General features: G+C 44.2%; 1 protein-coding gene across 1 annotated transcript; it reads right to left on the bottom strand.

Moving 5' to 3' along the window:
* Window positions 1-30,074: 30,074 nt before the first annotated feature.
* Window positions 30,075-49,268, bottom strand: LOC129734641 (ankyrin repeat domain-containing protein 26-like). Its single transcript, XM_055698276.1, has 10 exons — window positions 49,251-49,268; window positions 48,993-49,082; window positions 48,584-48,733; window positions 48,129-48,338; window positions 46,662-46,817; window positions 46,106-46,240; window positions 41,932-42,213; window positions 40,026-40,257; window positions 33,180-33,225; window positions 30,075-31,677 (listed from the first exon to the last, which is right to left on the bottom strand). Exons 1-7 carry the CDS (start codon window positions 49,266-49,268, stop codon window positions 41,983-41,985), a joined length of 990 nt encoding a protein of 329 aa, XP_055554251.1. The 3' UTR covers window positions 30,075-31,677; window positions 33,180-33,225; window positions 40,026-40,257; window positions 41,932-41,982.
* Window positions 49,269-72,089: the final 22,821 nt, after the last annotated feature.

Raw genomic sequence — 72,089 nt, 5'->3', positions numbered from 1 at the left:
AGGCAGCCTGAAATACACGTGAACCATGCTACTCATGCTTACTGGCAGCAGATCTACCTGCATAAACGACAACAGCTTCCCTACACCAGGTGAACTGAGATGCCACCGGCAAGGACAGGTAACCCTTCTCCCTCAGGGGAGTGTTGATTTTCAAATCCCATGCCGGCGCCCAGCAGCTCGCACTCACAGCGCGGCTGGTTGATGACCAGCCCCCGGCCGGAGGCATCCCAGCGAACAGAGCGGCAGCGCGGGCTGTTGACCAGCCGCCGCAGCCTGGCGGGGAAGGTGTCGGCACTGACGGGGCCGGGCTGCTGCGACGCGTCCGTCTCGGTAGGTGGCGCCAACGCCGCGCTCAACCGCCGCCCCGCTCCTCCGCTTCCCCCGCGGCCCCCGGCCCTCAGCCCCGCCGCGGCGCTGGTCCGCGCAGCGCCCCGGTCCCTCGGCACGGCACGGCCGCCCCCGGCCACCCCCGCCTCAGCCCCGCCGTCCCCCTCGGCTCCCCGGTGCCCTCAGCCCCCCCTCAGCCCCGCCGTCCCCCTCGGCTCCCCGGTGCCCTCAGCCCCCCCTCAGCCCCGCCGTCCCCCTCGGCTCCCCGGTCCCCTCAGCCCCCCCTCAGCCCCGCCGTCCCCCTCGGCTCCCCGGTGCCCTCAGCCCCGCCGTCCCCCTCGGCTCCCCGGTCCCCTCAGCCCCCCCTCAGCCCCGCCGTCCCCCTCGGCTCCCCGGTGCCCTCAGCCCCGCCGCCCCCCTCAGCTCGCCGGTGCCCTCAGCCCCGCCGCCCCCCTCAGCTCGCCGGTGCCCTCAGCCCCGCCGCCCCCCTCAGATCCCCGGTGCCCTCAGCCCCCCCTCAGCCCCGCCATCCCCCTCACTCCCCCCGTCCATTCAGCTCCCCAAGTCTCCTCAGCCGGGCCATGTCCCTCAGCCCCCACCATGTCCCGCAGCCATCCCGCTCCGCCCCGCCGGTCCCCTCACCCCGCCGGCCCTTCAGCTCCGCTGCCACCAGCATCCCCCGTAGTTTCCGTGAGCGACCGGGCGGCTGAAGCTCGGGGCGGCCCCGCCGCCAGCCCGGAGCCGTCCCAGGGGCAGCCTGGAGGTCCTTGAACCACGGCGCGGGCGGGCGCCGGGCCGTGGAAAGCGGCTGCAGGCGGGGCAGAGCGGGGAGCACGCGTTCCGCAGCCCCGCACCCCGCCATGGCTGCCCGCCGCACCGGGACCGCGCGCGGGAAAGGGGGCGGGGCCGCAGGGCCACGTGACACATCGCATCCCAGGGAGGGGCGGGGCGGGGGCGGGTTCTGCTGAGCAGCCGGACCTGCCCGGGCCGCCGCAGCTGCCGCAGGGTGCGGGCGGCGGGGACGGAGGGGGGCGGGGACGGAGGGGGGCGGGGACGGAGGGGACAGAGCGGGGCGCGGGCGGCGGGGGCTGGGGAGCTGCTCCATGTGCCGGGGGTGCACCGGGCTGGTGCGTACCCCGCCGGGAGGAATGCTGCCGGCAGAGCAGGTGTTGCAAAGTGTCGGCTTAAAAACCACTGGCAGTTCACAAAAGGAAAAGCAAATTTGTAAGGAGCGCAGAGGAGCGCGGAACAAATCGGGAATTGTGTCACATTTGCCCTAAAACCCCCCAGACCTGTGCAGCTCTGATCCCCACGCCAGAACAGATCAGGTAGAGTTAAAATGGGGCAGAGAAAATCAGCAGCGAGGGTAAGAACTAGCTTCAGCGGAAGGAAATACTGAAGAAGGAATCTTCAGAGGGGCGGTTATTGTATAAAAACATAGGTAGTAAAGTTGTAGTTAGTGTAAAGGAGGCAAGCACGACTAATGGAGGTTTTCAAATAGGAGAAATCAAATCAGGTACTTAATCACAGGGAAACCGGGGAACTAATTGCCACAGGATGTTTTGGGTACCACAATGTTACTTGGCTAAGGGAGGATGGGGGGTGTGCGTGTGTGTGAAGAAAAGAGAGAGGAAAAAAGAAAAAGAACAAGATTAGCTATATTCACAAAGACCAGAACTCTTAAGCGGCACCTTTGTCACTGCGAGTGCTTGCACTGTGCGCTGGCACAGCTCTGAGGCGGTGCCTGAGCTGCACTGGTGCAGATCTGCCCTCTCCTCTGCCTTGTGCTGTCAGCTGTGACTGCAGGCAGACTGCAGGAACCAGCAGAACCATCCTTAGCGCTGCAGAACAGGAATCTGCTATGAACCGAAAGGCAAAGAAGAGCAGGGAGCCGGGGAAGGAAGAGTGCGGTGATCTCTCTCTCTGCTTGCATCTTGCCCACAGGTCACCAGCAGTGGCGGAAGAAAATGACATTCCTCTGTCTTGGCTGCCCTCAAAGCAAGGCAGGAGTGAGAAGACTGAGCACCTGTGTGTTTCGTGACCTCAAATACATTACCTTGGAGTTGTCGTAAGATTTCTTAGCAAGAAGGTACAAACCCAAACCTCTTCTTTAACTAAAGTCGTCCTTATTGCTTTGGTTTACAGCACAGCTCCTAACCACCAAGGCAAGTAAAAGCGCAGTAAGTTCCAGAAAGGGGGCAAAATTGAATAAACTGATGGGAAACTGTTCCTATTTTTAAACTGAAAGTAATATCCCTCTGCTCTTCCGCATAGCTGAAGTGAGGAAAATGATGTTTGGATTGGGTTGCTTAACAGAGTTTCACACTTCAAATTAAACCAGAAGCAGAAATTTTGTCAATGTTGTCATCAAAGCTAAATCCAGCACCACAGAAGGATGCTGCTTTACCCAAGGAATTAATGGCCTGCGATTCTAGTAAGCTCATGCTGTCATCTTCCCAAGAGGCTTTGCAATTTTTTTCCCCTCGGTAATAATTTATTAAGAATTATGTTGCTCAGTGTAAACAGCTAAAACTTAAGTAAAGCATACTGAATGCAAATCTGAAAAATCCAGAAAAATGTCCACTTCAAAAAAATTCTTCTCGGCATTCCTGAGGTTGTCTTTTGCATTACTTCAGTGAAATGAATCTGGGTTTCTCTCCCCCTGTGCAGCGAGAGTGCCAGAAGACCATGACTACCTGATGGTGGGACAGGTGAGGTTTTTAGTGTATCATCCGTAACTCAGGGCAGAGCCAGCAATACGTAGTCCGTAACTGAAATGCAGAGCATGATTCCCTAGAACCAACACACAGAAACATCGGTCCCTTTGGTACCACTGGCCATTCTCGACTTCAGCCACAAGAGCGGATTCATTTGCCACTTCATGGTCAGTGGGTTAAATTTGGTCCTGAGGACTTTAATCGTTACTTTGCTGTCAAAGATTGTTATTAGCCAAAGGTGATGGGAGCTGCAAGAAGAAATAGCTTATTGCTAATTTGTGTCATTGACATATGAACTCAGTGCTTTCCTTCTTTTTCACCCATGTGAGCTCAAATTGCTGTTAGCCCGCACGCCCCTGTTTGCCATGTACCATGGCAGTTACTCTCTGGTGTGTGCCTCTCTCACAGCTGTGCCTTTCTCTGCAGCTAGCTTTCTTCCTCCTTCCCTGCTGCAGGACACCAGAGATGTCCCTAGTTTACACACAAGAAGGTGGGCCTTTGCCAGAAATTCATAATCCTCTTCTCCTGCCAGTGCTTAACCTCCATTCCAACCTTTTGTAATAACCTCCTAGTTTTCTGTGTTTCCCTTGCTTATACATATATATATAGTAAAAACCCCTACCAACTGAACGATGTAAATTACACATTTTGCAAACTGATTCTGCAGAGCTGAACAAAAATGGTATTGTTAGCTTGTCTACTGTATGTCAGGGCAAGGACAGCTGCATTTCCATGCGGTGTGCTGACCCTGACTACCATCCAAGGACATACTACTGTTAGTAAAGGCAGCACTTAATCCCTGGAAGGTCTTACCAGGTTAAGTGGAGGATTTTTCATCACCTGGAAAATTTAAATGGATGTGTGCTTTTGTTCAGCTACCAGTTAGTTGAGGAAGCGACCAGTTTACATTATCAAGCCTGTAATTTGAAGAAGGCCAGACACGCTACGTACAGTCACCCTTCCTGGGCTGAAAAAGTCCACCTCTAAATGCATAAGAGGAATGTACATATATACTATAAAGCTGGAAAATAACTGCTCTTACCATGATTATATGCATGTTAGATTTGTGAGTGGTAAGAAGTGTTGCTGTAATTATTTTCAGTTTTGTTAGGAAGATAACAAAGAACCGTTGAAAAACATTCCCTAGAGAATTAACATTTTGGAAGAAAACGTGATTTTTCTTACTTTTTTTTTTCTAGCTAAAGAAATAATCAGCTACTACAGAAGGATGGATATTATTTTCTTATTGATGTATAGCAGTACAAACCTTTGAGCTCCAGACCTCTTGTAACACAGCTAAGGCAGAGTCTCATACTACTACATTTTAATTTGTTCTGAGTCAACATAAGTAAACGTTGAGTATTTCTATCCATGTCATCTTAGTTAGGAAGGAAAGAAGGACCTAGATGCTTTGCTAATAAGTCAGATAAGGCGAAACTCAAAACTGTTTTCAGATTTGACAAATTTTGACAAATAATCTCTATTTTTAATTACGGATGGGATTAGGTCCGGAAGCACAAGCACAGTACAAGACAACCAACTTTCCTACTCAGCTGACTCATCTGAAACTATGGAACATGACAATTTTAGAACGGAAGCCTAAGAACATATCATCAGCCCATTTTTCTCAGTTCTGTTTTAAGTGATCTTTGAAAAGCATAGTTAACCTCTGTTTCATGTGTTAATACCATATTAAATTGCCTTATTGCTTTGTGATGTAGAGAAACTTTGGTGTTGACTTCTCTGATTTATTTCAATTTTTTTTTTTTCTTGTAAGCTTGAAAAAAGGATATTCCACTGAAATAAGTTGATTGCAAGCAGTTTCAGTAGTTGAATCCCTAGATAATTGTCTTTATGCTGGGAGGTTTTGTTCCACTTTTAATGGTTTTTTAATGCTGAAACAGTTTAATTTAAAACTGTTGCCATAAAACATGTTAGAATTCTCTATTTTTGTGGCAGGATTTTTTTTCCTTATTTTTTTCTTTTTAAAAAAAAACTTTTTAAAAGCTGAGGTTTAAGATGATATTATTACACTAAGAAATACTGTAAAATATATTCTGAGAAATTAGAAAGATTTCTACAGGATAGACCTGTTAAGACTATCATGCTGTCAGTCTGTTGCAGTGTTTGCCAGTACTAAAATGACTGCATTTAAATAATATTACAAATAACTGAGGTGTTTTTTCAGTGGGAAGAAAAATCCTTTGTGACCAAAATGTAAACCAAAGACCTATCTTCCACAAAGTTCAGAAGTCTGTGGCTATCCAGCTGCACAGCAGTTCTGTCATCAGAGCAGCTTACCTAAACTCACCACCTGTTAAAGGGGGATGATGAACTTCTTGCTTCCTTTAATTGCACTCCCTATAAAACTGGTTTCATTTCACTCCCTGCTGTTCCCTGGTGTGGGGTCAGCAGGATGCAGACAGCACCCTTCTGTGCTGTGAATTGGGGTCTGATGGGTGAGCAGTCTGCGGGGCTGGGGGGGGGGCAGGAAGGGTACCGAGGTGACACCCCCCAAGCCCAGGGCACACTCACTCCAAGGACAGGCAGCCCCCCTAAGTCAGCATTTGAGAACCAGAAGATGCTGGTGAGGGCTCCCAGCATAGGGCTCTACTCCATTGTCTGTGGAGGAAAGAGGGTTGATGACTTTGATGTTTATCAAGACGAGTGCTCTATAAATTCATGCTCCCAAAAATTCATGCACTACTCTCATGATTTTTGGGTGCGGAGCGCAGGAATTTAGTCGGTGGTCCTAATCCACCAAGCTAATGCAGCTTAATAAGATACTATCTGTCAGCTGGCTACGGTAGCCACAGGTGTGTTCTGGTCAGCCAGAGTTGCAAGGCAATTTGGCTAGATAAGCATCTTCTGATACAAAAAGTTTTAAGGGTAGGACAAGCCTTACATGACTGTCTCTTGTAATTATTCATTCAAACAGATCATCTTTTTTGACATACTTTGGCAAAATTTTGAAGTGTTCCCAAGAGTAGGACAAGTGGCTGGATCATAAGAACATAGGTATTTCAGATCCAGGTAGGTAAATATCTGAACTACCTCAGGCAAGATAAACCCAAAGTTTTGTTCCTCACAAACCAATCACAGAAATGAAAAATTACCGTTATTGTTACCGAAATCTCGGAATGAAAAACTTATCGACACCAATGTGATGTAGATAAGCAGACACTTCTTTATTAACGGCCGGGTGCATGAGCGAGTCCTCTCACGATCAACGCACGCCAGGTCCCAAAATTAGACACCATATATAGAACTTATTCATACATATTCATTAAGTATTCATGCATAACCATGATATTTCCCATAAATCATTAACATATTCTCCTCCTATATCCGATTCTGCGCAGTAGAGCTTAGAAAGGTCTAGAAATGGGTCTGGGGTACGATTTGGGTAGGTGGTGTATGAGTCGGTGGTCGCGATCTCCCCCTGCCGGAATTACCTTTTACTAAAGTTCACGGTTTCTTGGCAGGTAACCACAAGCTGTTCCAGTCGACTCTCCCCAGTTCCCATTCATCTCATATTCTGACATTTCAATACACCTCTGCATACAGAAGACTGGTTAAATACAAAGAAACCTTTCAACCCTAAAGTCATTACCTAAGTTTTAACAATGGTTCCAGCCCCTTCTTCTAGCCTTGGTACAGGATGTACAGAAGATCTCATAGCAGCTTTTACTGTGCAGCTATAAGTTTCATTAAAAATATTTCTTATCCTTCTATATTTCAATTTTATAAAATCAATTAATCAATCAAAGTCAATCAATCTTAACTTATTAACAAATCGATAACATTATTTTAATATGACAATATGTAAAATGACAAACAAAATATGACAATAGGGAAGTCAGTGGCTTTGTTACATGCTCATATAATCTGGTCCTTAAAAGTTATCTCCTGGCTACATCATTGTTGCAGTGAAATTCATTGTTCTCTTTACACATCTTTGAAACTCTCATGTATCAATGACTGTAAGATCAGAGTATGATCATCTTCAAGGAAGAGTTGGTAGCTCACTCTTCGCCAAGGTTGTAGAATGACCAAATCAGGACTTCTACACACATACTGTCAGGAATTTTGTCTGATTTTGTATTTGGGGGGGTGGGGGATCGTGGTTGGTTTGGTGGTTGGTTTTTTTAAAGAGGTCATCCCTAGAGGATTCTTAGCTCTTCCTAAAGTTAATTTCCTCTGAAATCAATCCAAGTTAAGGCGTTCACCATCACGCAGAATGTGCTCTTAAGATCCTGTATTCAGTTAATCCTGTGATCATGCTCAAGAAGGTCCTCCACTGAAGTCAGGGCAGGTACAACAAAATGAGAAATCTGGATTTGGCTTCATTGTCCAAATTCACAGTGTCTGGGAGATGAATAAGCCAGGCTGATACTTACAATGATGCATAGCCATTCTCAGACAGTTTAGCATAATACGTTAATGCAAAATCTTTTAAACATGCCAGAATTTGGACATTTATAAGGTTTTTAACAAAGAACTCTCTAAATGCTTTTAAAACCATTTAAAGCCTTGTATCACTAAAAAGAAGACCGGAAAAATTTAAGTTGCTGTGGCTTTGCATTAGTGGCCATGACAGCATACATTCAGTTCTGACATTTACTGTTATTCCCATGACACCCATAAATATTGCAGACAGCTAGCTGCCTGATCACACATTGCTTGGCTTAGCTGCTTCTATAATTTAGGGGGGGTGTTGCGATGGAGGGAAGACACAGTCGCTCAATATGAGTGATCAGCAGACTTCGTTTATTGAACCTTACAGTCACCTTTTATGCCTTGTTATAATTAGCTCATACATATTACAAAAGTTACGCTCATTATTGGTTAGTTGCCTAAATACCAAGCCCGCCCCTAGTTTCTCTTCTGTAGTTTTCTGTTCCCACCTGCAACATTCTTTTCCCACCCAAATCTTCCTGTTATTGTGTAACAAGGACAGCCAAAGACAGTGTATTTTGCTTTACTTCAGATAGGCTGAGAGCGATGTGCATTTTTGTCCAGCCAGCTGGACTATGTCTATGTGACCCTTTTCAGCTAGCCAGTTATCCACAGGGGGGGTAAGCTAGCATTTGAAAAATAGAAACTTTTTTTACATTTCATATTTATTACTTTGCAATACCCCCCCACCATGTTCTGATCCATCCAGTGGAAAGTTCTTCAAAGACCAATAATTCCTATTGTTGTTAGTCAGTTCTCTAGTATTACAGATTAATGTGGAATAATTTTTTCTGACTCCTGTTTGTGGCCTTGCCCATATGATTTCCTTCACAATATTTTGGGATGTGTCATTTAATCATTCAAGGTCATCACAGACATTTTGCCTCCTGCAGCAGTGAATCCCACAGTTTACTTACACATGTTAAATATATTTCCCAATAATTGTAAAACACGCTGCATCTTTCCTTTTCTTTCCCTCCATTCACACTGCTAAATATTACAGTAAAAGGACCTCTAAAGTTTATTTTTCCTGCTACCATTTCAGCTAGTCCCTTTGTCTTAAAATCTTTGCTTTAGCAAATAATTTCAAATACAACAGTAGCATTGAAGAATATAAAGATGTCATATGTTTGATTTTGCTCTGCTCATTTAAAAAATACGTTACCTGTATTGTTAACTTCTGGTGGAGGCTGGGCAGAAATTGATATTGCTATTTATGTTGCTCCTATGGAAAGGTTCTGCCTACTCAGAGCACAGTAGTTGTGCTCAGTAATTGAAGTATGGGATTATTTTAGGCTAATGTGTGTTTGCTTACTCCAAGTTAAATTTCATCACTGCTACTTCTATTTCCCTCTGAAATATTTCTTAATCCTCCATAATTTTTCACCACCTCTGCTGAAGCACTCTTCTCCAATAGGATTACTGACTGCCCTGTTTGTCTTCTTCCTTCCGCACATCAAATGTCTGGGACTTTTTGGTTTTATATTAGAAGTTTAATTTGTATCTAATGCAGATTTGGACCATTATATCAGATACTGAGCCAGAGTCGTGTGGCTTTTGTGATGAGCAGTCCTGTCTCACCAACCTGCAGGTTCTAGGAGTTGACAAGCATATTGATACGGGCTTGACTGCTGGTTTTCCAGAAGGCTTTTGGCAAGGTCCTTCACCAAATGCTCTTAAGGAAATTCAGACATTATAAGGAGGAAGGCAGTTGCATGGTTAAATAACTGGGTAAAAGACAGGGAACAGAAGATAAGGGTAAACGTTCAGTAAATGGTCAGAAGGCCGTTTTTCGCCTTCACGAGCAACTTAGGAGTAGGTATCAATGACAGATGAGGTATCAATCTTTACAAATAATATGAAGTTATTCAGGATGGAGCAACTGTCAAGAACTGCAGAAGCTGCTAACAAAACTGAGAAACTGTTTAGATGTATTTTGCACCCAGTTATTAAATGTGTTGCTTTATTTGCCTCATCTCATAAAGACAGAGTGGGAAAAAGCTCATAGGAGAACAGCAAAGATCACGGGTATGGAGTATCTTCCATGTGAAGGAAGACTGTGCAGACCAGGACTCTTCAGCCCAGAAAAGCTCCAATATGTGACAGAGGCGTATAAAAGCATAAATAGCCAGAGAAGCTTATCGTTTATTTTCTTTCCCTGTGGGACAATTAGGGTTCAGCCAATGAAGCTTGCAGGAGGCAAGTTCACACTGACCAAAACAGGGTGAATCTTTATACAATATGTACTTAAACTGGTGGAAAGCCTTGCTGTAGGATGCTATGAATGATGGCCATTTACACGATCTCAAGAGGACACTGTGTAAAAGCCTGGACAGGAAATCCTGTTGAGCTATTAAATGCAAAGATTTACCTGAATCCCTCTGGGGAGGTCATGTCTCAGACATGATAAGAATATGTTAAGGGCAAGGGGTAGAGGGGCAGAATGTCTTACTCCCTCCCTCTCCCAGCAGACAGCAACATCATTCTCGCTACAGATGTGTTACCAAATCAACTGTGTTACCTTGACACACATTTTCCATTATGGTTAAGACGCTATGCATATGCGCCATTTTATAATATCTCTGTATAACTTACATTCTACAAGCTTAGTGAAAAGTGACAAAAGGAACCCTTGTTTTTTGCATCATCCCACTTTTCATCCAGCCATCATAAAAACTTTTAAGCATTTTGTCCTTGAAGTATCTTCAAAAGCTTAAATGTCCTGATAAATTCACGTGATAGGCGTTTGGCAAATAGGCAAAGAAAACAGAAACACAGAGGCAACTGATGAAAATGCATCAAAAAATAATTGTCTTATATTTTAGGCCAGTACATCCTAGACCTAAATTCTTTTCTTCTCCAAAAGAATAAAGATTGCATTGATATTCAGATACTAAGTTAGAACAGATACGTGTTGCCATTTTAGACTTCTAAAGAGTGTGGAGATCTGTGGCTAAATGAATCTCCCCACTAGCAGAACAGTAGCAAAGATGCTGACTATGTGCTATTCATTATATAAACTAATACATTTGACAGCTGAACTGAGACTCTCGCTGTTACCTTCAAACTTGAACTTCGACTTGACCTAATCCCATATCAAATGATAACAGTTTGCCATCTATCCTTGGTCAGCCCAATGGAAGACTTCAAAGGATAGATTTAGTAGCATATAGTTTGGCCTTGACATGCAGACAGTATCTGTTCTTACTTAAAGAACAATAAAACCTTGTATTTCATTTCTCTTTTTTTTCTTGTTTTTTAACAGATGGAGGGCTGGTGTCTTATTCCATTCTGTCTCCCCACCTGGATGCCTTAAATGTGATAATAAGGGAAGCACGGGGTGAGCCCACCAAAAGCTCAGTTCAAGTTGGGATACAGTGAGAAAGGAAAGGAAATAGACTGATACCTGTCTTGTGTCATGGCAAATTAAAGCCTTAAATAGGCTGCCATAGGAGAACGTGAAGCAGAAATCAGCACTGACTTCTGAATTAACGGTGGCAGAACATAACAATGCAGGACTGGAGTGCACTGCACCCTCTCAAAGAAGTACAGATGCTCCATCAGTGACACCTAATTGAAAATAAACATTTTTGTCAGTCAGTTTATGTGGCACATTTCAAACCAGCAAACTGCAAGTCTAAACATCACCGGAATCACTTTCTGGTTACTATTCCTCCTGAGATCTCACCTGGCTGAGTTTACCACAGGAAAACCTTCTTTGGGAAATTCAAAGAACGTGTTTCACTCTCACTGCAAAATTAACTATTTTGCTCTTTTCTGAATGAGCTTTTCATGATAATCCAGAGTTCAAAAGTTCTTTTGTGAAACACCTTAATACAGCCATGGCATTTTTTGTAACTCGTAGTAGTAGATTTGGTTAACATTTTTCAAAGGATGAAGGATTACTAAAACCACTTAGTCTGAGCTACTATCTGTTTAACACAGGGCAAAGGATTGAATCCCGTAATTCCAAAAGGAAAATATATTTTCATTACTCTGAAAATGTAGTGGAGTAGTAGTATGATTATAATAAGGATCGTACCAGTGCATGCTGACTTCTTTGTCTGCAAATGCTCTGCAGAGACAACTAAGGATGAGGTCTTCTCTTTTCACATCTCTGAAGTAACAAACATATTCAGTAGTGCTATAAAATAATAAATAGCAAACAGGTTTATTTTTAGTGGTCATTCAGAGTTTACTTAGGTCATTTACATATGTGGACTTCAAAGTCCCCTTGAATTGCAGAACAGTGAAGCAAAACCTTATCGATGGTGCTTTTGTGTTAAGGTGATGCAAGAGCTTCAATCCCCAGTTACCTTTAACTTAAGACTTTCATCCTAGTGAGTCCTGACATTAAGAAACTTGGGGAAAGACATGATGGATGGCAGGATGACACAAAAGCAAAAGATTCATGCATATTAGTAATTTATCCCCATCCCTTCCTGGTGTTTGTACCCCTCAGTAGATATGAAAAAGCAATGTAATTCTCTTCCATCCTAGCAAAGGATGTTGGATGAGTCAGCATGGACAAAAATGCATCATAATGTTGTCATGTCAATCAAAGCTTTGACAGACAATTCCAAGTCAATTGAGCAAAGATTTATGAAATTATGAACCAGTTTCTGCTCAATGAATCTCTGCATAACTCCTCTAATCATATTTGAGAATATTATTTACCAGGTGAACCAAAACAAAAGAATAAATAGACAAAAATCAAATGCATCTGAACCAAATATATTTTTGTGTTTTCTGTAGCAAAGATAAAATCACTGCATTTTGTTTGGACTGAAATGAATCATTTTGGTAACTTCCCCCCACCCCCTTAAAAAAAAAAAAAAAAAAAAAGAGCAGAGAAAATGAAAGTCTAAATTGTTACAAAAGTGCTGATGCCAACCTGCCCCATTGTCACCTCTGACTTCTATTCACAAATTGCAGTGCTTGGGTAGATCACTTGGAATGGAACAGCCCTGTTTTCAGTCTCCCAGGACAGCACCCCAGCCCTGAAGCAATAAGGCTATTTGAGGTATGAATCTCTCCTAGGGACATTGTTCCACTTTGGGAAATAAGCATTTCCTAGACCAAAGGCTGAAACTTGAGTGAGTATCTTAAACACAAGACCGCATAATTATTTTATATAAAACATATCTAGCTTGAAAGCTGCAATGTAATCTCAGCTTCAAAATGCACTCTGGATAGGGAGTTACGTACTCTTCCGACACACAGGAAGGGCTTGATTTAAATCCCTGTCGTTGGTTCCTCTGTAAGAGACTGCACGACAACGCTTCCTTCAAGAGCAGCTCTGAGAAGCCAATTTTTCAGGAAATAGTGAGTGAGTGTGCATCTGCGTGTGTGCTGCCACTTCTGAGCAGTCAAGAACTGGGAAAGGAGGATCTGAATGTGAAAACATCTGTCCTCTACCAGTACCTTGGGCACTCAGCTTGAGGCAAGCCAGCCAGCACCTAAACGCCCAAATCCCCAACACTCACCTGAACCGTGAGGGAATGGCACCTGCCAGTATTGCAAAGTGGAAATCTTCAGAAAAGTGTTTGTTCATGGTAAGGGATGTTTCTACCTCCTTTTCTCTTATGGACATCTCTCCTATTCACTAGCACGCTTTTACTGGTGTTCTTGTGGAAGTAAGCCCGTCTGCTTTGAGATAAAACCTGCAATGACGCTGGGATCAGCACCAAACGGGGGGAAAGGAAGCATCCAAAAGCCCTTTACCGAAGATCTCAGCTGATCTAAAAGACTCAGTCTGCAGCTCTTCCAAAGCAGATCTGTTTTTCTTAATGATCTGTCCTTTTTCGCCTGCAGAGAGAAAGTCAAGTGTGTCCTCGTACCCTGTTTTAGTAAAATGGATGTGCAGTACTCACTTCATTATAACCACTGTGAGGATTAAAAGTAACTTGAGCGAATGGCCTTAACTCCTTGTAATTATCTTTTGAAGGCATTCGAAGACAAAAGAAAAAAAACCCCAAACCCCCCAAACTAGCTCCAGAACAGCAGTGCTTGCCAAGGGACCAGTGAGCAGCTGGCAGTGGCTGTGGGCGCAGCAGTCCCCCCATGAGCCTGGCTCTCCCACACGGTGTCCAGGGCCGATGGCAGGGTGGCGGGACCCATGGCACAGGGAGGGTGCAGAGGGCCTCAGAGAAGGAGCTCTTCCATGGATGTGTGCGGGGTAAGGCTGAAAGGCCTCTGATGCTGCCCGCCTATGGCGTCGCTCAGCCCACGGGCTTCTGCGCTGACGCCCCTCAGTCTCCAGGGCTTCAACAGGTCCCTAGCGCCACTGAAAAGGCAAAAGGAGGGGGTACGGGACGAGCAGGCGGTTATTCTTTCTGGCCTGGGGCCTCTGAACCATACTCCCAGATGAGTGACCCAGCTGGCAGAGCCCCACCTCTGCCCAGGCCCTCCTGGGGGGCACAGCCCTTCCCAGCCCTGGGGCCCCCTTCCCTCTGAAGTCTCCCAGCTGTGTAGCTCCTTCCCCTGTTAACCCTTTCAGAGGTAACACAACAGAGAAGCAAGAAGCTGAGAAGGTTAATTGCGAGCGCAAATATTCTTTCAAAAACACACCTTCAAACCACGACAGGTCCAGGCCTGCAAGAAGCTCCTGACTGCAGCTGTGTGCCCCCTTACTGCGCCGTGCCAGGGGGGCGCAGCCCGGCCTGAGGCCTTGGGCCAACCCAGTACCGAGCCCTCTTCCTTCTGGCGGAAGACTAAGACCTCTTGCTTAAAGCTTGCTTTTCTTTTGAAAACAGTTTGTAGCTCCTTTCTTACTACTTGCTAGCAAAATTCCTCTTCTTTGTTGCCACAAACTGGCTGCAAGTGGAGTTCTCTGCAGACCCGACTCGTGGCACATCTCTACAGCTTTATGTAGGCTCCCGTCAGTACAACCACTCGGCCCTGACCCCCGCTCTGGGCTCTTCTCAGCTTACTGAAAGGTCTTTCCACTACACCACTGGTCCCCACTGGAGTCAGTCGAGGCCTGTGGTTTATTGGCGGGACCTGGCTTTAAGTCCTGAATACACGTGAAGATTTATTAAATAAGCACACTGCTTTTCTGCAATGTGGCACAGAAGACTACAAGGTCAGCGAGTAGTCCAGCAATGACAGAAATTTCTTTATGCAGGCAAAGGCCCACAGCTACATTTTTGTAAATGCTCCTTGTGGAGAAGGAGGCTCAGACTGCGTACATCTCAAGCTATTTTTACTAGCATTACAAAACACCTTTCATTTAAATCAGACTTGTAAAAACAACGGAAGACCTTTATTGCTTTTTAACCTTATGCTGAGCATTGTTATTTCCCTTTTTGAGAAAACATCCTCTATAAATATATATTTAGAATTCTTCCCACAAACTTATGAACCTATTGCAATCATAGAATTACTAGAAAACTGACAAATTTTAAACAAATATTTCGAAAGGTAAACATACCTGATCTTTTATTAATGATGTACTAGCAGCTTCCTATAAAATAACAGCTATCATTTTGAAAAGACTCGATCCTCAAAATGCCAAGAAAATATACACCAGCTCAATGTCCATACTCATACAAAGAGGAAGGTTTCAAGAATGTAATGAGAGAGATTGCACTTATTGTTGCAAATAATTAAAGAATCAGAATTTGCTTTTGCACTATAAAGTACAAAGTTATTGGAAACAGACTATTGAGTTTTCCCTGTTTCTTAAAGAGAGTTGAGAAAAGCTCCAAACCAAATCCAGTCTCAGCAACAGAGGCAGACACTGAAACCAGCACCATGCTGACTCCCAGCACCCTGCTGTAAGCATTAGGAAGTTTCCCTCAGATAAAGAGGCAGAAATGTGCTGATTTCTGCCCTTCATAACGCTAGCGGAGTCCTAGAATTACAGTTAAGGTGATGATACAACCTAGTCAGTCAATCATCTCATGTCTGCCCAGGTAATTATATTTTAACTGTTAAAGGGCTTTTGTAAAGGGAAATTGTCAGCCACGCGAATGCTTGGTTGATGCAGCACATGCATTTACTATCTTAAGGTGATTAATGTAATTCCCAGCCCAGGGGAGGCCACATGATGAGTTCAATGCAACCCCTGGTATTTAAGAGCAACTGACCAAGAGAAATAATGCAGGACATACCCACACTGCTCTTCATTCGTGGCAGATAAAGGAGTTTAGAGAAGAACCTGTATAACTTCCACTACAGATAGCTCCTTAGCTTTGACTGAACAGACTGAGGCTGTTTTACTCCACAAGGCCTCCACAGGGCACTAACTTTGCTCCTAAATAATTTAGCTGGTCAGTGAACAAGGAACAAATGCTTTTCAGGACTTGTATGAAGGACCAGGAGATGAAGTGGCACGTGCTGGGTGGGGATTTCATATGCAGTTTACCACTTGACTTAGCATGTAGTGCTGCGCAATATGAACAGTGTTGCTGGTCCCGTTTCCCTGCCTTTAAAAGGAAGAGGGTACCTGGGACCTCGATATGAGTTCCTCCTCCTAAGGCCATAAGGCTCAATGTTTGAAAAATAGCTTAGGAACGTTGGAAGAAAGGTGTACGAAATCATTATTGATCCCAAATGTTTTGTATACTCTGTTGCTGCACTCAATAAAACACTCAAATATAGAACATGTTTCTGCAAAGCCAGCATGCAGAAAATTCTCTATTGTCTCTTTCTACTCTATCAAGCAGTCCATGGAAATCTTTAGAGTCCCCGGTCAATACTATTTAAAACATCAAGACTGATTTTACACTCCACATTCTTTGTAATTTCTCTTTCTCTCCAACAGGTAGTACACTTGTGGGAAGAATGCCTTCCCTTCATAACTATAACACACAAAGCTTCAGGCACGCACATTTGAGGTGAAGGCCTAAAATTCTGAAGGATCTCATTATCCTTCCAACACAAAAAGACTTTCCTGGGGACCACTGCTTTTCTGTGAAGGGATGTGTATTTTGTTTCCTTTCAATGTTACTGTAAAAGATAATGTCATGACCACCTCATAGACTTACTGGTAATCCATTTCATGAAAAATCAAATCCACCCACTGTATAAGCATACATTTATTATAATACAAGAACCCATACAGGGTAGCCAGGAAGCAAACTGGTTCCAATTTGTCCCTCCCAATCATTCAGCTTCCACTGCATGTCTCTAGGAGTCATGGGGCAAGCCAAGTGCATCTTGACAGCCCTGGAAATTTTTCTAAACCAGTTCATCATATTCCCCAACACTTCTGATTACAAAGTTAATAGCTTGAAACGGACATTCTGGAGTTAACCCTGTGACCTGCTTAGCAGAAGAGCAGCAAAGTGTGGTGCGAGTGCCATGCTGAGAGTGACAACACCTAGTGATGCTTGAGGCTCCAGTACTAGAAGCAATGCCAGAAAATGGAGGTAATTGAGGGGATTTCATTTCTTCTTTCGGCCTGCCTAAGTTTGCTTTCCATAATTGACTTTCACATGCAACTTATGATGTGTATTTCTCAATAGGAAAATACCAGTGATGAGGGGCAATGATGCAGCTTGATCAGGTATTTGGCTAATTCTCTACTGTCTGAAGGCAGAAGGGAATTTCTCAGAGAGTGTAGGGCTCTTAGGACAGAACATGTATTCAGAGCTGCCCAACAACTACTTTTGGCCAGTACCAGAATGGTTCACGTCCAGTCCAGTAACAGATGACATTAAAGTATTACGGGCCAGGGAAAAATATTTATTTCTTAGATAAAAAGGGCCTTTAAAATTTCCTTCTGAAAACAAAGACCACCACCACCCTGACCCCTGTTTAAAAAAAGGGATGTACACTCAGCAGGTTTAGCCAGCTCACCACAGGCTCGAATGAGCAACACTGGCACGGTAAAGGGGGCAGGAACACGTAACTAGGGAGCAGCAGAAGGAAGCAGGACTGTGCTACTGACCCCATGAACCCATTAGATTAACTTTGTTGTAAAGCAAATCTGCTCTCTGACTGGTATCCAGGCTATCTATAGAAACATGTGAGACAGGAATCAACTGAATGAGTCTCATTCTCCAAGTGTAAGACTTGACAGGTCTGAATGTGGGTTTCAAATGCCTGAACAAGGAAGAAAAGAGATTCTGGTGATGGAAACCTTTTGCAGAACAAAAAGATTCCAACCTGAATCCACACTGTGTAAAGCATTAAGGACATCTTTTTATCTTTGGAAATTATTTTACAGTTAACTGATTAACAACTCTGAAAACAAAGCCTCTTTTTATTCTCTCTCCTTGCATTTGCAATGGGAAGGATTTAAAGAACTGTATTTGATCCACTAGGTTGAGGAACTCACAGCACTGTACATTGGTTTAGTGTACTAAATTTAGTTGACTTCTGTCTCTTTCAATTACCCCTCTAAAAAGGACAGGTGAAAAATGTCTCCCTTTATATCATTTTGTTTGCTGTTAATTCTTCTCTTCTGGTGCTTGCTTGTTTTTTAGGGTAGGCAGAACAGAGCAGCTTAAGGGGGAAAACAGCCCTATAAAAAGCTCTTTTGCTGCATTTGAGCTTGTAGAGTCTTCCATTTCATATTTATATCTCATCAGTAAAGTGTCAGGATTGCTGATAAGAACAGAAAAGTCAGACGGAGAATGGACTGAATCTTAACTTTGGTAAAATAGGCTAACTGTAAGACATCCTGAATGTAAAAATAAATTCCCATGCATGCTATCCTCATCACATTAATGGGAAGCAAAACTAAATACAAGTTTTACATAATTAATCCACTGACTTGTCCATTTCTTCCACAGCAAAGAACTGTAGAGAAGAGCATGCCCTAATTCTCAGAACTGTGCTCCGCATCAGAGGTGCTCTTAGACATTTCAGAAACAGTTCACATTCCATTTGGTATCACTTCTGTGTATGCCCTCTGTAGGCTATGTGCTACTCTTAACACCCCTCGACCTCTCAAAAGGAGCTAGAAAGTAGGCATGAATTCTGGGGCAGGTCTTGAACTCTACTTTTTCTTTGCAAACGATACAACAGTGAGAGGCAAAAGGTTTCTGACTGTGAAGTCCTCCAACCATCAAATGGTAATCAAATACTTTGATGAGGAGGAAGCAAAAATATTAATGTATTTTAGTGATCTGTTTAAATTTCCAGAACAGTAATCGTTGAATTTGACTGCTCTCAAAAACCTTGTTCTGAAAACAGAAAGATGCAGCGATGATTTGTTCCGAGTTTCTTCAGAGTCTGAATGATCAAAGACATATCGAAGTTTAATTCCTCCACCTTTTTTCCCCAGTACCTGTGCAGGACTCTTACTTCTGGTCCCAGGGCTCTGAACACTGCAAGCACGGCTCTGATTAGACATCAGTTGTATGATCACAAGTGCCTCAACTAGCAGTTAACATTGTCTGCACTTAAAGGGGGAAGAAATCAGATTGAATAGAACTGACAGAGATGAAGGGAAGAGCCAAGGTGGATGGCTCTGTCTTGTTTTGTGGTGAAGAGGAAGCAACGAGGCAACCATTGCTGTAGGAAAGGCCCACACCTTGGAACTTCAACCCTAGGCAAGAATCAGAGAGCCTGTCCAGGAAAGCAATTCCATTTCCTCAGCTCTAAGCACAACGCTCTGGTGTGCCCTGGCCTGTTTCAATGCCTGCCAGTGCCTCAGGTCTGCTGTGGCTCCTCTCATTTTCAGTGCTCTTCAGGGCAATGTCAATTTCAATAAAGCTAATAATTAGCTTAATGAGGCTAAATAATTAGTCTAATAAAGCTAAACTACTGGTTGGAATAACCAAAAAATTCTCTTGGAAGGCAGAAGGAAGAAGTATATTGACATGAAGTAAGCAAAATACCTGATAAAAGAAAATTCACTTCACCATCAGCACTCAACATCTCACATTCTAGTACCCGAGGTACTATGCACATGGGTAAGAAGACAACCACCTCTTGAAAGAGCTTAAAACAAAGCCGACAGGCAAAAACTGTGAAGAACACAGCAAAAACATGACACATTTCAATACATGTGTTTCTCATGCCTGTGGTTCCTCATTGCCTTGCTCACAGTACCTTTAATTTTGGAATGTCAAGTTCAAGCACAAGTTCTGTGGGTTAGCTTAAGAGTTACAGTCTTGCAGCATGCAATTTCATTAACAAATTGCTCATTCTTTGTTAGGGCCTCTCTTGCAATTTTGCTTCTATCACTGCTCTTAAAGATACATCAGCAGTGTGCTAAACAGCCAAAAATATCATCATCTTTCTTGCAGGCAAGGGGTGTATTTTTAGAGGAACATAAACCTGATTTTCAGTGATACCGGAGAACTGCAGCTCTTACTGGCTTCAAATGATATCTTGGGCGCTACCACCTCAGAAAACTCAAGCTTTCCATAGAAACAATGGAATTCATCCCCAAAACAGAATAGTTTCCACACAGAGAAAAAAGTATTCTGGTCAGATTTCGAGAAAACCTTGTGTTGCACTTACACCAGAAATGGATGACAAGTTTCAAAGCTGTTTTTAGGAGGGCTTGGACTTGAGGAAAGGAAATAAGCAATCAGTGAGGTAACTCACTGCCACACATGGAACCAGCTAATGTATGAAGATAACAGAGGCAAAAAATGTTGTCAGTCTCTCAAGTGGTGTATCAAATAACATTTGGTCTGGATAAGAGAGAGTTTTAAATTCCACCTCATCCCAGGTTTGACAACACTGATTAAAAAAGCCCCAAATCCTACAAATTACTGATCATCAGCTCCATCGGTGACAAAAGGAACTAGCTGTTAGACCATGTCCAGATATTTTCAGCACCATATTGTCTTCTGAATGTGGTGCCGTTTACTCTATACCTTTCTCTATGGCTATCACCAAGCATTATTAGAAGTGAGTCAGGGACTGCACATGTGCTAGTGCAGATCCACCTTCACCATTCCAAAGGAAACATTTCCATAACGACAGATTAGTGAGAATGCAGGAATAAAGGCATTTTTATAGATATATCTGTTTTCAGAAAGGAATTCAGTTTATTAATAAGACTATTTTTGTTGAAGTTTAGCAGCAGATAGACAAAATTAGCTGGAGGGTTACTTACTTTCAAGTAGATCCAGTGTTCCACTCCTCTCCTGGCAGAAAAGAAAAGTACCTTCAGGTTTTCAAGGCACAGATCGTGTATTTCTTGTGGTATGAACTAATTTCTTTTAACATTCAGCTGTGCAACTCACCAGTTCCAAGGACTGTGTGTTACACTTTGCATTCTAACAAAGCTAAGTACCTTCCCTTCCAGGGCTCTTTTGTCTTCTAAATGCATCCTCCTTGGTTGTATTTCATGTTACTGTGTTCTCACTGCTTCTCTATAAATGAACATATTAATCCTTAATTTTCTAGGTTTCTTGCTCCATTTGCCAAAGAAGCATTTTCCTTCTCTCAGGAGCTGCAGATGCAGATTACCACTGTGCCAGCTTCTTCCTGTCTGGAGTGGTTCGGCAAAAGGAATTAGTTCCGGAAAGTTCATAAACGTCTATTTTCTTTTCACTTCTACTACACTTCACAGCTGTCTCACTGTGCTCTTGTCACTTTTCTTTCGAGTATACTTATGAAAACCCATCACAGCAGCTAAGGTCTGCAGGGTTGGAAAGCTGACCTGCCAACACAAGGGGCAGAAATACGGGAGGCAATCTTTCTCCCATCAAATAACAGTTCCTCCACAACCCTTTTACTGTTTGGGATATCCCTGAGAAAATGCAAAGCCTCAATTTTGGCTTGTTGCAGCATTCACAATGATGGAGAAAAAGCTGTCAGGATTCACTTGTCAGCAGCTTAGGCAGTTGTGGAACTTGAGGTCCATTTGAAAATACTTCAGTTATTTGTATGCAGTAGACCTAGATGCAAGGGCATTAAAATCTGGCATGAAAGCCTATATGAGCAGGATATGCTCTAGTCTGAAAGAAGACAGGTTTTGATTGAGATAAGATGAAACACAGACAACTAGAAAGAAGTACAAGTGCAATACAGCGGGTTGACTTCACGTTTAAAAACATGGCACATCAGTGCAGAGAAAAACTAGTCTGTAGCATCCAATTAGAGCTGCTGCATTTTTCTAAGCTGTCCGGCTTACTCTGCATCCAGGCAAAACAGTTCACAGAAATAGTATATTCCCTTTTTTATGTATCGCTTCAGGAGAAAAGGAAAAAAAAAAAATAACCCAGACAACAAGACACACAAACCCCCAAAACTATTGCTATAGAGGTATCATCTACAGAGATAAAGAAGGCCTAAAATGGAGCAAGAATTCATAGAATCACCTTTCTAAATCTTCAGTTGCTCAGTCTTGAAAATATGGGGGAAGAAAACTGAAATGCATGTGAGTTAGCATGCGGTTGCATAAAGCTATCCATGAGATCAACTAGGACTCTAGGAATTTCCAGAGAAGTTGATCCCACCACATCTGCTTTCTCCCTACCTGTGAGAAAGGACATCATGAAAATCAACCTTCAGACAGATGAGATTTCTTCTCCCTTTGAGTACTGCACCACCACAGAGAGCCCAGCACCCCCAGAACAGCAAGAGAGATGAAGGAACCGGCACTTACTGCCACAGAGCATTTCCAGTCGGTTTGATACTGCAGGTCAGCTACAAGCAACAGGATCCAACTCACGTTCAAAGAGCTCCAGCTCTACGTCTTACTGAACAATGGAAGTGGTGCACTCTGGAAACTCTAATTTAGATGTCCCACTATATATGCTGGTAAAAGCATATATATATATATATACACACACATATATATACACACACACACACTGATTATTCAGACATAATCTGGGGTTTGCCTCACACCTCCTGCAATGAAGCCACTGATACTTACCTATCGTCACACATACAGGGCATTGCAAACCAAACCATCCTTGAAACAACTCATCAGCAACTAGTAGACTCTGTATTAAAACTGTAGCAGTATTAATATTTGATGTCTTCACAACAGTAAAGATTTATTTATTTTTTTAAAAGCAGAAAAGTCTGAGAAAGCCATTATTTGTCACGGGATGATCCAAAGGCTGTTAATCTCCTGTCTACACCTTAAAGAAAGAAAAGAGGAGAAAAATCTAATTTAAACAAGTGTTATTAGGGATAAAAAATTCAGACTGATGTTACATTAAATTATTTGGGAGGCTAAGGTATCCAGCCATGGTCTTCAGTATAAAAGAAAATTATAGGGTCTATCAACTAGAGAAGCGGTGCTCTGAGCCTATGTGCTGGCATGCTTACAGTTTTTTTAATGTCTGGCAGGTTGTTTTACAAACTAAACTCAGCAAGATGACAATTCCACCAGAAGGTGCTTCAGATGGTTTTGCTAATAATTTTGATCAGCTGAAATGGAGAAAAACATAACTTCGTTTATTTGGCTTTTCCAGAACCTGTCAAGTCTGAGCAGAACCATTAATTTCCCCCTTCTGCATCTCCCCCACCTTCTTCCAGAAATGACGCACTTCAATTTTATTTTTTTTCTACAAGTATTCTGCATAATCAGCCTTTTTTCCCAAAACAAACTTTGGTCATTCTTTGTTCACTTCCTTTGCTAGAAGGAAGTGCCATTTCTTGAGAATGTTCATTGGAGGCTGGTACTGCTACTGCTGCAAACATGGGAGTGCTAACCACATCTACTGGCTTTTGTTTTAAGAGCCTTTGAACCAACTTTGTTAATGGACTGAATGCAATTTAGATAGGGAACTTGGCTAAAATGTAGCTTCAATTGGCTATTAAAATTTAAGAGCCAACTAAGACAGCTAATTACAAAAAAGCTCCAGTGATAATGCTAAGCAGAATTAGTAATAGCAAATGACAGTCTGTCTAGTCTTATTCCCAAAGGGAAAGAAACTCTTAACTAAGAAGTCAACCAGACAATGTGCAGAAAACCTAATTGCATTACTGTTATTATGGCATCCCAAATCTGGCAGCTCACCAGGATAAAACAGTGAGCAAAGTCTGTCAAACTACTCAGGAAAGCAACTGACCCCCTTCTTAATGCTAGCTGTAACAGACATAGGGAATTACATTATCATTTTAGATTAACTTATTGGGAAATATTCCTGTAAAAATTAGCAAAGCAGCACCATCTAAAAAATATCTTATACCCATCCTGAATTTGACTCTTTCGCCAGATATTTTCGATTAAGGAAAAAAAATAGAAACAATCTGTCTGCAAAGCGTTCAAGCACTAAAAGAAGCATTCCGTGCTTCATTATCAATAGCCTCATTACACCATCAGCTGAAGTGCCGACTAGCTCTCCTGTGAAGATTTATCATGTATAGTGGCCACTCTGAAACATAGGTAGCGGATCTTTTACATTCCCTACTCAAGAGTCTCCCTGCTGTGCTGGAAATGTCAGTCCGTTTTTTTCACGGCTGCGCGCACAGATTGGAAACAGCAGGAGAGCTTGGGAGCATGACTGCAATACCAGTAAGGACACTTGTCTTCACGGCACTGCTCACGTGGCTCTGGGAATGCAGGACCCTGCTGTTCTCTAATATTTACACACACCTGGAGCCATCAGGAGCAGCAGATGCAGTCTAAAGGCAGCTTGCTTCTTTTGTGTTGGGGGCTTCACTTTCAAACAGGGATGGCAACAAAATCCTACTGTTTCCCTATCCCTGTTCTGCAAAACAACACACACGTGTGCAAGCACATACAGTACGCGGTATGTACAGTAGCACTACAGGGATTATCACAGCCTTCCGCTTCGCTTATCCTGACCATCCCACGCTTTAAAACATCATTGCAGTTCACAGTGAGCCAAAGACATTCTTGCTTGCCAAGACTGTAGTTTTGCAGTCTCTTGTGAGCAACGGCAAGCCCTGAAACAACATTCACCTCGGATGGAAAGCACCCTTTTTCTTCGCAGAACACTTGCCAGTACAAACTTTTTCCAGGACTTTTTTGGGGTGGGAAGAGGCAGGGATGGCTTACGAAATCTGCACCTCAGAACATACATTTCAAATATATGGAAATATCTGTGCTTCCTGCATTTGGCTTTGGCAGTCTCAAAAGAAAACACACTGCTTGTAACCTTCAAAATAAAGAGAGAAAGTTTACTGGTAAGTAAGTTTCTAAAACAATTAAAATGTCAAACAACTAAAGTACAAAAGGATGACATTAACTTTGAGTATGCAAGACAGCAAGAGAATACCATATGCTTTCCTGACAACAGTTCTTCGGAAGAGTGTAACATACTTTTTGAACAAAATGATTAAATGAAGTCATTAAAATGATAGTTTGGTTTGAGGAGTTTTAAATATGCGAGAGGCTTTAGCAGTCCTGTTTTTGCATCTGAAATGAAAAGAATGCTATGCTTAAAGTCACCAGCCACACTTTGCTGATTGAGTCTGTATAGCGGTCAGAGTAGAAACGAACTTTTAAATATGTTATTCCAGTTTTATTTAGAAAAAATGGATTCCCTTGTTTTCAAAACATAACCTCAGCATTCATTCAACATTTTATGCTACAACATATTTATTTCAGTAACGATTCAGACATAAAATCAAGCTAGCAGAGCACTGGACATCCACACAAATACACCACCCACTGGCTCACACGCATTCATTTTGGTTTGCCGAACTTCATAAAGCACTCTCCCTGATAAGAATAATGTTCATGCCCTAACTTTTTTTTTTTTTTTTTTGCAGTATCTAAATGTAAAGTAGTGGTATTTCACACCAAAATTAAACACTGCATTTTTTTACTTCCAACTCTGAAAACGACTCAAAGCCAGGCAAGGAAGTACTTTTAAGAAAGTTTTTGGAAGGTTACATGCTTCTCAACTATGAAAAAAAGGTAAACCATAATTTTGTTATGAGAAGCACATGTGAGTCAAGCTTCCACTGGAACTAGACACTTTACAAAATTATTAATAATTACAGCTTTTCACTAACATAAAAAGAAAACCTGAGGGGGCAGTTGAGAATGGACCTTGGGTTTTGGTTTGTACTTTTCTTTGCCCTGGGCCCTATGTCTGAAATGCTGGTTTCCTCCTTTCCAGAGAAAATCTGAGTAATTAGAAAAGTGACACAAACACAAATCTATGAAAAAAATAACTAACATTCACTACCTGTTCTCCAAATAATTGTTTACACATATTTTGTAACAAACTGGAATGCAAGGACGTGACTTTTGTCTTACATTCTCTTTTTTTAATTCAAACGCTTGAAAAATATTTAAAAGGTGTCTCTACCATTTCAGACTTCCTCTTGGTGTACATCTAAGTGGCCCTCAATAGGACTCACTCAAAATTAGAAGAAATCAGATGCAACACCACTGTTCTTTATAAAGTACCCACAACAAAAGTAAATAAAGCTTTATTTCTACATTATAAAGCAGAAAAAAGCACTTTAGTTTGCCTTTAAGACATGGATTTGTGTATATAAAGAAAACACATCCTCACTTCAAAGTTGGCAAAACTTTGCATTCGTATTGAAGTATTCATAAATCATGCAAATATTTTAATAAAACAGCTATTTAATAAACATCTATTTTAATAAAACATGTATTCTTCAAAACAGGTACAAACAACATTTCAGGATTCATCACTTTAAAAGGAAAGAAATAGATTCCAGTGCTACAGTAACTGAAAAAAAAAGACAACCCAGAGGTAAGGCAAAGAGCAACTTAATTTGTTGTTCCATCTATAATTTACTTCTGGACTCCCCTTCTGGATGCTGTGCCTTTCTTGGCTTTTGGTGAGGTCATCTTCCACCTTCTGGTAGCTACTGCATCAGCAATTCAAACAACAACAACAAAAAAAGACAAGACTTTCTAAAAAATAACAGAAACAGATCAGAAGAAAATACGTACAGTCTTAAAGAGGACAGATCGACTCAGATCATGCATTTAGTTTTGACGGGGGGGCAGGCGGACACATGACAGGGACTCAGAAGAATTTACCACAACTTCTGGGCACAACATTTTTTCCTGAAAAACATGTTGTACAATTCAGCTTCTCAAACGGTAGCATTACATACCTTGGAGCCAACTTAATAGCTCAGGTCCACTAAAGGATGAAGAATCAGATCCTCTTCAAAACCTAAACTCCTCCTTCGTCCCCATGCACCAACTTTTAGTTCCGCATTCAGCCATTTTTGGTGCTCTTTAGCCCTTGTGCTAAGCTGATCCAGCTCCACAATCTGGCAAAGAACTTTTCTTTTGTCTAATAGTTTAGTGAGCTGCAGCGTCTTAGAGCATTCTGAACGAAGCTTATACAAGGGGAGGTGGAAGGCACACCGGCAGAAAAGAGGAAGAGTTTTGTTTGGCACTGTTGAGCTGTTAAATCAGCTCAGCTATCAGTGCAACTTCACCTACACATTTCAAGCTACTATTTGGCAATATTCTAACAAGTGTAACAAACAGTGCCATCTAAGTAAGATTCCTAACAAACTTGGCAGGCAGGTTGTTCGAAAAGACCATACTCAAATGCAGCAATAAAAAACTCCCTGCACTTTGATTCTTTCCTGCCCACTAACAGGGAAAAGGGGAAAAAACCCAACAAAACACCACAGCTCATTTCTGTAAATCACATTCAACTGTAGTCACTTTGAGAAAAAAATATTACTTACCATAAAAATTGCTACCATTTTCGCAAATGCAGTAACAGTAATATGTTTTTCATCTCTTAGCCACAGTATTATTTGGTTTACTTTTTTTTTATCCTGACTTCCCCCTTGCAGTCAGTATGCCTAACTATTTAAGTTCTTGCTTGTAAAGCTATATGTAACTCTACAGTTCCTGTTAACCTTTTAATCTGGATTACTAACAAAGAAAAAAAGATAAAATTGAGTTTCATGGAAGTCTGTAAGAAAGAAGCTGCTTGCGTAAGACAACAGCCTTTGAGCAGTAGGAGTCACGGATTGTTCAAGCTCAATGAGTATGTCTGGGGGAAAGTAAGAGGTGGAGAACAATACAAAGCAAACCCAAACAGTTTTGAGGCTGCCCAAAGCCAAAACCACACCAAGAAAAGCAGCAAACTACTGCAAACAGTTTTGCTTTCCCGTTTGCTTAATTTTACACAACTTAATTTGCTCTGAAAATGTTGATTTGAAACTAAAAATAGCAAAATTAGCTTTGAAGAATTCTAGTCTTGAAAATAAAATGGAGAATGAAAAAATATTCTTGTTCCTTTTTTGTCCAAAAGCACTTGCTGCAGCCAACACATAACTATAAAAAATTGCCAGACAATACATCTTTGATTAATAAATCACTTTAAAAAACCCAACACAACGGACAGCTCTGGTGATAGTCTCTCATTGAGCAGAGCAGCTTTACCAATGAAAAATATGTTCTGGCAAAACACACCGCTGCCTCCCCCCCGGCTGCTATGTAAAAGTCAAACCCATTCTGGTACCCTTACGTAGCTAAAAGATACACAAGCAGGTATCATAAACGGAAGTAGTAAATTAACTGTGTAAATCTTTCCTTCTCTCAGCTAAAATCTGGTTTATGTTCAAGAATTATTTTATAATTTTCAGAGTCACAAAAGTATTTCAGCTACTATAACTGAGAATTCTAGCAATAGACGGTTCTCCTGAGTTTTCCAATGGAGTATTCAGTGGTATGTAGGTCAAGCTGTCCTACCAACTGCATGAGCTCAAAGTTTTCCTCTCTCCACCCCTCCCGAGATTTTTTTTTTCGTGGAATCTTTGTATTGCAACAGAAAGCAGAGAACGACCCAAGGTTTCTCTTCAAGAAAATACAATAACCTGATCTTTTCCCCTTTCATTAATCCCCACTGGTTATGACTGAGGTAACCGTGATTTTTCTTCTCATCCAATCATAAGACTGTGTGATCAAACACGGCAAAGACAGGTCAAGTTCATGGTTCTATTATCACAAAGATGGTCAATATGAAAATGATGAACTTCAGCAGGAAGGTGTCGGTTTATAGAGAAAAAAAGAAATGAGTTACCAGATTTTCACGTTTGTATTTCAAGAATGTAGTGTTTCATGGCTGTCACAGACAATACAAGCAGCTGCAGCTCACCCATCCCTCATTCAGCAAGGGCTTACCCATTTCTAGTGCCTGTGCTGGAACATCAAAAAGGAGAAGACAGCTGCCCTGTCTCTGATTTGTCCTTTATGTTTATTGCATTAATGAATTGTTTTCAAGGCTTTTCTAAACTGTTCCCTCTGCAGAGCATCAGTGGAACGGAGTGGCAGCGATCAGCAATGAATCATAAGCAAATGCCTGGATGTTTCAGGAGTCAGGCCTTGCTGGGTAGACATACTAGTGCTGCAGCAGCACTACTCAACCACTGCTCTGCCAATGAGAAACTGAAAAACTAATGTTTTGTAGCCACAATTCAACGTGGTATTTTGAAGACAGCAAAACCTGGGAAACTCCTGACACATTTGCTCATGAGGAAAAAGCAACTGGCATAATAAGGTTTTCTGAAACAGAGTTGTTTATTCCATACAACTGACTGCAAAGATCTGCAACCTGCTTGTAGCTACTGACCCCAAAGGGTTTCTAATGTACCTGAGCAAAGAAATCAAGAAACACGCTTGCTTTCTCCTTTGGAAAGAGATCAGGAAGCTCCTGAACCTGAACTTGACTGTTGGGGCACAAGCCAGAGAAAGCCTTGCTAAAGCCAAGGTAAGCAGCACGCACTGCTCTTCCTCTGTCCACTCAGTTACTCACACATCGCTAGAAAGGTACCAGGTTAGTGCGGCATGATTTCACCCTGTGCAAACCCATGCTGACTCCTCCCTACCAACTTCTTGTCCCCAATCTTTGGAAACGGCTTCCAGAGTACGTGCTCCGCCACCTTCCCAGGCAGCACGGTGAGGCTGCAGTTCCCAGCTCCTCGGGCTTGCCCTTCTTGAAGATGGGACAGACATTCCCTGTCTTCCAGGCCTCAGAGCCTCCCCTAAGTGCCATGCCCTCTCCTGCTTCATCAGGAGTGTCCCCACAGTGACACCGGGGACGGACTTTCGAGCGCAGGAATTGCCTGGCCTTCTCTGTACCCCCCTCACGCCTCATCATAACTGCCATCAATGCCGCTTATGGCAGATGCCAACACCGAATTTCTGCTCTGCTGCTCCACCAGCCAAGAGCTCTCCCCTCTCACTAAGAGCTGGCAGCAGAGAGCGGTGAAGAAACTTGAGCACAGGCCACGTCTGAGTTTATCACAGTGACTGACAACACAACGTGAATGTCAAGATGTTCTGTCCCTGCTTCCTCTGTGGAGAGACACTAGAAAGCAGCAAAAGCTGAACTTCTCTTTGACCACTCTGGTGCAGGCTGGAGAAGTTTCTTTACACCTTTTTCCTTTGCAGGGGATCAAAACCTGTGCGATTTCCCAGCGTTCCACGGCCACCAGAAGCTCACCTGCTACCTTCTGCCCAAACCACAAGGAGGACTGCTCTAAAATACAGGGAAAGTCTGGGAACTGATCACGAGTACCCCAACACCAGCCTGGGGTCTTAACACAGTTGTGGAAAAGGACATACACACATGCTGGCCTTTTGCCTGGCCTCCAGGACAGGCTGAAGGTGCAGCGGCGAACAGAGCTGAAAGGAGCAGAGCGCTCTGGAGAGCTGTACGGTTAGGGAAAGGGGTAGAACGCGATGTCAAGAAGGGGAACGATAAAACAAAGACATATACTAGATGACAAAGTTTATTAAATTTCAAGCTGAAACAGAATACCTGGAATTAAATACAGTATATTAACTTCACAAATATGTATTCATATAAAGAGGAACAGCGTCACAGCAACATTCATTGCTTTCCTCACTGCCTGTTAACTCAGGTCCTTGAATTAGTGGGTAAAACCCCCAGATTTTTCCAGTCTTAATTGATCTCGGGACAACCATTCTTCCTTTCCCAGAACTGGGACTTTGTTCTGTCATCTTCTGATCACTACTGACTTCTGTGCACAGGAAATGACAACGCAGATCTTCAGCAACAGGTAACTCCCTGAAATAAGTAAACCTGCTTCTTTTATTGACACAAATGTCCCAGAACACTGGCTACCATCTGGGCTACCGCCACCGTATCGTCAGCTGCTAGCAGCAACAAAAAGATTGGCTGCCCTATCATACAAGGTTTGGAAAGTACTGAGGAGACTGGAAGTTAGTATTTTAACATTCATTTTTCCCGCACATGAAGTGTTTCAGGTACAGCGCAGCTGCCGATGTAGTAACTGGGAACGTCTACAGCTGCAGCGGCCTTTAACACAAACCCCAAGATGAATACCGTGAGGGGCCACGGGCACAAACGGAAACACGGAGGGCTGGGGCTGAACGTCAGGAAATGCCTCTTTCCGATCAGGGTGACTGGGCACTGGCACAGGCTGCCCATGGAGGCTCCATCCTGGGAGATACTCAAAAGCCAGCATGGTCCTGGGCAACCAGCTCTGGGCGGCCTTCCCTGAGCAGGGGAGCTAGAACGGATGACCTCCAGAGGTCCCTTCCAACCTCACCCGTTCCGTGGTCCTGTGATCCAAAACAAACATACCAAACCCACCACGTAACTCTCTTGGCACTGCTACACACTCACAGTAATGTTAAACCTAAGGCGCATAAGGTGACAGCAACGTGAAGTGCCCCGTCCTCCAGCATGACCACTGGTAAAGATTTCACTTTATCGGCAGAAGCAGTCACGGCATCTGGACTGAAGCAGCAGGCTCAAATCACATCAAATGATGTCCTAAGCATTAAAGTAACACTGGAAACATTGAAAACACATAGGGTGAAAGGATTAAGCAGAACAAAGGGAATGCTTTTGTTAAAACACAGAACATCAGTGGAGAAAAAATAATGCTTCTACGTTAACAAGAAACATTTTGACAATTCTGTCACGCTCAAGAATCAAGGTGAGTCATTCTGCTAGTCCGACAAAAATAGGTGTGCTTCTTGTGGCGAGTGCAAAATAAAACACCTATGCATCAATAAGCCAACAGGCAAGTGCAATGTGCTTGACATCCATTTAATAGACTTAGAATTCACATTCGGACTGCAATAAACACATTTTCCCATCTGAACTGTGGGATGAGAAACTATAGACGCACTATGTAAACAAAATGATTTCCAGAGCTTTTTTCCCAGCATTTTGTTCAAATCAGGTAATTTTTGGTTAAAACATCGCGGTGCTCCTGTACTGCCCTGCAAAGGGGATCCTGTCAACGTGGATACTTTCTGAAGATCCGTCAGAAGATACCATGGGAGAAGCTCCAGCAGATCCAGCTTCAAGTTCAGCAGTGGCTAGGGAGAAGAGAAACAACATTCCGGTGTTGCTTTTACACTAGACAGGGCCAAATCAGTCACTATGAAAACATCATGGATAACTGGAGAGACTACAGTCCAGAAAGAGATTTAAAAACTTCCAAGGGGACATAACAATCAAAGGGCTAGGCACAAAGGAAGAAACAATCTTTTTCCACATTTGCCTACCAGCCAACAGTATTTCTAAAGCCAGTGACAGAAATTCTATAGGCTACACATTGAACATCTTCAGGGAACCCACAAATGACTCCTGCTTGCACCAGTGCTAAACTGAGCCCCCCTGCAGACCTCACGAACCTCCAGTATCTGTTTTCCTTGAATGTTCAAAGCAGTGATTTATTGGAACTCTGCTCCTAAAAACCAGCTTCTGCCTTCTCTGTGACAAACTTAAAAAGAATCCGCCGGTGAAAACGCAAACACCTTTGCAATGCAGTCAGGCCAGGACAAGTCTCCTAGCCTGGCACTTTCTTTGAGGGGCGTCTTTGTAACTCACCCTGGCAAAACCCTCTTTCCTCCACAAAAACACATACTCAACGAAAGCAAGCCCACCTTTCCTGTTCTTCTCCAGCCACATTTTTCCGACAAGGTCCTGAAACCAAACGCACTCTATGACACCTAGCAGATGCACAGTCAGGTTCAAAATGCACACGGATGAAATGCAACGGCTTTGTGTCCATTCGGACACACGGAACGAGCTGTGAAGCTACAGCTGAACACTCTCTGTATTACCAAAAGCATGCAGGAACAGAAGGAAATTCTCGCAGGGGCTACCTGCTTTGAAATAGCACCAGTCACTGCAAAGCAAAGCAGTGACTCTGGAGGAACGACTACCCTGAAACAGGTGGAATTCCTCTTTCGACACCTGGCCTCATATTATAGAGCATGTTTCATGCTATGTGTTAAAAGCATTCAACTCATCTGATGTTTGCCTAAGTGCTACTAAATGATCTTTTCCCAAAGAAAGGGTATCTTTCATCACTGATTATATTTTTCTTGCTTATTCAAAAAAGACTGCAACATATAAGCTACAAATACAAGCAATGGACAAGAAACAGCAAAAATCCAGACCCAACAGCAGAGAATGGGCGCGGTATGATGTAGTGCGGAATGCAACCGACGCACATGGAAGAAGCAGCGATGGCTGAAGTCTATAAACGTCTTCTCTCAGGGCTTCTTTTACGTTTGATGCTTGTGCTCAAGGATTCACTCTAGAAAAACGTGACTTCAGCTTAAGCCAAGTGCACCCGTGTAGAGGAAGCGGGTTAGTTTTCTCTGCACTTGTCTTTTTCAGGCAACTGCATAACATTCTACACAATCTTTTGGTAAGCAGGAAATTTTCACATTCAAGTCTGAACTGGAAAGCTAGCAGAAAAACCTCCCTGTGCTTAGCACAGGAACTTGACAGCTTTCAAGCCATTACATTCAGGAGTTAGGAACACTCCTCTTTTTCCTTAAAAATGCCCCTAACAGTGACACATTACCTTGTTTAAGTTCTTTAGCGATTCTTTCATCTAGTTCCTGCCGTACCTAGAATTATACAGAAAATATAGTTAATACTTTAACAGTTACATTTTTCTAATATTAAACTTCTAAAACATTCTTAAAATCCACACATAATGAGAGAAAACCTAAAAATATAATTCCAAGTAGACACACCTTGGTTTGGGGTTTGATTTTTCTCGAAGAGAAACTTTTGGTCAGTCGGGCTGCAGCTGCCTCATTGCTCAGCAACGTTAACAAAACAATTTGTAACTCGCCAGCTGGATTTTTACTGGGCATTTAACAAAATACACAGGAAGAAAGCAAGAAAGCCTAGCGCAGTTATAGCAGTGAAGGTACGGCTGAAGTTTATCATCAAACACACAAACAGGATGTCAGCTACATGCCGAGATATGTACAAATGCCACCCACAGGGACAAATCAGCCAGTTGAGGCTGGCTTCTGCAACTTCACAGAGAGAAGAGCTGCACCAGCAGCTGCTGCAGGATTGACATACACCATTTGTATAGAAAAAAGCGTGTGCCAATATTCTTCTTTTCTCCACCTTAAGATGGGAAATTGAAAGAGCTCCTACAGATGACGCCAAAACTTCTTTATTGTTATTGCAAATACCACGACACACATTTATAAAAATATAAAAGCACACACAATTTTTTCTTGCAAACTGTGTACTAAGAAAAACAACCGCAGCTACAGCTTCTACGCAGCGAGTGCTGTGGGGTTTATTATGTAGCTGGAATCAGCCTGGATCACTGCAAAGGAGCACTTACGCCTCTTCTCCCCTAGAAAGTGGGTATTGTTACCAATTAAGTTATTTTCACTTATGATTCTGCCTTCAGAGGCCTTCACAAGAAGGAACCACATCTCCTAATTTAAGAGTCACAGTCCAAGCGCTATATGCTGTTGTTTACGTTTGATGGTACTTGCTACTCCTACATTTTTTCCATCAAATTTGTGACACACAGAAGTGAATTTCCAAACACGTATCATACAGCTTCCAGGGCTACGATGGCCATGAAGATGCTGCAGGGCTTGGACCTTGTGAGCTATATGCAGAGGCTGAGAGCTGCAACTGTTTCTTTGCTGGAGAACAGGAAAGCTCAGGGGGACCTTATCTATGTGTATAAGTACCTGGTGGGGGGAGTACAGAAGATGGAGCCAGACTCTTCTCAGCGGTGCCAAGCAAAAGAACAAGAGGAATAGGCACAAATCCAGATAGAGGAAATTTTAACACAAGGATTTTTATAATTATTATTTTTTAAAAAATTGTAAGCATGGACAGCCACTGGAACAAGTTGCTCAGAAAAGGTTGTGGAGTGTCCATCCTTGGAGATGTACACCACCTGGCTGGACAGAACAGTGAGAAACCTGCTACGGCTGACCCTGCTTTGAGCAGGGGTGAGGTCGGACTAGATCATCTCTAGAGGCCCCTTTCCACCCTCACTCCTTCTGTGACTCTCTTGATTTTAGTACTGAATTCCTGGGGGAAGGAGCATTTATTTCATGAAATGAGCAGACCCACCTAGCAGCATAACAACAAGAAGAAGAACGGAAACACTGCACAGGGTACTCAACAGGACAGAGAGAGCAAGAGCCTCAGGAAGGAAACCACTCTGCTTACCCTCACAAGAGGAGCAGTAACAGGCAGTAACTGCAAGGGTCAGAGGAGCGGGGCTGTAAACCAGCGAAGCGGAGGGAAGGGCTCTCTCTCCAGGAACACAGGGAAAGCTGGGACCAAATTCACCGGATCCTGCAGGAGAAGCACCACTCTGTGATACTTCATTGAAATACTCTGTGCCAACAGAGCTGCATGAACAATGGAAAAGGACCCCCCAAATCTCTAATTGTTTTCAAGCAGGTACGAGCAGAAGCAAAATTCCGGGGAGAAAGGACCCCCTAACTCCTGAGACGAGACACAGGTAACAGAGAAAAGCAGGAAAACTAATGCCTAGACCAAAATACGGCCCAAACCCAGGACCAAGCCCAAGCAAAGTCGTAGTACTTAGTGGTGTTAGAAGAAACCACTTTCCCTGGTTTCCTGAGTCTTCACAATGACTAGAAGGTCCACAGGACCCTCCGCAACATGTACAAATCAATCAAGAGAAGAAAAAGGTCTTGTTTTCCTCTTATTCATTCCATCAACGTCTTTGTGATTCTCATCCATGTCTGAGGGAAGAGAAATAGGTGGAAATAAAGCCAACACACTGATTTCTGAAAAGGGGATGAATGAAGAGCCAGGCAAAATACACCTCCGAGGACCTTAACTTGCCTCCACTTTTCTCCTTCCCCCCAAACCCCTGGGAAAGGCATCACAGCTGAGTGTCCCAAACCTCCTGAGCAGGTACTTCTCACCTCACTGCACATCTCTTCAGGCGGTAACACACCAGGTGTTCATTTGCAGCAGGCACCTTCTCAACAGTTCTTTTTCAGAAAGTGGTGTTGACTTACTACTTATCCACACAGGCTGCTTTAGCACAGAGTAAGCTGGATCCTGTAAGACTCCGTGAAATGATGCTCCGAGTCTGGAGTACCAGTACTGTTCTGAAGTTGAGTTCCTAGACACAACTGCTGCGACCACCAAGAACTTTTTGTATATCAGAAGTGGCAAGGAGGGTAAACCAGCCTACTCCTAGAGCTCAAAGTTCCATTATAACAGATTAAATCCATAGACTATCATCTCACAGACGGTTAACTACCACCGAAGCCCTTGCGCTACACCTCACAGACGGTTAACTACCACCGAAGCCCTTGCGCTACACCTCACAGACGGTTAACTACCACCGAAGCCCTTGCGCTACACCTCACAGACGGTTAACTACCACCGAAGCCCTTGCGCTACACCTCACAGACGGTTAACTACCACCGAAGCCCTTGCGCTACACCTCACAGACGGTTAACTACCACCGAAGCCCTTGCGCTACACCTCACAGACGGTTAACTACCACCGAAGCCCTTGCGCTACACCTCACAGACGGTTAACTACCACCGAAGCCCTTGCGCTACAAATACATAAAGCAGAGAAGTCCCCTGCAGCAGTCATTCTTTCACTTGGACAAACTAAAGTTCAAAATATGCGCAGTGTTAGGAAAATGTGAATACATCAGTAAGTTTTAATCAAAACCTAACAGCATAAACAGACAACATTTCCAGTATAAAATACCATCCCAACATTAAACAATGCTGGCTGCAAACCTTGCCATGTATCTGGCTGCAGAGAAGAGAGAGGGACAGATTTTTGATGAAGGAGCTGAAGAAGAAAGAAAAATGGCCTTATGTTCACAGGTCTTCAGTGAGAAACAAGAACGTGGCCTACATGTAAATGAAGCAAGTAAAAAAGCTAACAACAAAGACTGCTACAAGAGTGCAGAAAGCCAAATCAGAAACGGAACAGAAATTGAAAGATGAAGAGGAAGCAGACATTTCCCTTCCCACATTAAACTGGTTTCATTTACCCACTGATTCACCCTGGTTGCAGAGTTCACTGCTCTTGTCTGTCAAGACACGCACGTTCATTTTCACCAGCCTTTGGCACAGCTGTTAGGATTTAAGCTTGACATTTGTTAAACCTAACAGCAGGACTCCAGTCCCAAAACCTCCTTGCAGCACTTGCAGGAGACATTCCTTGCCTTAGTCTATGGACTAAGGGAGCAGGTCTGAAATGCTGAATTGCTAGTTGCTACAGTCACTGTCTAATGACATGCACAGAATTTGTCAAGTACTTGTAATTTATTCCACATTACTGAAGCTCTAATACAAATAAAAAACACCAAAAAAACCCGAAGACATTTGCATGGGATTGGGATTCTACTGGTTAATAAGCTTGTGCCAATATGAACTTTTTTCTATTTTTAAAGATCCTTTTGCACTTCAAGGTTATTCATTTCTGTAGCGTATATATTTGATAAAGGGGAAGGGGCTATACTGGAATGGAACACATTTCTTTATGCTCTTTTAAGAATAACACGCTCATTTTTTGCTGAACTTGTGATATTACCATCTTCAACATGTACGGCTCTATGTGTAATCACTGATAGTCATGCCTCATGTTTAGGAAAACGGTGCAATCTTTCAAGCCTTTAAACACCAAATTCCTTAGTTAAGTCTAAAGAAGAAACTGTGTCCACTTGCTAGTGGAGCACTCCTTCCTCTTGTCAGCATCATTTACCAGTGTTTTTTCCAACAGCTGCAGGACCAATGATCACCATCATTTTGAATAAGAGCAGTGTGAACTATTTTCACCTCTTTGCCCCTGAAGCTATTTCAAAGCTTGTGCGCAAACGAAATTTACACAAACATCTTCCTCTTCAGAATGGCTGGCATGTTCCCTACTTCCAATAGCCCTTCTCACCTTGAGGAAGCTACTACAAGGAACACCAAATCTGCAGAGAGCTTTGACTAAAAAAAGTAGTGCAAAAGGACTGCCTGAGGCACACTGCAATTTCAGCTTCTTAACTCCCTGTCATTTAGAGCTTCAGTGGCAGAAACATTTGTCATCTCCAGCCAAGGCAGCACTGCGCATCCTGAATTTAAAGGCAAGGCAAATTCTGTAGAAGGGAACCAGGTTAGTGGGAAAACAAAGCTGAGGCATAACTGAAGTAAACAGTGAAGTGAAGAAAAGGCTTAGAGTCAGAGAAATTCTTCTGCTTTGAAACAGTCTGGTGAACAGACAGAATACCAGGCAGCACAACCAGCAAAGCATTTCAAAATAGACTAAAACTATAATCTCTGATTTCTTCCCTCATGCTCCAACTTGCCTCCTGAATGGCACGGGACTCCTGCGGAAATGACAGCACAGACTGTGCATCTGGTGATTTTGCATTTGGAAACTGATTGAGATTTGCCACCCATTATTGTATGCAGAGGGATACATGCAGTTTTTCCCTTTTGTTACTTCCTGACTTCAAAGTCTTATGTTGCAATTCAATCCTCTTTTCTCAGATGCATGTTATGCACATGACATACTGCACCCGACTGAGAACAATTAAGCCCGCAGTTCTAAGCGAAATACTCGCCTAGTCCTCTAGCAACTACTGCACCTCTGAGAACTCAGTTCCTTTCTTCTGAAGGACTCCAGAGAAGATCAGGTTTTAAGACTTCCCTGAATACACTGAACGTCAGGTGACTCGAGGCTACAAGCAGTGACACTACAATTAGTCTCAGTCGTTCCCCAACTGGTGATTACAGGAAGAAATACCATAAAAAGATGTGCAGCTGGATTTAGTAACAGGGAGGTTATTTTTTTTTCCTGTTTCTTCTTCAAAAAAAGAAACCACAACTGTTAAACCCTTTTCTTTTAAACTAGGACAGCTTTTTTCCTAGAAGTGGGATGGTTTCCTCCTTTGCCTTTTTCTTCTTGTAACATCTCGCTCCCATCTCTCTCTCTTTTTTCCCTGCCCTCACTTGCTCCCTGCTCCCTGTCCCTCTTGTTCCCTTGTCCTGGCTTTCTTCTTACTTCAGTTTTGCAGTGGATCCCTGAATTTCGCCTCCTTTCTGCTGCTTGCGTGCAGAATAATCCCTGCAGGTGGTACAGTACTAATTGCCTCCCACGTTCTTTAGGTAGTGTTATGTCCACCCCTCTGACACAAAAACCACATTCACAACGATACAGAAAAGTTCATCTCTTAACTGCCGCTGCTATGCACTACCTACACACTGCTTTGTCTATTTTTGTTTTGTTGTTTGGTTTGGTTTTTTCTTTTTCTTAAACCAGGTGCAGTATGTAGACACGTTATTTTAAATGGATTCTTTCCAGTGTAGGTGGGACCACTGAACCAGGGTAAGGCTTAAAGGTGACCAAATGCTTCTCACATCCATTCAACAACAGAATGTGCGAGGGACAGACACTGACTGAACAGGCAAGCTTGCCCATGCCTCAGTCCTATGCTAGGTGGGAAACCGATTACAACTACTGACATCTGTTTCCAAGTCTCATGATATCACGTTTACCATTCTGTGAGGGATGTGCTATCATGCTGACTGCTAATTACAGGGCATATTTTGACCAGAGGTATTGCAGAGGTTGCAGCTTTTTACCAAATTAGAAAGCTCTGTAGACTTCCTGAGGAGCAGTTACATATAACACCACATAGCAGGACCCACAAAATCAAATGCCTCCGAGGCACAGCATTCGTCCCGCACTCAAGTGAGAAGTAACGTGCCCTGTTCATACCATCCTAGTTTTGAAGCATCCCTTTGTTGGTATTGTACTAAAACCAGTTCCGGTGAAGAAACTGCTAGCATGAACATCAGTGAAGGGGGAAAAGGTGTCTCAAACAAAGAAGTCTGATGGGATTTTGCACTCATCATAAAGATAGCTGTTTTAAAAAAGGTCATCCACAGAATGGCTTGGGTTGGAAGGGACCTTAAAGATCATCCAGTTCCAGCCCCCCTGCCATGGGCAGGGACACCTTCCACTAGACCGGGTTGCTCCAAGCGCCACCCAGCCTGGCCTTGAGCACTGCCAGGGATGGGGCATCCGCATTAAATTTTACTGAAGAGCTTATTTGGGAGCTTCCTATGCCACAGTATTCTTCACCACAGTTTCTCTTGCAAAAGAGAACTTGCAAAAAAAACCTGTTGCGCAGTTCATCATTTAGAACTCAGTATTTTTTGGTCTTTGAGCGCTTCTGGAAATTTTATAACCCTAATGACCAGAAGTCTTCATTTCTACCACCTAGTTGTATACTGGTTTGATGAGCAATTTGGTTTAGCATATTAGAGCATATGGTTTGGAACTAGAAATGGATTCTAACTTTAGACTGAAAAGCACAACCTTGCTTACAGATACTCTTCAACACTAGTTGAGAACAGTATTTAAAAACGCTTACCTTAGCCACATAGGCTTCAACTCTGTTTCTTGATGGTAACGTATTCCCGGTCGGGGTTAGGAAGCTTCCTCCTAGATTTAGACTTCTATTCAGTGCCGGATTGTTGCTAATATGTCCCAGTTCAGTTGAATACAGAACTGGACCACTGACAGCGCTGCTTGCAATTAAAGGTTTGCTTCTATGGCACTCCTGAAGGAGCTTAGCGTTGGCTTCTGCTCATCTCTCATTAGCTCTGAAACATTCAGAAGCATACAAAGAATTATCTTTGGTAATAACACTTCCGCAAAGTTACCCTCCAGGTCTTTGACTATTATCTGACTTCTGAAAGTGGAAGGGATTAAGAGAGTTCAAAAAAAAATGTCCATAATTTGATCTGAGGTTTTTTGAAGAGCCTATTTCTAGGTAGCCACACTACCTGCAGGAAGCAGCAAGAGTTAACCAATTCTTTGGACTTCTCAGCATTAAGGCCTCAAAGCAGTCTGTGCACACCGTGTGTTTACATAGCTCTTCCTGAAAGGTACATCACCGGCGTAAGAACTCTGGGCTTCCCTTCCTTTCCCAAAGCAAGCTGAAACCTATGACATGCGGCTAAAATGGAAGCCAAAAGATTTTTGTTGTTCTTCTTCATAGCACCAAATGCCGTTCTCTGAAGGGCCTATCCTTATTCAAGCAGTAAAGGACATGACATTCTCTTTTCTGCCGTACTTAGAATAAGAAGAGGAGATTAGAGACTGGCAAAAAGGCTGCCTGTTAAAACAAACTCAACTTCAAAAATATCCTATTAATGCCCATGATCGGTGGTGTTACTGCTGGAACACTGAAGAGAAACGAAGATAGTTCCAATGAACAGGGGGGAGCCTTAAGGTACTTTCATCACAAATATGCTATCTTATGCATAATGCTGACCAGATGTAGAAAAGGTATTTAACGAAGAAAACTGCTTGAGGAAAAAGTAGTATCTTATTATCACGCCAAAAATGCATGGACTTACCCTTCCAGTTTATTTCCTAGGCACCTTCCATTTTTAACTTCCTCCAGATACAGGTCTTTGTACTTTTCCGCTTCTGCCTGTACAGATTCTTTTTGAAAAATACTGTCTCGTTGGGTATTTTTTATCCTGTCCAATTCACGTTCGAGGTCTCCAATTCTGTGTTCTAGCTGGCTTGTCAGCAAAGCATGACGACTGGCCCTGATTTGTTCTAATCTGTCCTGGGAGGCTGCCTGCATCTGAAGTAGATACACACTTTCAACCACCGCAAAGAAAAAGAGAACTCCCCTCGCCAGTCAATTGCACGTACCCAATTTCAAGGGCCCAGCTCTATTCAGCGAGGCAACTGTGCCTCCTCACTGCCATCAGCGACCAGGGCAGAACCCTGGAACTACCACACTAAATGATTCTTTTCATTCAGAAAGAACCCCCATCTTAGCACTATTCTTCATCAAAGCTACTGATGGAAGAACACAATCTCTGTAGGACAGGGCATAGCATTCCTCAAAGAAATTATGGAGATGCCGCACCCCCAGCCCCCACCCTGCAGCTTTGGTGACTTCTTTTCTGAGCGTTGCCCCTTGTGCAATGACTAAGGAAGATGTGTATGCCTGGCTGTGACAACTCTAAGTTGCAATACCCATTCAAGGATAAACAATGAGAACAAGACCAGTGGACAGTGATACCCCTCCAAGAACTGCAAAATGAAATTCTACCTTGGCAAGTTTTTGATTCAGGGCCTGCAGGCACACTGCACGCACATGAAAGCGTCTTGCCCAACCATATTCCCTTCTCCCACTGCCCTTCAGGAAAAACAGAAGTACAGCATAACACATGGAATCAGGCACCACCCCCCGCCCCTAAAAATGACAACCAAAACAGAAGTCTATAACAGACACACATAAGAAATGAACTTACCTGCAAAATCAGATTGACTTCTTGCCGTTTTTGTCTTATTTCTTGTTCAGCTCACTCTTCCACCTCTCTTTTGGATTGTTCTATTTGGCTGCGATCCACCATGTTAGTCTCCATATGGTGTTTGAGATTAGCCACCTCTTCTTTCAGCTGGCTTTTGCTCTTCTCCAGTTTTTCATGGTTCCCACGCATGGTGGACAACTCCTCTCGCAAATCATGATTTTGTGCTTCTAGCTGCATGCCTTTTTTAGGCTCTATCTCCAGCTGCTGGGAAAGTTCATCAACCTGTAGACAGGAAAGGGGAAAAAAACAGGGAACTCAGAGGGATCTAAAATTAGTCAAATCTGTGAAAATTGGTAAAGGAGTTGGCCATCAAGACTATTTATCACAAAAGTGAAACCAGGCTCTTCTTTTAAAACAAGAACAGCTTTCACATAATTTCTGACAGCATTCCTCAGGTTCCCATCCTTCCTCAGTTCTGCAGTGGGTCACGGACCGAGAGGTACCAAACCAGCGGCATGACACCTGCAGGGCTAGGCTGAAAAGCACCAGGGCTATTCTTCTGCGAGGTGTTCATACGATCATAGGAAATCAAACACACCCATACCCAGTTACATCACAGCCACATTCTGGTTTCATCAGAAAAAGAACCATGTGTCACGCTTCAGAGGAATTGTCACATGCTGTCACACGGTCAAAGCTTTGTCACAGAACTGACAAGGCAAGAAACGGGTACCCTTCTCTTCCATTACGCTAAACGATCTGGAAGTAGCAGTTCAGAACACCGCTTTTGCAGCAGTGGTGGCAGAAGACAGTCTCTTTAGGTCAAAGCTGCAGTTTGTTTTCAAAAGATTTCCAGGAAATATCAGACTTCCCATAGGTCCCAATGGTCAACTACAGCTCTATCCCCTTCTTTCCCCCTCCAGAAACAGCCATCGTCTATACCTATTAACCATAAAACATGATATCCCATCATCTTTTATTTTTAAAAAAGTGGGGGAAACCAGCAGAGTCAACACTTGAAAGTCTCTAAAATACGTAGAAACTTTACACTTATTTAAAATTGCCCAAACGTAATTCCATTCCCTGTCATTCAAAATAACTCTTCCAACAGGAACACAAATATGCTGCTAACCTGTGAACTAAAAATGAGCCACTGTCAAGGCAGTTGACTCGTTCGACAATAATATCTTCTAAAAAGGAGCATAACTTTGAAACACAGCTATCTCAGTAATGAGCGGAGAAGCAGCTAAAAGGTCACATGCTACCGAACGGCCAGAGCAATGCAGGAGCGGGCTGGAAACTAGGACCATGCGCGGCAATCGGTTAGCTGAGGGGAATGTGCTCGAGCTTGTCTAGACAGCAATTAACATGATGAGGCATGTTTGCAGAGCACAGGGGAGTGGGAGACGGATGGCGCCAAGGAAAGGTAACACCTTGCTGTTAATTGCTGGTAGTTAACCACCAATCAGGGATTGCCTAGTATGCAAGGCTTAGCTTCAAGAACCAATTAGTTTAAAACGCGCAGCTTCTGAAAGTGTATAAAAACGTGTGCTTCTGTACAATAAATTGACATTTGCTTGCATCAAGCTGCGTCCCGTCTCTTCATTCGCTGCAGAGCAACCTCAAAACCATTTGTGGGTCTCTAAGACCAGGAAAGACGGACTGAGTCAGCTACTAGTAAGCAACAAGTTACAGGGTTTCTTCTGCACCACCTCACACTGCATTGTGCCCTGGGAAGCAAAGACACCATTCCGAAAAGCAAACCCCCACCTGCCTCCTGCTCAACTCGTGCCCGAGACAGGCTTCAGGGGGTGACCTTGGGCAAGGCCAACTGCACAGAGCTGTTCCGAGTGATGGTGGCGTTACTCCCCTCTCTTCCGAGAGGGAATGCATCCGTCGGAGCCCGACGATGCTGCCACGGCCTCAAGCTGCAGCCAGGCCTGTGCTGGGCCTTCACTGCTCTCAGCCCTGACCCTCACCCATGGACGTGACGGCCCAGTAGGACTGCAGACCTGCCCATCCCTATGGACCGGCCTGGTGATCTGCACTCTTGGCGCACTCTGCTTACTGTCCCCAGAACTCTTCTGCTCTTCTTGGTGAGGGCCTGTGGGGCTGATCCCTGGCCTGTGTGGTCACAGACCCTGCCAGCCTTGCTGCGGCTCTTGCTTTGCCCTTCCTCTGCAGGACAGCCTACCCCTGATGTGCCCTCGCAGATACTGCTGTGTACGTAACACTTCCGTCTTTACCCCTAAGAGCTACATCAGTATTACAGTCGCCTACTACTGTGACCATAGAAGGAACATCAAAAAACAGCCAAATAATTTCAGAAATACAGCCAAGAAAAAAAGTCAACAATATGAAAAGAAGTATAAAGAAAGAACAAAGGTTTCACAAGAAAAAACACCACAATAACCCAAACAAAATAAAGCTCACCTTTGTTCTTAATCTGCCAATTTCATTGACCACTTCAGAATACCTGTTCTTCACTTCTCCCTGCAAATTAAGCTGGGACAGTCCCCCTCTCTCCTCATACACCCTTAGTTCCTTCGTAGCTCTGCTCAGCAGCCTCTTCAACCTGCACAGCAAACTAGTCATGAAAACAATGAAGCAAAGGAACAAAACTGGACTTTTTCACATACTCTCATGTAAACAGCACAGACACAGCTTGCTTCATCTTTAACGTGCTTGACACACCAGGAATTACCAGGAAAAACCAGTATTCCTGTGCCACATACACTTGGAGAGTCCAGATTTCACCTGAAAAGAGGAATGAAAGACTCCCTTTTTCCCAGGAGAACTGCAGGGCAACCTGCACCTGCAGTTGTTTTGGCAGCTAGTGAAAACTAGGGGGTGGTGTACAGAAGTACCTTGCAAGAACTAACACGAGGCCGGCATCTGCTCACAGTTAGGTACACCTATTTTTACACTAAAGTTTAATAAAACATGACTTCTACGCAGGGATACCTCTTCACCACGCTAAAAAGCCGTCCCTCTTACAGTCTTTCTGCAGATCGAGGTTTCTTTTCATTTCTTGGGCCAGACGTAGTTCAGCTGGGCGTTTCAACTCTACCAGCTTCTTCACTTCCTTTCTTTCACTCTCACATCTTTCTTTTCTCTTTTGAAAGTGTATCACACAAACAGAGCACAGGAAAAATACCTACGTAGTCTGTGCATCTAGCGCTCTCCACAGAGAAGCTGCCGGACGTCTCTATCCGTTAGCCACGTTCCACAGAATGCCATGGGACGGAATTCCTGAGGATATTCCATCCCTTCAGGTTTCACATCAAACAGACCAATACGTAACTACAGAAACAGATGCCCTCGCTGAAGCAAAGGCCATCCTCTTCTAGACATAACAGGTGGAAAAGATGCTGGAGAACACTTTTGGCAGTGCCTCTGCTCATAGTAGGGATTACGTAGGTATGCACTTCATGGGAGAACATGGATCCATCCAAAGCTTTCATGGGATCTTCCAGCAACCAGCAGGCAGGGGCTTGTGGAGGAATCTGATCTTTTGGAGTTCTTCAACATTTTATTCCCCTCGGCCATTACCTCCACCTCTTCTGTGTGGCCATTTACTTAGCCACATGCTGGTTTTCCTCCTCTTGGTGTTTTCTCAGCCACACCAGAGGAGAGCTGGCAGCTGTTTTGACTTTGTACTTCCATTTTCCCTCTACAGAAAAGGAGAAAAGGGGAAGGCTGTCCCTTGGCAACTGGCAGGCGCTGCTTGTTTCCCAAGCACTCGTTCATTTACCCAGCATTCCTTCAGTATGTTTTTCTGCAAGGCTTTTAAGCTCCCGCTACGCTGAAAACATACAGCAGCTCCTCCACACACGCACTGGAAACATCAAGCATTTTAAACCTGCCCAGAAACCAAGGGGTCAGAAGATGACCACACAAAATCCAAGGAAGAACTGGGAACTGTGGCCTTGCTCGATGTGCTCAACTGATAGCAAACCACACTGGGAACTCTTCCCAACAGAGCCACTCCAGAACTTACACAAGGATACCCATCTAGCTTTTATTTGCTTCCTCCATGACCCCCAAACGATAAGGTACTCGCAGCCTGAATGGCAGGGATAACAGAAAACAATGATATGTAAGAACCTGACCAGAAGGTGCATGTGGTTCTCCTGGGTATTGGCTCGGTGCCTGGAGAATTTTCTGGGCTCACCTGTTGCAACAGTTCAGCCTTCTCCTCGTCCAGCTGAGCAACGCGCTCTTCAAGGTGGGATCTTGACTTCAAGTGCTCCTCCCACGTGCTGTGCAAGTCCTTGGATGTCAGAGCCAGCATGTTCTGCTTCTGCGTCTGTGAAAGCAACAGTGGCAGAAGAAAAAGTAAGGTGGCCGGAAAAGACAAGAGCGCAGGAGAATGCAGTAACTTACACAGAAACAGGCCTAAGCTCTCCTCCACCCATCCAAGACCTATGGCCAAGGTTGGCGTGGAGTGTAAAACACACCTTAGGAACCATAACCAAGAACAGCAGCTGGAGCTGGTGGGAAGAAGGAATACTCTAGAAGCGACAGGATGAGGTTACAACTTTGGGGGATAAGATGACATGCACACACACACAGAATCACCCTACAGCTTTCCTGCAAAGCTCCTCTGGTTCCCTCTATACTTCAGTTTTCGTAAGAACACTGCAAAAGGTGGTGCAAAAGGACAACATTCGCTCCTGCTTTCAACAGCTACGCTCAGATTTATTCATATAGTTACAGACATTAACTACCTTAGTTTTCACCGTTTTTTCCAACTCCTTTTGCAAGCGCAGCTTCTCTCTCTCCAGGTCACTGTGGTAGCGTGTAGTAACTTCAAGTGAAGCTTCTGGCATAGATTGCTTTTTAAGTGCAGCAGCAAGCTCCTGCTGCAGTTGTCCAAACATGCCCTAACGAAACAGTTAAATTAGCATGAAGAAAGTTCTAAGAACATGAAATACGCCTTTAACTTATTTTGTTATACGGTTAGACCTGTCTAGATTGAACCCAAAAGTATGAGATTTTGCCTGCCACCAGCAGGCATCTGCACAGATGATGACCTCTCGTCATCTTTCTCAGCTGAGCACCTTTGACTATCAGCAGCTGTTCATGAGGATTCCTGTTTCCTAACACATAAAAAAGGCTCAGGTATTGTTCTTCCTTGAACAATACACAGGAACACACTGCAATCGGGTATTTTTTTCTAACAAAACCCAAAGAAATCTGTTGTGATCTAAGGGCCACAGTTTGACTGCAAATATTACTCCGGTGACTGAAGGCAGGACTTTGTGTTAGATTGTTCTTTCTTCTGTTTCTTCACTATACAAATACAATTAAATGAATACAAATATCTGAAAGCTCCTTTGAGATACACTTTAAGGGTATGTTGAATCACATCCTCTTGTAGTCTTCTTACTCAGCTCGTTTTAGAAATACTGATAGATTAGGTTTACAAAAATCTGGATAGCTCATTATATATATATAGCTATATACATATACACACACACACTCTCTCACATGATCTTCAAAAGGAACCCATTATTTTGGTAGTAAGAATACAAAGCAAGTCACAGTTTACAATGATTGACAGTACTGCTGGAGTGTGGCTACACATCATAGAAGAGAAAGCTTAAGGTCACCGTCTGACATGAACTTTGAGGAACAGGCAGGCCCCTCAGAACCCTCAAAACACATACAGAAATCAACAGCTGGACATTACTAATACTCTTCAATCTTGATAGCAGCTTACAGAGAACCTCTTTTTTCCCCTCTATAGAAGCTTCATATAAATCTAGCCCCAACCACTTCACTTCTCTGTATCTTCATTTCTCAGCCCTCGTGTATTGGATGGTTCCTCCTTTTATACCACTCTCATTCATGTCATCTGTGCAATACTTACATCAAAACCATCAAATACTTTAGACTATTCTATAGGGCATAACATGGACTAAGGAAAATAGATGGAAAAAACTTCTAGAGAAGAATCACCTTTCTTGATCAAAGCTTAGACTTGGATACCTTTTTTCTGTTCTCTGCTTAGATCTGAGGACTAATATCCCCGTTGCCAAAACTTTCCGCAATTCCGAGGGAAACATAACAAACCAGAACAAATGAGTATTCTTTGGTCCCATGCATGTAACTTACACCGGATACATTGGAGGAACAAACTAATTTCAAGAACGGACAAACTTTAAATTGTTCTTTCTACGCATATACTTTACCTGTCTTTCTACTACGTCAGTCTCGTATTTAAAGACTTGTTCCCTTAAATCAGTACGCTTGGCATTTAAATCCTTGTTTCGCTCTTCTATTAGATAAACTTGCTTTTCTGTATCAGCTCTAAGTTTGTTGAAAATGTCATTAAAATGCTCCTGCCCATAATCCACTATTTTTTCTTTCATGATCCTCTTGTTCTGCATCTCTTCCCATTGCTGATGGAGTAAGAAGGTTTTCACTCTGGAGCTGGGCCAATCGCTCCTGCAGGGACTCCTGTTTTATCACAAGTTTGCTTACTGGATCTTTCTCAAGTTGTCGAGCATGATCACATTCCTTTGCCCGACACTGGCCTTGACTTAATTCTTTTTTGTCATTTCTAAAAGCAAAGCTTTTTCTCCGAGCATTTGCTTCAACTGGTGAAGCTCATTTTCTAGCCTATTAGCTTTGCTTTTAGCTTTACACAGCTGCAGAGACAAGCTCTTGTTGGTTTCTTGCACGTCAGAGAGGTCACGATGGAGCTCGACTTGCAAGCAAAGGCATTCATCACGTTCTCTGGGAAATCTTCGTTCAGCATTGCTTTCTGATGACAAATGAAGTTCAAGTTCTTGAACTGCAGCGTTCAGGGAGGAACGCAATGATTCAATTTCTGTCTCTAGTCTGTCTTTGCTTTTGTTTGTCTGCTCAAGTTTGGAAGTCAGCACTGCAGATTCTCTCTTTACTAAGTCCAGCTCCGCGTTGAACTGAAAAAACATTTGTCTTAATGCTTCCTTGTGCAGTTTAAGTTCCTTTTTGAGAGCTTCATTTTTTTCTTTCAAGGTCTCATTTTCCTTTAAATATTTTCCTTGTTCCTCCTGGTGCCTAAGTCTTACTTGAGTGAGTTCTAGCCTTAGCATAGCAATCTCATCTTGTAGTAACTGATTCTTGTACAACAGATCCTGTTCTCTATCAGTGCTGGATTCCTGAATGACAGGGAAAATGAATAAAGAGCCAATTGGGAAATGAATCTACAAAAAACCTGCAGCAATAAACTGCATTTTAACATTTCTAGTACCGAAGCATGACTTCGAAGATGAAGTTTCAGGCAATAAGCTACTCTGTGAACCCATGCACATGTACAACGTACGTACCCAACGGAAGTGCAACATAGCCTTAAAACCTAAATGAACATCCCAAATATACAGTTACGGTTTTTTCCCCCCTTAAACCAGCAACCAAAGCTTTTAAAATGACAGCGCTTTCTTGTATGTGCATGCCTTTATAATACTGCCTTTAAGGTTGAATTAGTTGTGCTACAGATCTGGTAAAAACAAGGCCAGAAAGGGTATTTTCCTTCTCAAATGTCTTCTGAACACTTATCCTTTTGTATTACTGAAAGTTAGCTATAAGACTCAATCACCCCCGGAATGCAATAGTCCTGTATATTTCCTCTTTATTGTATGTATAACTTTTTCCCACTTAAACACATTCACCCTACATTTATTGGGCAGCACAGCCAAGAACAAAAAGGCTTCAAGGCACTGCACATTCTTTAGGAAATTCAGTAAACTCTTTTCAAGATCTTTTTTAATACAGTGTTTATGATTGCTTTTTCTCCTCCAGTTACTCTAACTCTTACAGAGAGTTGAATTCATTGCTGAGAGTCGATCATAAAATTTTAGTTATGTGGAGGTGGCAAAGAAAGGCATACTTGAAGTAAGTTCAATAAGGGAATAACTAATTAAAAAATAAAAGCAATGGAAACACAAACACTGTCAAACAACTTTCTTCCTGGTCAACCTTGCCATAGGTAGCTAGGTGTTTCACTGCTAGAAAGCCTAAAAAGCGATGACAAAATGTCTATGAAATGGAAAATAACAGATAGGTTAAGAAATGGGGTAAATAGTGTCTTCTATTAGCTTCCGACTTGCACAAGTAATTCAGGTACATACAGGAGTGATGCTGCTTTCCAGAACTTTTAGACATAAGAGAAAACAAGAAAGGTATTTACCCAGATAAGTTACACTGGTAAACAGTAAATAAACATCAAGAAACAGAAAAAGTTACGTAAGATTTATTATGACTTTAAAACAAACATGGTGAAATGTAATTTATTAGAAAAAAAATCTGCTTACCTCTGATTTTTTTCCGATAGATCTTCTTGTCTCTTCTTCTAGTTCCTTTTGTCTCCCAAGGTGGTTGTTCAAAATTCCTTCTTGAAGGGCTCTGGCCCTCTTTTCCTGAGAGCGCTGTCTCTGTGTTTCATCACGTTCCTCTTCAACCTGCAGTAATACAATAAAACTGCTTGCATCTTAAGAAAAAACAGAGCTAGCAATACATCTTCCCATTCTCCCTTGCATACTTGAAAACATTTTTGATTCCCCACCGTTATGATAATCCACCTATAAATAAATAAATTTAAATTTTCTTATGAAAATTTAAGAAGGCGAAATACAGGATGTTTTGTAGTAATTCAAAAAAAGGTCAGGCTTTGCCTGAAATACAAATGAAACCTAAATTTTGAAAAAGGAAAAAGGGAATAATAAACTGCAAAGCAAAAAAAAAAAAAACAACCACCCAATTGTGAACCAACTGTACTCTACTGTTCTCAAAATTTGACAACTGTTATCCAACGCCTCTTCCGTGAACAAAGCGCCTCCTTCTCTAGGCATACTGGAATACAATTGAAAAGAAGCAGAAAATAAGACAAAGAGTTTAATTCATTATTTAATAGACCTGTTTCAAGAGCCTTCTCAGTGTTCTTAACTCCATTTCTAAATTCCTAGACTGTAACTCAAGTTTCTGTTTCTCCTCCATCTCTTTACAACATTGATCTTCTTTCCTTCGGAGGTCTTCTCTCCTTTTCTCACACAGCACTTCTACTCTGAGCTTCTTTTCTTCTTCTTGTTTCAAAGAAGATCTGGGATTTAACGGAGTATTTGAGAAACAAAAGCACTGATATAAAAGTAGATATTCCACATGATGAACTTGCAGAGACAACTCAAACCATAAAAAATGTTAAACGTTTTCAGAGTTCATATTTTTACTGTACTTTTCAACTTTTTAAAGAATTCTAACTTCATGCCATTGTGCATGGTATCAGTTGTACAAGATACAGAAAAAAAAACTTTGAGTGATTTATCAGTTATTTGTAAGTTTGTATAGGGAAACACACACCAGTGTGCACACTTCTATAATAAAATTAAAAAAATCCATCTTCATATTACAGCCATTTTGCTGAAAAAGGAGTTTGTTGTCTCATCAGATCAAAGCATCGTAAACTTTTACTATGGTTAGTATACATTTTCTTAGTATACTGAGCATTGCCTACACATTACTGATTCAGTGACCAGAAGCAATACTGGTGAATCAGCACGCCACTTATCTATGGCAGACCCAACAATTTTTCAGCAAGCCTTCTGTAAGTCTAAAACAACTGCTGACCACAGGCAGAACAAGCAGCTTCTGTTTACTCCAGAAGGATGTCAGTGTTCAAAACCAGATTCAGAAATGCATGGGGTTTAAGCTGAATACGATTAAAAACAGTTTTAAACCCCAGTCGGATCTACCTCTGGGAGAAACTACAGCAATTTCATTTTGAAGCTGACTTACAAGGAAAGCCTTATGGAAGGTCAGCTTCTTTACCAACTGAAACAATCAGCAATAAGCACTGACATGGTAAAAAACGGTCCATGGTGTGCCCACGGTACCCAAACAAGCAAGCAGCTTTGTGTTTGATCATTATTTTGACTATTTTTTCCCATATACTCGCAACAGTGAACAAAAAAAAAAATTTAAAAAATCAAGTGTCAGCGTAAGGGAAGAACTGCCAATTGAAAGCCTGCTTTAGAAATTCTGCAAAACAAGAATCAACCACCACTAAAATTACTTGAAAGACTGACAAACGTTTGTATTTGAATGGCGTATATTGCAAGGAAAAAGCTTTACATATAACTTCTAGTGTAATTTCATAAAAAGTGTAACTTTCGAAAGTACAAATTAACGCTGCTTGGAGAATTCACTTAGAATGAAAATACTACTTCTTTATACTTGACAGATGCTTGAGGATTTTGAACACCTGCTGAAGTCAAACCCAGGCCAAGCTGGGACCGGCCTCGTCTTCCTCGTACTCCCCTCCCCCGCGCTGGGAGGCCCAACTCCCCCAGGCCCAGCTCCCGCAGCCTCCCCTCACAGGGCTGGTGCTCCTGCCCCCGCGCCAGCCCGGCATCTCCCTGCCGACCTCACACGGGCTGGGCAAGATCTCCTGGGCTGGGCGGCCAAAAACCGGACCCCGGGCTCGAGACACAGCTCAGCAAGCCCTGAGGAGGGGTGGGCACTCCCTGCCCCCAGTGCCCTGGCACTGCTGCCCCCCAGACAGCCCAGGCCGCTGCGGGCCGCCCCAGCTGCCAGCTCACGGTGGCTCCTGCTGAGCTCGCTCTCTGCCTGGGCCGCCTGGCCCTGCTGGGCCAGCTCCCCAGCCACGCCATCCCACCGGGGATCACCACGAGGAGATCTCCCCTCCCAGGCCAGGGCTCTGCAGTTGTCCTTGCTCAACTGCCTACGGTGCCTGCTGGCCACCCCTGTCGGACGTGATGTCAACAGCGATGAGAAACCTCACACCTCCGGGTCTAGCTCAGGAGTGTGGGGAAAGGGGCAATCCCAAACTTGACCTTTCCAACAAACAAACAGGTAAGCAAACAAATGCTCTAAGCTCTGGTTTGACTTGCACTGGGTGGAGTTACCAGAAATCCTAGTATTATAGGCCAACTGAAGCTGCGAGGACAAAACGAAAAAAAAACCCACACCCAACCATCTCTCAGATCTCTCTTATAAATCTGATTTCCCCGTACACACTCTCTTGCTCTTTTCTTGCTAGAAAACAAAGTTAGAACAACATCCAGAAGACTGTACGTGGAGCTGGTATCCGGACGTTTTTCCCCTCTCACATTATGTACTTCATAGCATAACTGGCCCACGGGATTCAAAAAACCCAAACCCAAAAGACTGGAAACTTCTCATCCTGTTGCCTGCACCATCGGTGTCTTTCGGAACAAAACCACTGACAAGATAATACATTATCAGACCACAATTTACATACTTAAGGCTCTGGATACCCCTTTTCCATTCCGCTTCTTGGTGAGCCAACACGGATTTCAAATCTTGAGTCTTCTCCGCTCTGAACTGTGACTCCTCCCTTTCATCTTCCAATTTCCTTACTTCTCTTGAGAGCGCTTTATTCCGATTTTTCTGACGTTCTATTCTCTGTTCATATTCAAGAAGTATGTTTTGCATTTTCAACAAAGTAGCAGAACCTGTTTTGAGACAGAAAAGACACAAAGCTGCACAAATACTGCCCAATGTATAAGCTGTTCAGTGCTTTGCTGTATTAGGTGCAGGTGGCAGGTTAGTGGGAAGGTCCCTGTGAGAAGAAGCCAGGGGTCGCCCCGTGCTGGCCATGGACGGTTTCGATGGACCCACCGCAGGGCACAGCTGAGCCTCTCAGCCGTGCTGGCAGCTCCTCAGGAAAAACAAATGTAGGAAAGGGCGAAACCACCACACGGGCAGAGAAGGGGAAAAGCATGTGAAAACCAGCCCCGCAAACGAACACCCAGGTCAGCGAAGGAGGAGGGAGAGGTGCTGCTCCAGGTGCCAGAGCAGAGATTCCCCTGCAGCCCCGGAGAGAACCATGCTGGAGCAGATACCCACAGCGCAGTGCTGCGGAGGACCCCGTGCCAGAGCAGGCGGATCCTTCCCGAAGGACCTGCGACCCATGGAGGGCCCAGGCTGGAGGAGATTTTCCCCAAAGGACTGCAGCCTGGGGGAGGACTCACACTGGAGCAGGGAAAAGGGACGAGGAAGGAGCAGCAGAGAAACTGCTACGTCCCGACTGCCGACCGCAGCCTCCCCGCGCTGCCTGGGGAGGTGGCAGGGAAGGAGCGCAGCAGAGCTCGAGCAGGGGGGGTGCCGACGTGTCCTTCTCAGGTTTGGGGTCTTTGTTTCTCACTATCCAAATGTATTTTAATCGGTGGAGTCTGTTTTGCCAGTGACAGTCACTGGGAAGTGACAGCCCTGCCTTCACACTGACCCACCAGCTTTTTCGCCCCGTTTTGTCAAGGAGGGGCAGTGGCAGCACTGGGGGGGCAGTTTGGCCTTCGGCCAAGGTTAACACTTGCCTAATGAAATTTTAGCATAGTTTAAGAGCCCTAGTAAGTGATGCTTATGTTTATATAATGCCTTGTGCACATATGCAAGCATCTTATGACAGTTGAAATTTGTTATATATATGTACTTATTATTTTTAAGCAAAGCCATTATTTTGCTGTACTCTTTGTCATTAGCTGTTGAGGGGGGTGCTGGTTGTGGCTGGGATAGTGTTAATTTTCTTCGCAGTCGCTGGTACGGGGCCATGTTTTACAGTTGTGCCGCAAACAGGGTTGGTAGCACGGGGATGTGTTCGTTATGGCCCAGCAGCGCCCACACAGAGCCAAGGCCTTTTCTGCTCCTCACCCCACCCCACCAGCGAGCAGGCTGGGGGTACGCAAGGAGCCGGGCCGGGACACGGCTGGGACAGCTGACCCCAGCTGACCCAAGGGATGTGCCATGCCACGCGGCATCATGCTCAGCATATAAAGCTGGGGGAGGACGAAGGAAGGGAGGGACATCCAGAGTGATGGCACTTTGTCTTCCCAGGTATTTGTTATGCGTGACGGAGCCCTGCTGTCCTGGAGATGGCTGAACACCCGCCTGCCCATGGGACGTGCTGGATGAATTCCTTGCTTTGCTTTGCTTGCGTGCGTGGCTTTTGCTATTAAACTGTTTTCATGCCGACCCATGAGTTTTCTCACTTTTCCCTTTCCGATGCTCTCCCCCACCCCACTGGGGTGGAACAAGTGAGTGGCTGTGTGGTGCTTAGGTGTTTAGGTGTGGCTGGGCTTAAACCACATCAAGGGGATATAAAGAAGAAAAAGCTCTTGCTGACTTTTGATGACCGCATTAGAAGGAGCTGAACTGTACTTTGCAAGAAACTGCTTCTCCAGCTCTGACTAGACAGAGAACCAATGATAACGTAAGGCACATCGGCTGGTAATGCAGGCAACATCTCAGGTTAGGTGACAGTTTCACAGCTTTTGAGGGGGATCTCTAGTCACAAAGAGATACTATATCAAAATATGAAATTAAAATACTTAGGAGTGCCTACAAAGAAATCATGTTTTAAGGGGAACTTGTAACAGCTGAAGACAGAGACTTGAAAACATACCCGTATGAACCACGCTAAGCTCTTCCAACAGCAGCATAGTCTCCTTCTAGGTTGAAGCTTGTAACCGGACATCCTCTGAAGTTGGGTCAGATGAGTGAGTTAAACCAGGGCCATCAGTTACTTCCATTTGTCTGCTGACCTACAAAAAATACAGTACTTTCTGTAATTCCACTGTCTAGTATTACAGACCATTACAAATGCAGGAATGATTCATTCTCTCCTTCACAGCCCACAGATTTGTCTCAAATACAATAAAGCTGCATACCAGCAGCAATTTGTACATCTGGTCGATCACTACATAAACACTGCTCCCATCTAAGTGATTAAAAGCTGATAGAGACTGTTTACCAAGAAACTAGTTTTACAGTACCTCGTTCCTTTCACTCCTGGTTGTTGCTGCAGGTCTAGAAAACAGAAATACATTTCAGTACTGAAATGCTTACTTTGCATTATGAGTAATACCTACCGTAGCTTTGAAAACTTAATTGCAGAACTGAATTAAACTAAAATCTGGTATAGTAACTTTGCTAGATATAGTTCAAGACTGAAACAATTATTGTGTGCTATTAATGTCTACTGGAAGGCTAATTTTTCCGCAAGATATTAAGCAAATAGTTGAAATAACTGTTCCCTAAACTTCACGCAAAGTGACAGAAATCTTACAGCTACAGACATGGAGCTCTACGGTTACGTGCATTCCCTGTTTAATACCAGGGGTTTAGCTCTCTTCAGTAATGAGAATCCTTCTCCTACAGGTCAAAGAACTGTAATTTTGGATTCTCTGGTGTCCTGGGTCTGGCTGGGATGCAGTTTGTTTTCTTCACAGCAGCCCACACAGGGCTGTGCGTTAGATTTCTGACCAAAACAGTGTTGCTAACACACCAGATTTTTAGCTAGGGCTGAACAGTGTCAACAACTTCTCTTTCGCACTTTGCCACAACCCACACAAGTAAGTTCAGGGTGGGCAAGAAGTCAGGAGGGAACAGCTGCAAGAGAAAAGGTGGAGCGGGGAGCAGGGCAAAAAATCCTGAGGTACCTGCAGTGAAAAAAACTGAGATACCTCACCCTTTTTAAACACATGAAATACTTCTATGCCTGTGCACACACTCATGTAATTAATCAGAATTTGTGCACGTGACCTCATTGTTGACTTGGCCAGCATGTTCAAAAGCACTCTAAACAAAAGTGAAGTGTTTGTCAACACAAAGCGCATCAGGTAGTCACAGGAAAGAACAGGAAAGAACAAGAAAGAACATCAGGTGGTCACACGAAAGAACAAGAATCTTCATATGCATCAGGTTTACAAAAAACCTAAACACACAACAAAAAAACAAACTTGCCTCTAGCTCTCAGGCCAATTTTTATCATTAAGTAAGTTTTATTTTCAACATTCCTTACATGCATACCTTCCTTCATCCTCAGATATTTCACTGGAAGTGCTATCGTCCGGTACTTGACCATGATTGCCACTGGAAGAGCTCATCTGCTGATGAGCCTTCTGCTTTGAAGGCTGCCTTCTACTTTTCTTTGCACCTTTGGCATTCAGGGCAATTTTACTGCATTACACAGAAAGAAAGAAAAAAAATCACCAAGTGAGTAGGTTTACAAAAAATATTTCTGTGAAACAGATATACTTAAGATGATGTCCAGAAACAACCGAGACAAAAAGTATCTATGATAAAATCACAGACTTGACTGTAAAGATCGTGGAATATGCCCAAGTATTTAAAACCCTTCCCCTAGGAGTGAGGGGGACACGTGGAATCTGAGCTAGATCCAGGTTAAGCTGGACTATACCCAATAGCCACGGTACAGAAAGCACCTAGAGCAGAGATTCCTTTGAAGGACAGAGAGAAAAAGCTCCTGCTTAGGTCTGCATAAAAATACGTGTGCCTTCTTTAGACTTTTGAGATTGGTTTGGTAATATCATCTTTTCCCCTCTCCTGACAAAGGGCATATTAACTTAATGAAAAGGAAAACACCAACTGCACGGAGATCACTAAAATCACCTAGAAAAGGGAGGAGTAGCAAACCCCAAGTTCCTACTTTTCTTTTCTAGGTGGCCTTTTCCTACAAAAATAACTGCTTTCTCCAGTCTTCAGTTCTGGTTTTGAAGATGCATTTTACCTCAGTGTTGACATGGAAATCACAGGAATTTAGGTGGGGGTTTTCTTTTGGTTTCCCCTTTTCTTTTTTTAGAGCAGGCAATAAATTTGAACCTCCATCGTGCGCTTCGTTTTGTCAAAAAAGAATTTTTCTTCATTTTTTGAGAAGCAGTGGACTACTCACTATGGCTTTCACCACTGAGGAAACTACTTCAACTACCACAGTATCAGAAAACCTAAGACACTTACATAGCACTACAAATAAGAGCTAGAGATTATTTCCTTAGCTTACCCTTTCATTGGCACTTTAATCAATTTTGAGCTCTCCCCAGATGAAAAACTCCTTTTGTCTTTTTCTTCTATCGTGTTTTCATTCTCCATTTTCAAACAGTCATTCTTCCTTACAGTAATCTTTTGTTTCATTTGCCAATTAGTGATGTTATTTAATTTATCCACACACTCCTGTTTTGCCACCGCCTGCACTTTTGAACATCTTTGTTTGCTTTTTTCCTTCTTAACCTATAAAAACAAAGTTAAGCTTCACGTATTTCTAGAAGACAGAAACACCACATCCAAGATTGATTAATTCAGGGTTTACCCCTGAAATAATATAAAATGATCTTTTTTGTAATTCATACAGAAGCATTTTCACAAAATTACACTACAAAGTGTATTATGCCATTGAAAGTACTTTGAATTCACTCATCATGCAAGACATAACAAAAATACAGCCCTTAGAAAACAATAGTGTCTCTTAAAACAGGAACAAGAAAAAAGTGAAAACATTACTGATGGACAAAGCGTTAGGAGGACTGCACAATGTTCGTTGTAACACCACCAGAAAAAAATCAAGTGGATCTGCGAACAAGGAGAGGAAAGAAAAAAAGATCCCAAACCCACAAACACAACTGGTTTCACAGGAAAGAGGAATTTTAGTGAAAGGCAATGAAGACACACCACGCAGATAGCACAGCACATGAATTAGTAGTCAAGACCCTGTCCAGAAGCTATTTTCATTCTTTGATTCAGAATCAGAACTGATATAATTGTATGGATTTCTTTTTATGGCAATGAAGAGATAACTACTTGCACTGGAACCAAGTGCCACCTATTGTTAAACTGGAACAATAATGCATTCCGTTTTCCAAAAATGGGGAAAAAAGACAACCCTCCACTGCCCTCTTTATTCACAAGTCACCTATTCCCATTAGAACAAACCCCAGTTTGTAGGAAGCATCTTCCCGTCGTGACCAATAGCTCAAGTGAACAGGAAATACTCTGCCTGGCTCCAGAAGGCTGCGGGTCTCCCCAGGCTCTTTTACACACGCTCCATCGCTGCTATCGCTTCAGCAGCGGTTTTACCTCCCAACAGAGACTTCCTTAAAAATATGTTCTGACTTTCCTGAACAGTGGATTGTATCTCACAGTTTCATTGATTTGCACAGCAGAATCCTGCAGTTTCCGTTGAAGCTAACGAAGACTGTGTGCTTTCAAACCCAAGCACATTCAGCACCTCCACCATAACTCTGAATTAGAGCTATTGCCTAAACCACTACAGGCTGCACACGCTGCCCGTGCCAGCCCTGGCTAGCCCAGCCCTGTTTTACCGATTCATCCAGGCACTTGCATCAGTGCCTCTGACTTGGTGAATTTACACATGAGAAACCAGGCCTTTCTGACCAACACCCATGCTCTTTAACTGCACCGGTTATTTTTAAATTAATGACACATTACTAATTAAAGTGACCAAGACAAGTCAGAACTACAGCTCGGTTGTAGTCAAAATCACATGCGCCGCAGATTTTCCCTGAATTTCTTCACAGCATCACCTATGATTGCTGTTGTCAAATACATGACTGCTGCTTTCTTTTCTTTACCTGCAGAAAGCTTGGCACAACACGTACAATATTGTACAACATACAGCTCCAGCTGACAGTCAGACCAGAATGACCTTCCTGCAGTGCAGGCGGGCTGCATATCTCCAGTAGCACCCACAGCCCCAGCCTGCACTGCTTTAGAGACAGCAAAGATCCGCGCTGATGAGAAACGCTCTCATGCACATGGCATTTCACCTTGTCCATGGATTTGAAACACGGGTTGCTTCGCGAAATTTAATTGTATGGTTTTGTTCCAAGGCAAAACAGACTGTCCAACAACTTTTCACTTACACTAAAAACCATAAATCTTCACCTTCCATATGAACGGGGTACATGCCAGGATATGTACTGCTGATGAATTTTTTCGCATGTTGCTGGGGAGCAATACCTGCACGTGTTCATCTTTTTGTCCACCTCTACTGGGATTCCCTCTAGCTGGGTACGTTGCATCTCAGGGTTGTATGGAGGGGATTACCTCCAAGCAGCGGGACAGATCACCCCTGTCGCTCCTAAACTGCCTCTGCTGAGCATCTCGGTGCCTCCCACAGTGGTGGCTTGCTCAGGAAGAGGTGGCCTGTGATGGCTCCTCTCCAGTGCACATGCCCACAGGACCACCGAGCAAAGGACTATCCCACACCATCCTCCCCCTCTCTGAGAAAGAAAGCACGTACCTATCTATGGCTAATCTCCCTTCTGAAGCAGTACAGCTCAGCTGAGACCTCAGACTGCTTTTCTGCAGCACCTGGGATTCTTACCAACACTGTCTCCATGGACTCTACCCGGACTCAGTTTTGTGCAGAGGAGGTGTTTACTGCCGCATGCGCAACAGCAACGGCAAGGGCAGGCAGCGCAGCGATCTCCTGTTACCGAACGTGCTGCTCTGGGACTCCCAAACAGGCGGCCAGTTATAGCCCTGGCAAAGTTCTCCAGCAAAGCCACCCCCGATTTGTACCCACCTCAGCTGTACAAACACGGTGTAACCAGACGCGCAGCGGCTCTTTACCTCCAGCACTGTATGTCCCTTTCCGTCCCACGTCACCACCACCTGCAAAAGCGCTCACGGAAATGAGCAAACCCCACCCGCCAGAAAGAGGCAGGGCTTTCAAAGGGAAGGAGGGTATTCAATGGAAGCTGCAGATGTGCCCTGCCTGGAGAAGGCACCACTGGCAACCCCTCCTCTGTGAGAGCTGGGGAGATGCAGAGGGGGAGGAAGGCAGGCGTCGGGGAGGAACTAGAAGCCCTGGTTTGCTACTGCTGCAGTAGCCCTGGCTGTGGGGACAATACAGCTCGCCATGAAATGACGATCAACCAAAATATTTCAGAGGGGCACAGCAGGGAGCACAAGCTGCTGGGCGTCAGCAAAGGGCTGTGCTCAGCTTCTCTGCGGCACGTTGTCATAGGCAAGGTGAACACGAAGCACAGGGAGGATCTGCAGTTCTACCTGCCTTGCAGGGGCTTGGCCTGAGCTCCCCCTTTGCAAACCAAGTCACCCTCCCACCACACCGCACAATCTCTGCTTCATGTACGTCCCAGCAACTGGGGTACCACATGCAGAGAAATCTGAGAGGTCCCCCCTGGTCACAGCTCTAGTCATCACTGGTTCCAACAACTTCTGATGCTCAGGGCGTCCCCTGCGCCCTGGGTCCTCCCTCCAGGCGCCCCTCCTCCTCTCCATTTGCCCTGGAGTAGACAACATCACACCCATCCTGGGGAGATTTAAGCCCCAAAGAGCTCAGAACTGCCTGAAGCCAGCACAAAAGCCTACCTTCTCTCTGAGAGTTGCAATGTCCTTACACCCTCCCTGTCCTTCCCGTCTCGATCAGAAACCAAACAGGGGAAGCGGTGCACGCAGATACACAGAGAATACTGAATGGGACACACTGGCTCCTCTTCCAACTCCTTTATTGTCTCAAAGGTGTTTTCATTCTGTTGGAGGAAAAAGAGAGAAATATGTAGAGTCCCCAGGTTTATCCCTGGTAAGCACTTTCACATGTTCATTTAGTAAAGCAGATTAGATTGATTCCTCAGATCTTTTTTTTTTTTTTTTTGGGGGGGGGGGGAGGGCGGGGGAGGAGGGGATTATAATGAACTCATTCAGTTTTTAAATCAGGCTTAGGAGCCACGACTCACTGGCTACGAATACATGTACACACATGCGTGTACAGGACAGCACAGAATACTCTATTTACTCATATGCCTCTGAAAAGACATTTTTTTTCTATTATTTGTTGTTCTCTGCATCATTTATGGCTGGACTGCATGGACAAGATGGTTTTCTTAATTCTGTGAAAACACTTGCATCTATTGATGCCTGCACCTCTAAACATAGTGATAGGTCATACAGCCAAATCTGCAAAGCGGATTACTGTTCTTACACCATTCTGGGCATAGCAGGCATACCCATAGAAACACCCCTGATGGCCTAATGGTCATGCCTATTTACACATTTATTTCTGCTATTTCATCCTCTGTAAAGAACAAGTGCTCCTTTCCTCGACCTGTCTCAGAACAAATCTGAATACTTAAGGAATTAAAACAGATGAGTCGGCCAAAGGAAAATTTAAACATACTTACTTTAACAATGCCAAGGAGTTATTACTAAAATACAAGCACTTTGACAGCAGGTATCTTACCAGTGCTGTGCAAAGTGACACAGAAAAGCCTCAAGAAAAATCTACTAGAGTTTGGGTCAATCCACTAAATCCCAGCACAATGGCTCAAGGGTAAGGGCACTTCAAAACAGAATGTGTCCTGAATCAAGTTAGGAAGAAGACAAAGAGCATATCCTGCTGGGAAGATCATTAACTATTAGGAAAACTCGACCAGGCTACTATAAATTTGTCCCAGGTTAGAAAAGGCCAAGAATCTTTCAAAGGACACTACAAAAAAATAACATTTAAGACAAAAGGCAGTGTAGGACCAAATGGAATTAAAAGGAGTCCTCGAAAGTAAGTCTTTCCGTAATAAGCAAGCAAGGCTAATAACAATCTAGGGCATAGAAAAGATTAGCTCAGCACCAGGATGCACAGCAGATAGGAGAGCAAATTAGTTCTGTCTTACCAAAAGGTAAATGGGGGGGGGGGGGGGTGGGTGGGTGTGGAAATGCAGTACTTAGTGTTTCTCTTTATTTTTCCTGCATCTAATTTTTAACTGTTAAGAGAAATAACACAAAAGCTTTATTTTTGCTAATGCCAGGCAACCAGAATCTGGAATTTAAATTAATCCTTTACACACTGCCATTTGGGGATCATTTCTACCAGATCCAACAAGGATACAAGGCATAGGACAAGAGGAAACGGCCTCAGGCTGCCCCAGGGGAGGTTTAGATTGGACATTAGGAAAAAATTCTTCACTGAAAGGGTTGTCAAGGACTGGAACCAGCTGCCCAGGGAAGTTTCAGGGTGGCCTCACCACCCCTGGAGGCATTTCAAAGAGGTGTAGATGTGGTGCTCAGGGACACAGTTTAGTGATGGACTTGGCAGTGTTGGGTTAATGGCTGGACTCAATGATCTTAAAGGACTTTTCCAACCTAAATGATTCTATGATTCTATGCTGTTCAAAGTGACCTACAGTCTTCCTTCAAAAAAGAGGGTTTATACTGCTGTTTCAATTGTTCTGGTTATCGGGTAATCCAGCCTCATAGCACTCTTTAAATTAAAGTTTACAAGCACCGAGATATTCCCCAGTGACTGCACTTTAGCTAGTTTGATATTAAGCTAGACATTTTTCTTAACGTGATTAGCAGCATACCTCAAGCTATGTTTGAACATATATTCTTAGGTGAATGGGAGATACTACCAGCTTTTCATTAGACAGAACATATGAGTATTTTAAAAAGCCAAACTCTTAACAGAATACACAGCACAAGCATGTCTTTCTGCCAAGATATTTTCTATTAAGCAAATCAAATGCATATGTTCGGTCTCTCCCTCTTCTGTCCATACTTAAAATCCAGGCAAATTTGCAGAACAGCGCAAAGAGCAAGGTGTTAGAACTTAGAGAGAAGACCCACAACTTCTCTCGCACATGCTCTTCTGCTACCGGTAGCTACGTGCTTACCTTTGCACTCACATTTGTTACACAGCACACTTTGGTGCCCGGGAATTTGATTGATTTAGATTCGCCCTGACAGAAGGAAACCTTTTTTCTTAACCGTTTGACCTTGTTTCACTTCTAACTGGAAGATCAGTCCTGCCAGGAAGGAGAGGTGAAACCTCACGACAGCTGGAGGGTGAATAATCTCTCTTCAAACTCTAAAACTCTGCGTATCAAGTTTCCTTTACAATTTGTACTCCACCGGGCTATTAAAAATCTATGAAAAGCACAGCAAGAAATCAAGCCGACCGCCAGTACAGAAGGTGCCAGCAGCTCCTCCTCGTTTCGCGAAAATCCAGCCCTCACCCTGAGGCTGCGGGACCAAATCCTGTGCAGCTGGAAGCGGCAGCGAGCCCTGGCCCCGGGGAAGGGCAGCTCAGCACCCTGCAAGGACGAGGCGCATCGCTCCGCTCCCCGCCACCCCGGGATGCCACACAGCCCCGGCGCCGGGCAGCGGCGGCAGCACGGGCTCGCTGACGGTAACGGCGACCCTCCTGCCTCCCCCGAACGCGTAACGAGAGGCGAAAGCACCGTCCGGGCCGGCGGGCAAAGCACCTGGAGCCGCATCTCCCACCCCGGCAGGCCCGCCACCCGCCGGGCCGCCACCCCCCTCGCACCCAGACGGGGGGCGAGCCCCGGGAAGGGCCGCTGCCGCACCGGGACGTCGCGCAGCCCCTCCGAGCGCCCAGCCCGGCCGGGGCTGGCAGCCACCGTCTCCTCGGGACCCGATGCTGCCGTCCAACGGCCGGATCCCATCGCCCGCCGCGCAACGGATCGAGCACCCGCACGGCCGAGGGACCAGCTACGCGTGTCTGCGGGGACGGGAGCTGGGGGGCAAACCCACAAAGCTAGCACAGCTCTTCGCGACAGGAAAATACTTTATACCCCTGGAAAAACCGTTTACGATGACCTTTAGTCACACTTAATCCTCACTGGGTCTTACGAGCCTCGTCCCCATTTAAAGGCACAGCGGTCTTTACTTTCACTCAAGTGTTCATGCACAGTTCAAGTAATTTCTGTTTGGTCCCATTAACCAACTGGTTCTCCTTGAGCTTACCTTGTGCCCCAGCTTGCCCCATGGCGTCTGTTCCCCCTCCCGAGGCCGTGTGCTGCCAAGCGCCTGCGACACGCGCTGTCCTCCGGACCCGCTCCGCTGCTTCGCTGCAGACACATCTTTCCTCTACGCTGCCACTTAAGGCGCAGAGCTGCCTTCTGCTGACCACCGACGTGCAAGCCGTCGGTCCGCAACGCTTCCCGGGGCGCCGGGGGCTGCCTGCGGCGCGGCGCGGTGCGGGGCCGGGGGCGGCTCTGCGGGGGCTGCCGGCGGCTGAGGCGGAGCCGCGAGTGCGGAGCCGCGGCGCAGCCCCCGGGTTCGCCCCCTGCGCAGGGCTGCCCGCTCCCTTCCCTGCGCGCTCCCCGGCGCTCGCCGCCTCGCTCCGGCCTCTCCCGGAGAAGGGGTCCGCTCTCCGGCTGGCCAACGCCTGCCCCGAGCCGGGCACGGCCAGCGCCGCCGTCGCAGGAGCGTGTCGGGCCGAGGGGCGGCGGCGAAACGTCTCGAACCTCGGCAGCGACAGCCCCGACCGCGCGGAGACCCGGCAGCGAGCCCGGGCCCCCCGCGGGAGGCGGCTCCGGCTGACCGGCACCTTCACGCCGCACTCGCGGCCTCTGCCGCGGTCGTGCCCGTCCTCCGCAGCCGCTCGGGGGGCGCCCGTCACCCGCAGCTCCCCCGGCTCGCCCGCGCCGCTCCCGCAGCCGCCCCCGGGCAGGGCGGGGGGGGACGGCGGAGCCCTCCCCGGCTGCCGTGCGGGCTCTGCGGCCCGGGCACAGCGGCCCCGCCGGCGCACCCCGCAGCGAGCGCACCGCGGCGCGGGGGGGCGGGGGGCGGCCACCGGCTTCCAGCCGCCGGCTGGCCCCGACGGAGGGGCGGGCGGGGTCGCTCCAGCCCGCGGCACCGGTGCCGGACCGCCCGCCGGCCGGGAGGGGTGTCCCCCCGCCCCGGGTGGCCCCGCGCCCCCCGAGCCGCCCCCCTCTCGCAGCCCGGGCTGCTGCCGAGCTCCGCTGCCGAGAGCCCGAGCGAGATCGCTGCCCCCCGGGCCCCGGTGCCCACCCGGCGCTGGAAAAGCGCAGCCCCCTGCGGCGGGCTTACAGGCACCAGGGGCTGGGGGCTGCCTCTGCCTGCCTGTGCGGGTGTGTACACCGCATAACCCAGCGCTGACCCTACCTGCATGCACACGTGTGTGTGGCGGGCATGCCCGCTCGGCACGCGTGTGCCCACTGGAACACACTTCCTTGGCCGCAGCCGGGGGGGGCTGCAGCAGCCTCCCCTCTCTCCTGGGCTGGTACTGTAATAAGTAACTAAAGGGAATTTGCTGATCGACCAAGGTAAGCAAGAGGAAGGAACCCATCGTGGTGGCCTTAAGAACGTCCTGTTTAACAAGAAGAGACGTTTCCACAATGTTATCTTGCTGCACCAAACATGGGAACGTCCTGTCTGACGAGAAACCAGGATAACAGAAGCAGCAGAGGGGCTACTGAAGGTGTCAGAAGCGACCTCGGGGAAGAGAAAAAGAGCTGCTCAGCTTGCTTGAGTTTGCGCGCCGCTGGTGGAGCAGGAGACTCCCCGGCCGCCCAGCGCTGTTTTGCTTACTTGTCGCTTGCTTTAATAAATCACATTTTCTAATTGGCCAGTCTCTGTCATTTCATTGGACAGGTGAACTCTAACAATTTTGGTGCCGTGACTCGGATAAGGGCAGTCTGGCCTGAGGTCCGTGGCAGGGGAGGCGCCCCGCTGGATAAGCGGCCCTTGTCAGGGTGCTTCTACGCCAAACCCTTTACCGACGAACCTCAAATGTGACAGTACGCAAATAAAACCGGTTACCCCATAACCTTTGTGCACGAAGCCCAAATGAAGACGCAGGACGCGTGAGTATAGGCCGGTTCACCGTTCGGTTGGGGCTGGGCATCCTGAAGCGTGCTTGTGTGCGACGGCCAGGGAGGGCGAAGTGAGTGCGGACCCTCAGTAGTGCGGTTTCCAGACCCCGCGAGGGGCTGCGCCACGAACCAGGGGAAGCGAGTGCGTGAGTGAAAGAAGGCGCCTCGGAAGACGGGACAGAGGAAAAGCAAGCCCTCTGATCCCATGGGTGGTTCTGGGGTCCAGATTAGGCTCCCACAGATACCACCGGAGAGTCCGCTAGGACTCATGATAAAATTTTGGGATGCGTACCCTTCTAGGCAGGGTAAGAGTAAAGTAAGATTGATACACTACTGTATGGAAGTTTGGGGTGGGAAACAAATCAGGGGCGACCACCTCTACCGACCAGTCTTCGGGGCACCTGAAGACTGGATATGCCGGGCTTTGAATAGATATGTGAATTCAAAAGACCCCTTTAGCCCGGAGGAAAGTGAGTATGCTTCCTTATGGGTAGGGTCTGAAACTAGGGCCCTTTTGTTCCCGTTAAAAGAAAACAAAGGGGGGAAAAAGAAGAAGAATAGAAGTGAGGATGAGATCCCTACCTCTCCCCCTGCGTATATACCTCCACCGCCCCCCCTGCCCCCCCCCCGCAGCAGCCCTTACCACCTCCCTCCCTCCCCTCCCGCCGCTATCTAGACCCTGTGAAAGTGTTAAAGTATCGGGGTGAGTTTGTACAAAGCCCCGTCGCCCCTCGAAGGTGCGGCTGAGCCCTGCGGGACGCATGGCAGGGTGTTTGCTGTTTGCCTGCGAAGGCATGGTATGTAAGAACGCAGACTTAAAGCAACAAGGAGCAGATTTGCATTCAGGGTCAGAAAGAGTTAAAACAGAAGTGCTGTAGCAGAGGCAGGCTTGTGCAACCTGCAGAGCAGGAAGAGCATCTCCTGCCCCGAACCCTTCTGCTGGTGGGGAGGAGGGGGTTGCTCTTGCTGACAATTGAGCAGAAGGACCTGACAATGTCACCCCGATTGCTGCAGCATTTGCAGCACAACAGGACCGGTAACGGCCCCTCTAGGGCAGGCAGCGGGTCTGAGGAGAGTAAAGGTGAATCTCGGATGGATGGGGAAATTTAGATGTTGGAAAGTTGGTTGTGAATAGGCCTGGATAGAGGTTTGAGTTGATTTTCACTAAGGTAATCGTGATGTAGAAAAGTTGATAGAAGGAACAGGGAACACGTATAGAAGGTAAGAGAAGAAGAGCTGGGCAGAAGTGAAAGAGTGAATCCCTCTCCTATGGGATCGGATCACTGTGCATATTGTAGGGAAAGTGGACACTGGAAGTGAGATTGCCCTGAGCTAAAGAACCAGCAAGGCGTTCTGGTGAACTAGGGACTAGGAAAAATGAGGTGGAATTTTTAGTGAATGCAAAACCAACTTATTTGATGTTAAACTTCAGTGAAAAGTATTTGTTACAGTTGTGGGGGAGCTGCTGGCCACCAGGAAAACATTCTGAAACCTTTAAAATACAAACTAAGAAAACAATAAGAATGCTAAATTCACCAAAATCTTTGTTGGGATGAGATTTATTAGAAGATCTGGACGTTTAAAGAAGGAGAAATGAAACTAAAGGCTAAAAATAATCAATTAATTGAAATCTTGAGCTTATCTTTAATTCAACAGAAAAGTGGAAAAGAAGACCTCCCTGAAGTAAAAGAAATCTATAACCAGGTATATCTGGAAATAAATTCCAGGTAAGGCAAAAAAAATGCTTTACCTGCTACAGTAAAAATGATAAGGGGAAGGCCTGTCTAGCTCAGGTAAAACAATATCCCTTGGTCAGCAGGGCTGTAGGGGATATTGGCATGAAAACTGAAATAAAATACACTCTGTAGTAGTTCTACTAATGTAAATCTGTGTGTTTTGCCATGACAGTGACTTGTTATGGGATGTGCAGATGAAACTCTGCATTGACAGCGAAGTACAAGGAATAAGGTTGGTCAGGTGCCTCCTACCATAGTCAAGGGCAAGACTGGGTTGGCCTCTGTGTTTGCCACCAAGAAGAATCTTGAGCTCCGCTGTTGGCTGCAACCCAGTAGGCGTTGAGCGGTGGGAACATGTGCCATGCCAGACCCTGATGTGAGGAATGGCCCCCTCTGTTATAAGAGGGTCATCCAGGAAGGAAGAACGTAAGATGACCCATTGAGGCACTGATTTGGAGATTGGAAACTGCCTGGCTGACCACGAGGCCAGACGAGCAGCAGAGAAAGTAGGAAAAGAGGAATTATCCTTAATGCCAGACGGTAAATTCCAAACTGTAAGTGCAGATCAGGAACCAAACTATTCTAAAGAAGACCTAAAGCTAATTCAGGACATGAATCGTAAAATAAAATTAAATAAGTGGGCTTATTTGGCAGATGGCCGTATAGTGGTACCATCCAATTTAATATGGACCACAGCCCTAACAGAATATAATAAGACTCATTGGGGAGCTGATACTTTATATAAAAGGCTAAATCAAAAATTGATAGGGCAAAACTTATACCGTACAATAAAGCAGGTGACTCAGCAATGCGAAGTGTGTTTACATAATAATCCCAATGTAACAAATAGAATAAAACTAGTGAACATTAGTAGACGAAATTATCCAGGATAACAGTGGCAAGTTGATTTTTCTGAACTCCCAAGAAAAAGGGGGTGCCAATATTTATTAGTTATGACTGATACATTTTCAGGTTGGCCAGAAGCTTTTCCTTGTCAAACAAAGCAAGAGAGGTAATGAAGGGATTGTTGAATGAGATTATTCCCCATTTTGGGGTACTGGCAACAATCTCTTCTGACAGAGGCTCACACTTTTGTGACAAAACAATACAAGTGAGTACAGTGTTAGGAATAGATTGGCAATTACACACTCCTTATAGGCCTCAAGCAAGTGGACAAGTGGAAAAAATGAACCGTTTAATTAAAAACAAATAGCAAAAATAAGGCAAGAAACAAATCTAACTTGGCTACAATCTCTCCCTTTAGCATTATTAAGAATCTGAACTAAGCCAAGGACAAAGGAAAATTTAAGCCCTTTCGAAATAGTATACAGGAGACCATATCAGTTACAATTTGCTGAACAAGATCTGAGACAGCTGGGAGAGGGATATTTGTGTGAATATGTGAAGGCCCTCCAGGGACAATTAGAGGTTATAAATAAACAGATATTGGGAGCAAGGGCCAGGGGGTTAGATCAACCAATCCACTCCTTTAAAACTGGTGACTATATGTATATAAAGACTTCTTCAGGGAAACCTTTAGAAGAAAAGTGGGAAGGACCCTATCAGGTGCTGCTGACAACCTTCACCGCCGTCAAGATAAGAGAACAACCAGCCTGGATTCACTACTCTTGGACAAAGAAGGCTTCTGAGAAATCACGGGCTGTCACCTCAGCAGGACCCATGAAACTACGATTTATTAGATCATAATTGTAATAGTAATAATTTTTTAAATTTTAATAACTTCTAGAAACACAATGGACTGTCAAAAGGATCAGGGATATTTGTGTAGAGTTATTCTGATCTTAATTGTAATAGCTGTAGAGATGTTAGAAACTGAAACATGGATAAACAATACCCGTCTTCAACACTCCAAAGAATTGTTAATGCCACGAAAGCTAAGGAATGCTGGATACGTACCTCTCTTCCTAAGGGAGGCCTGATAACACCCCTGTATGGGGTGGCCTCCCAAAACTGGAATTATCTAGATGGCAAATGGCCTACATGGCCAGACTTTTGGAAAAAACCAACCTATGGTGGAGGATATTACCTATTTGATAATAAAACTTATAAGTTGGGTCCCAGGTTTGATTTACAAATATTAAACCTAACCACCACAGTAGTTATGAAAAGTGATAATAACTGTCATTAGAAAGCTAAAACAAGACAGGAGGAACATGTCCTGGAAAGCCAGGACAAAATACTTGTTCCCAATCTGATGGATGGAATGATTAAACAGACATCCATAAGATATGGAACACGGTGCAGATCCTGCATGAAATTACTAAAGACAATTTCTCATGGAGTTTTGAAACTATATGGAACAAACTGACTTCGTGGTTACCTAATTTGGAATGGTTAAAGCATGCTTTTGTTATAATACTTATTGTAATAGTTTTAGGAATAATATGTATATTACTTCAATGTTTTGTTTGGTGCTGTCAAAGAATGATCATAAGGCATAATGATTTTTGTAGTTGCAAAAGAATTTGCAGAAGTTGTTAGAAAAGGGGGGAATGAATAGCGAATGCTGTACCACTTATCTAAAGGATGACGCACCTACGTTTAGTTAAAAGTCGGGAGATGTCCGAGGACCCTTACTGCCACATGACGGATGCACAGACTGCTAAGTCCTTGGGTTGGTTATCTTCAGAAGGGACATTCTGTCTTAGATTCCTGTTGTACATGCAACGTGGCGAAGACAAAGACTTTAAACATGGCCCCTGAGGAATAGACTCTGCAGGCACGAGATACGTAAATGAATTCCCAGAATTGGAATGAATATGTAAACAATTTCTTGGAAAACTAATGAATAGGTCTGAGTAGCTTGTATCAAGGGGGGACTGAAAAGTCACCTCGGGGTGCATGACTTTGGCGGAGCGATCCCCCATGCACCCAGCGCTGCCGAATAAAGATAACCTCCGCTCGCCTGCGTATTGCTGACTGATTCTTCAAATCAGTAGCAAGTCTGGTACTGCCTCTGTCTTAAATAGAGGACACCATGGTCAACTCAATGTCTTTAATCAGCATTATGTAAAACAAATCCAGGAAAATATAAATTATTTACTAAATTTTTCCATTTCCTGTGTTTTCTGGTTTTTTTAATGATGAAAGCTAGATTTAGATACACCATTTACTTTCCTTTGTAAAGGTTGCTTCCAGTTTGTTAGGCTAAACCACAAGCAGCCAGAATATGAGAGAATGGGGACTTCCCGATGATGACAGCTAAAAATTTAGTTAACAGAAAATTAGTTAAGTGAACTGTCACTCAGTCTGTCTCTTCGTTTGTTAAGCTAAGACAGAACATACTGATAAGCAGCTTTTTTTCCTCTTACTAACTCATAGGATAGTGGTACATTATTTAACTTTTCATTAGCCCAATACTGTACTTTTGTGATAGAGTCCACAGTATAAACCAAATTTTCCACTCTGCGTGTTTAAGGGGTTAAATTCTATGGTGGAAAGATTCTAGACAGCAACCTTAATCCTAGAAAAAAAAAATCTAAGCTTAAATTAAGCTCTGAAATTCACAGTTAAGGTACCTAAACAACATTTGAGCTTCGTAATAATGAGTATTAAGTCTACTATAGTAGCAGCTACTAAGAAGTTTCAAATGCTATGCCAGGTACTTACCTGTCCAAAAAAGGTTGTTAGACAATTATTTTTTAAAATCTTTGTTTACATTGAATGCCATTAATTACCACCTTCTTCTGCAGATATACTTCATGAAACTAAAAAATGGATTAACCATTCCTGCTCAGCATTAGTCACTTGTCCAAAGGAAGATGAATACAAATTCCATGTTATAATCTTAATGAAGAAAAAAATTATATGGATTTATGGTCAACTGTCAATTCCCATCTTTATTAAAAGATATGAGAAGGAACAAACAGATAACATTTAAGATCTTATCAGTTGTAATCCCATACACTCCATACAGCCCCTTGGGGTGGGGGATGGATGTGTGGGAACAAATGTTTTCCTCTAAGGT

Source organism: Falco cherrug, chromosome W (assembly GCF_023634085.1).
Source record: "Falco cherrug isolate bFalChe1 chromosome W, bFalChe1.pri, whole genome shotgun sequence".
In the NCBI taxonomy this organism is placed as follows: domain Eukaryota; kingdom Metazoa; phylum Chordata; class Aves; order Falconiformes; family Falconidae; genus Falco; species Falco cherrug.
The sequence above is the reverse complement of the archived record's forward strand: the minus strand, read 5'-3'. Positions and strand labels throughout refer to the sequence as shown.

Excerpts from the sequence above, each read along its gene's own strand:
- LOC129734641 (XM_055698276.1), bottom strand. Across the intron at positions 48,339-48,583 it reads GAGCTTGTCTCTGCAGCTGT|CAATGGGAAGAGATGCAGAA; the intron begins GTAAAGCTAAAA and ends TTACTCCATCAG. Across the intron at positions 46,241-46,661 it reads AAAAAACGGTGAAAACTAAG|ACGCAGAAGCAGAACATGCT; the intron begins GTAGTTAATGTC and ends TTGCTTTCACAG.